Raw genomic sequence first — 72,089 nt, 5'->3', positions numbered from 1 at the left:
TCATGTTTTCTCCTAAGACAGAATCACTTTGGATTAAGTTCATTCTTAATGGTGGACTTAGAAAGGTGTCAAGGGCCAGTCCTGATGGCCTAGTGATTAAAGTTCAGCATGCTCCACTTCAAAGGCCAAAGTTCAGTTCCTGGGCTTGGAACCACACCACTCGTCCGTCAGTAGCCATGCCACGGCAGTGGCTCACTCACGTAGAAGAACCAGAAGGACTTACAGCTAGAATATACCACTAGTACTGGCACTTTGGGGAGGAAGAAACAAAAAGAGAGGAAGATTGGCAACAGGTGTTACCTCAGGGTAAATCTTTCCCAGAAAAAAAGAAAAATGTGTCTAGGGTTATAAGAATCATAAGAAATTAAATTATTTGTTAAAAAAGAAATAAGATGAAGTATCCCAGCAAGTGAAAAGTGAATACAATCTTTCTCACCATATTTTCAACCACTTTCTTTATGCTTGATGTCAAATATGCAGCAAATTTTACTCTAGATTACTTTAAAATGTCAATTTCGACATTAATCCCATGATGCACCACCTGCTGCACATTGAGTGAATAACATGATCAAAGTTATTAAAGAAAGTGGAAATAAAAATCAAGTCTATTTTAGATATTTATACTGTCAAATAATTAAAATGATTTGAAATAATTAGAATCTATATGTTATGTTCATTTTGTATCAAATATTAAACATAATTAACCTCTCCCTTTGCTAAGGTAAATAGGTAACAGGAATCATCTTGTTGTAATAAATACTTCTAAAAAGCATCTCCTAAAGAAAAATACTGGTAGTTTGTCATAACAATTATTACTTTTGTAGTCCACTATTTTATGGTTTTCTAACATGTTAAATAAACTTCTTATTGGGCAAAATGTTAGTGTAAAAGCTGACGATTGACTCAAATCCTGGTACCTCTAAGATGTTGTGCCATGAGGTAGACTTCAAGATTTTACAATCTTATTTTTGGTTCTTGCTAGATGTATATTTTGCAAGATGTTACTAAAATTGTACCTCATCATGTCCAAAGCACCCCGTAAAAGTTGCCTTCGAATAAGTGATGTGGGGGGTTATAAATGTGTGCAAGACGTTCTACAATATCAGGGAGCAGCTGAGGCTGCTCATGCTGATGCCCAGATGATCTGTGTTAGTGGCAGGTACCTGGAATGATGGGCTAGAGTAGAGTCACCTGTGGTTTTAATTTAAGGATACTGTGAGTACCTGCATCACAGCAAGACATCCACCCACCTCCATCCCAGGTACCATGTATGCTCAAAGATAGAGCTGTGAAAAATCTAGAATTGGTCTCTACATAGAAGCTAGAATGTCTTTCTAGAAAAGAGTGCCTGTAGAAAAATTAATATTTCCTAACTGATCTCCTATCTATCTAAAATAGATTCATAAACAATAAAACAAACTATACCAGCAAAACAAAGAAAAACAACAAGAATTAAACATAGTAGCTTAAAAAATCTGTATGTGTGTGTTGGCATTAAAACTGTGCGATTATGTAATGGTTTGGTTTTAAGGAAAGTAGCTGTAAAAACAATGAAGAGAAATCAACTACATACTTTTTTTAAAGTATTTTCTTTCTTATGTATAGGTAATATTGTAAATACACTATATCAAGATTGATATTACTATTTACTGAATTAATAAAAGATAAACCAATACAAGACAAACCAATAATAGGAATCTCTAAAACCACTGTTTTAAAAATCATCACTCTTGGATATATCTATTACTTAGTAAGCTTTAAATTGCTATATAAGATTAATTCTCAAAGCTTTCCTGAAGTCAATTACTTTTCTAATACTTGTTTTCACACTCAAATATTTAATATTGTAGCTCTACAAAAAATGTATATAAGAATGTTTGCCTTTTGATATAAATGGATTTTGAAAAAGTACATATATTCACTTATTGATCCAAACCACCGAAGGCTGTCGCATTTCTTGGCTATATTTGAAAATCCACCATGATTTCTAACTCCAAGGATCAATATTTATGGCAAAAATCATTCTAATCTTTACTTCCTAAGTAGTTCGTTGAATTTATTTTCAAATAATAACAGTTGTATCATTCCTTTTGGGAGAATAATTATCTGAGATAGGTTTCTTCCGTTTTCTAACTCTGCCAAACGACACCCTACAGTCTCTCTCTCTGAAGTGGAGTGACAGACTGACAGGTGTTGTCAGCAAGAAGTCTGAAGACTGAGATGTGTTTGCCTTCTAATGGATTCAATAAGGCATAAAGGAGAGGCAGAGCAGCAGTGTGTGCAGCTCGGGGAAGCCTGTGGCAAACCCGCTTTGAAAGACGTGAAATCTCTGAGTATTCTGATGGAGGCACAGATACTCACAGTCTGCACTGTTGTCTTCTTAAAATATTCAGCCAAGATGCCTGATGGCATATTATTATCTTGAAAACAGCGATACATATTATAATGAAGACCAAACGCATTGGATTTTTCATACTTCCAAAAGAAGCTGTGGTCGAGTGTTGTTAGAAAATGACGTAAAAATCTATCTGAAAGGTCTGTTATCTCTTATTTCCTCTGCAACTTTGAAACTGTGCTGTGAGCATCTTCGCAGCAGCACACATCTCAAGCCCTGCTGTGAGTCTTTACACCCTCAGCAAGAGTTCCTCTCTTCTTCCTCCCACCTTCCTCTAGTTCCCCTAAGAAAACGCTGTGTGCTGTGTATTCATTTTCTGTAGCCCTTGGATCCTGAGTGTAGCTGAATGGAAACTGACCAATTCCGTAATAAGCAACCTCTTCAATTAGTCACACTGTCACCTGTGATAATACAAATTCTTCTTTGTGATTCTAATCATGGGCTGTCATTCATGTAATGCCAGGTGCTTGGCAAAGCGCTCTGTGGAATTTTTCATCCATCTGTCCAGTCTTAGAAATGACCTTCCATTACTTCCCTTTGTACACATGTTATCTTTAAATGGGTCATTTGCATAACAAAAGAATGCCTCTGACTACACTAGGAAGTTGCATGGTGGGAGAGGTGGCTGCGCTACATTCTCTGTAATCCATAAGATATTGAAGGCGGTTGCCATTCAGCCTCAGGCCACCAAGACTTCAGTGTATTTATTTCAGGGCAGCGAATGCTAATTGTTAACAAAAATACAGCTCTCTCTTTTATCAACTACAAATTTATTAGCACCAGAAAAAATCTATTCTACAAATAGATATTTGTATTGCAAATGCTTAAAGGGGTAGCTAATGAGGCCATTTATTGTTCAAATGTGACTAATTACAACGCTGAGAAACTGCCTAGGAGCCAGTATGTGCTTAGAAATTAAGCATTTTTCAGTAAGTGCATCAAAGGAGTTGGAACCAAACTGACAGCAAGAACTTCAGAAATCCGTCTATTCATATTGATCCCAACTTGCACAGTTTCACATAGAAAACTAGCTACAGGCACTTTAAAATAAATGCTCCACAGGCAAATGTAAAGAAATAATGAACAACCTCTCAAAGGGAAGTATTCTAACTGAACTGACCATATAATTAGTCCTCCAAACTGGAATATTTTTGAGAACGAAAGAGGCCACTGTTAATAATTACATAAGGACCACAGGCACAAAGCTGGACTTTCCGAGGCAAACAGAGATGTATGCCTTCTGTGTCCCTCTTTCTATTGCTCCATAGGCCTTAAATAAACATCTAAGTGATTACCTATTGCATAGAGAACACATTTCTTCAAACACTCCCACAATATTGCCCCAACCCACCATTCCAACTTTTCATTACATCATTGTTCACGAAGCCATTGTCTAAGTATATTGACCTACATGTGTTGGCTGACTATGCTTTGATGAAGTAATAACTTTTACTGGAGCTATAGGCTTTGCTTGGAATGATGTCCTGCACTTAATCTGTTAAAGATAAATCACTTTTATAATTCACGGTTGAGTTAATTTATGTCTTTTGAGGGCAAACATCAGAGAGGCTATAGGCCCTTTCTGTTGTGGAATGCAGCAAAGCATCCGTTAGCAAGGTGGCTCTGAAGAGTAGGTCCTCTGTCCATCTCTCCTTGCATTTTTGTTTCTAAATAGATGTCTGTCTCAAACTCCTTTCATTATTAACAATTCAGCTACCTCAATATTTTCTCGACTAAGTCCTGGAGGGAGTACCTTTGATGGACTTAGCTAATAATCATCTTTCCTAAGAGTCCAAGCTTCCACATCACTCATGAGGAGAGTGGCCCTTGACTTTGGAAAACACCACAGCTCGGTGAAAGGAGAAGTAACCACAGCTACAAGTGGGCCCTCTTAATTGGAAAAAGGATATGACGTAGCAAGCGGGGAGAAGAATGTGGAGGGCTTCAAACCCCTCTCTCTTTATGAAGCCTTCTCAGAACATTTCCAGGTAAATTGAGTTCACCCTATTGAACACTCATAAAATTTTGTGTTTCTACTTATCACTGAGATGTATCTGTTGAATTAGAATATTTATGTTTGTGTTTGTCTCCCGCAGTGGATCATAAACCTTTTCCCCCCAGCTTTATTGAGATATAATTGATAGATATCATTGTGTAAGTTTAAGGTGCACCACATGTTGATTTGATACATTTATATATTGAAAATGATTACCACCATAGTGTTAGGTAACACCTCCATCACATCACATAATTTATGTTTCTTTTCTGTGGTGAGAACATTTAAGGTTTACCTTCTTAGCAACTTTCAAGTATATAATACAGTATTATTAACTATAATCGCCATACTCTACGTTAGCTCCCCAGAACTTACTCACCTTATAACTGAAAGTTTGTACCCTTTGACTAACATCTCCCTATTTCCTCCACCACTTACCCCCTGGTAATGAGTTTCTATGAGTTCAGCTTTTTTAGACTCCACATATAGATGATATCATGCAGTGTGTCTCTTTCTCTGTCTGACTTATTTCGCTTAGCATAACACCCTCAAGGTCCATCCATGTTGTGGATCATGATGCGACAAATGGCAGGATTTCTTTGTTTCTCATGGCTGCATAATATTCCATCATATAGATATACCACTTCTTCTCCATCCATTCATCTGTAGATGGACATTTAGATTGTTTCCATATTTTGACTATTGTGAATAATGCAGCAATGAACATGGGAGTGCAGATGTCACTTCGATATCCTGTTTTCATTTCCTTTCAATATATATCCAGAAGTGGGATTGCTGGATGGATCACGAACTTCTGAAGGACCGTGGTCATGTCTTTTTCATCTTGCTCTTCCTCATGGCACCATAACTTGGCACTTAGTAGGCATTCAATAAATGTTTCTTACAATGAACTAAGTTAGTAAGCTGCAATAATTAAATGCAATGTTGAAAATGGCAATTTAAACAAGAGAAGCCAAGAGTCCTTTCATTCTAACATGTTGAGAAATAAGCCATCATTCATCTCATCTCTCATTCCTTCCTCACCTCTGCCATTCTTATGCTAGATGGGAGAATAGAAAGAGTGGATGCGTATTAGATAAAACTGTTCACTGGATACTAACGAAGGCACCAGAAATTAAAATTACAGTAGCATAAATCATATATTCCTAAAGAAGTGTACATTAAATTAACATAAAGTTTTATCTTAGTTTTGGAGGAAACCATTTCAATTTCACAGAAGCTGCATAATAACAGGATTGAGAAACCCCACTATAAAGAGATTAACTTGAATAAAAGATCAGGAAAATACACGAAAGTAATGATCAGAAACAAACAAACGAAAATGCCCAGCCTTTTATCAACCTCTGTAGCATTTTGAATACCAGTTCATAAGGTATGGCTTATACAATGTTATGGTATATGTATACGGTATATATGTATATATATACCGTATACATATAATGTATTACATATAATGTATTATATTTAATATATTGCATTTATTATATACATACATTATTTTTCCACCATATAACTGAAAATACAAGAAATGCCAAGGACTGAAATGTCATTAGGAAAACGTACAAGGGAAATAAATTGAGGTCAGAGTTAATCTGGCTCTGAGAGTTATCATAAAGATTAACATAGAACTCAGTTGGCAGCATATCACAAGTCAAATTTTGTCTTTAGAATTATACAATTATTCTTGCAGCTTCCTGGCATTGTTAGTTTTTGTCTTTATAAACAAAAGGGAGCCAATTTTCTTCCCACTAAAGTTATAATAGAATCTAAAAAACTTAAGCTGCTTCCTTCCCTCATAAAGATTTGAAGATTTCAGACTCCTGTGCACACTTGAAAGTGAATGGATCCTTTTACTTTTATCTTCTGGTTCCTAACAACTACTTTCAGAAAGTTATTGAATTTATATCCAGTGGGAATTGTAAAGTCCCATTGGCTACTTGAGAACACCATTTGTTTGTGCATCTCCCTATTGGGAAACTAAATATTAGAATCAAAGCCACAAGGGAAAAATCACTATAAACAAGTGGTTCCAAAGGGGAAGGGGTACAGAGAAAAAGGTGACACACTGAACAAAAGAAACCCCATTGTGGAATGTTGTAGTATTAATAAATACAGCTGACTTAATATTCAGGATAATTTTTATTTTCATTACAAGCAGTTAAATTTAAAATGTATGAATGTTGTGTTAAAGTGTTGCAAAGAGTTTTTCTCTTAGGTTCACGAATGGGTGAAGATTTCCAGCCAGGGAAATTTTGTTGCATTAAATCTCCGACTCCTGGTAAGAAGTATGGGATGAATTTTCTCGTTGAACTTCTGTCCTGCTCTAAGCTGAAAGAAGAAATGAACACATCAGTGAACAGGGGTGGAAGGAGCGGTTATAGTAGCATGATAAATGCAGAAAAATGCTTTTTCTTCCAAGGCATTGCAGATATTGTCCAGCAGTTTATCTGCACAAAAACAAAACGTGACCCCCTGTAAAACGGCCAAGGTCAGTGAGCGTTAGTCATTCAAGTGAAAGTTCCCTCAGGCCTGGTCAATCTCCTACAAGATCCTTTCCCCAGTCTTCCTAAGAAGAAGAAGACCTTTACAGAGGGTTGTAGAGTCCACTTAAGTCTCTCACTCAACTTTCTAGCTTTTGTTACATGCATTTCTTTCAAAACTGTTATTAAAGGAAATTTTAAAATACTCTAGATTACTTGGAAAACTAAGGACACCTCATGGTAAACAACAAACATTTGTTATAAATTTTGTGTTCCAAGGACTCATGTTGAAAGGAAATAATTTTTTTGGAGCTACTTTTTCAGGGCTGTGTGGAAAGATCTCAGTCTCTCCATAATTTTTAAATCTCTTCTTGAAGCAAAGAAAGACGCCACAAATATAAGCAGCACTAGGTCAATTTATATTTTTCAAATTAGCAGTTGTGAAGCTTGGCAATTAATTATAACTTGAGATGTTAAGTGATTAGATCACTGTGCTTGACAAGATATTATAACCAAAAGTTTAACTCTTGTTGCTGTTTAAGGGCAGGCTTTTTTTCCCTCTCTCTCTTTTGGTCTCTGTTGCTTATTGAGTGTGTAGAATAGCCTGGTGCATAAAATGTCCCCAATAAAGATTTGACATTAGATGAAAAAATAAATGAATTAATTAATGATTAACTCAGACATTGAAACTATACTATGCATAGATTCAAATCTGACCCTATATTTTAGACAAAAGAGCAAAGGTTTATTTCTAGAACATAAGGAAAGCGGAACTCCAAATGGGCCTTCAACCTAAAATTTCACATTTGGTTTATAATATTCCTGAGGATATAAGCTTATTTATTTACTTTTAAATTTACTGACTGATAAAATATGAGAAGAGAATGAGAGACTCTAAGGACTGAGAAATGTCCACTGTGACCCTCACATGTCCTTGTTCCTTACCCCCGCCCAGCGCATGACCATACCCTCAAATTCTCCCTCTCTCTTGCTCTTGATAAAACCCAAATAGCACAAACAATGGCTGCTAATCTGCAAAAATAATGCCTTCTTCTTCCAAGTACCATCCCTGAGCAACTAGTCTCAAAACTAGCCCAACTTCCACTCGCTTCCTCCAGCTGAAGCCCTGTGGATGGTCAGCCCCCTTGCTTCCCCAAGAGATCTCTCATGCCTGGCATTTCCAAATTCAGATTTATGCTAATGGTGCTGTATTTGATTTTCTTCCACAAGAGAATCAATACATTTCAGAGCCAGAGTAAGCCTTAGACATATGTGAATATGTACACTCAGTTTGTAGATAAGTACACTGAGGTCTTAACGTCTGTGAGGAAGGCAACACAAGCAAATGCTTCCCTTTTATTTTCCCCATTCTACAGCCAGCAAGCTCCGAATTTTTAGTATAAAGTATATGTATAACAACAAAAATTATGGGGGGCTGGCCCTGTGGCCAAGTGGTTAACTTCATGTGCTCTGCTTCGGCGGCCCAGGGTTTTGCTGGTTTGGATCCTAGGCACGGACGTGGCACCGCTCATCAGGCCGCGCTGAGGTGGCGCCCCACATGCCACAACTAGAAGGACCCACAATGAAAATATACAACTATGTACTTGGGGGATTTGGGGAGAAAAAAAACAACAGAAAGAAAAAAAAAGGATTGGCAACAGTTGTTAGCTTGGCTGCCAATCTTTAAAACACAAAACAAAACAAAAATTATACACTTCCAGCTTTTTGCTTTTTATTATTCATAAAGAACACCTTCTTAGTTTATTTATAACGCCTTTTGATTATTTTTTATATAATTTCAATTGAGTACTAGTCCTGTTAGTTCTGGGTATAACCATCTGAGAATGAATTACTCTTTAACGGTATCTGTGGCTAGGCTTTTATAAGACATCCTCATGCAGAGGATGAGCACTTTAGGTGGAAGATAAGGAGGCTCTGGTGTTCATCTTCGTAGAAGTATCTCTGGCAGCCTTTAGAACTAATCAGGGGACCCATGACATTCACTAGAAAACAGTTTTTTACCGTCAAAGGAGGTGCCGTGCCCTCTGAACTCTGCTTGGTTCACCTCAGTGTCTACAGCAGGAAGCTGAGTTCCAGGGTTTCTGCTAATTCTCCCATTGGCACCAAGACCAGGAGGGCCCTAGGAGGCATCCCCAGACCACAGAGAACACCCAGCAACTTGAGTACCTCACCCTCTGTGCCCCAAGTACATAGAGATCAACCTAATGCCGTACTCTAACCCTCACGGGATTTCTGAGATGACTCCTTTATCTGTCATTTGCCCCGTTACTAAATCTATCAGATTTGGGTCATGGTCCAAAATATAAACTTCTCCAGTCAGTTGTCTTTGCTTAAATTTTATCCTCAAACTAATCTGAAGTCCCTTCTTACTAACCCAATCTCATTTCTTCTAAACCTAAAACATTCCTTTCATTGTAAGAGAAATATTTTTTAAAAATTAATTTTACAAAAACCTACCTTGACCACTTTACTGACAATTCCCCTCCCCTCTCTTTCCACAACTGGATCCTGGTCCCTTCCTGTGCCCGCTGGTTTTCCCAGAGCCTCTCAGAGTGGGGGTTTTCACACCTCATGACCCAGGTTTCAAAGGAAAGGCCAGCATCTTCCTTCTCCCTCATGCTTCTTCCAGACCCTTCCCGCACAATGCTCGTATTAAAAATCCTCCTTTGACACTGAGGACAGCCTGAACTCCGCCTTGTCACTGTCACTACTGACCTCCTTGTTTCTCCTTCTCTTTTGGAGAAGAAACTTTAGCCTTGGCTCATGGCATTCCTCTCTACCACCACTCTGTTACTGAGATGACTCAAACAATGGCCTACTTTCTTACCATGTTAAATTTCTCATTTTATGTTCCTTTCATTTCCTCTATTGCCTTTTAGTCACTCAATCTCATGGCCACACCAAAGAATTTTTGCTAATTCTAGGTTGCTCTAGTTCTGAAAAGATAAATAAAAACTACCACTTTCCAAAAACTATGTATCTCCCTTCAAGCTGCTCTTACAGTCATTCCAAAAGACCTGTTCTTCAACCTTATAGGGACTCCAGGTTTTTATACCCTCCGTGTTCTCTGAATCTCTCAGAACCTTCCTGCCTCCACCTTAACCTCATTGATATCATGGTGTGTTTTTTCAATCCATTTCTTTTCAATGTCAACAATTGTTCCCCTGTATCTCTCCGACACAACCGCTCGGTAAAATCCAGTTTTGAATCCTTCCTTCAGTATCTTTGTACCTATGCTTGGGATGTTCAGCAATTCCTATATGAAAAAATCCACAGTGCTACAAATTAAGGTCCTATAAAGTCACAGATAAGTTTACTCAAATTCTCTAAACCAGGATATAGAAACAGAGAACACTGATGTACGAAACAAGACTTTCCAAGGAAGAATAACAAAACAATTTAAACAAACAAAACTTGTTTTAAGGGAACCATTTTCCATGTCTTCAACTTTCATATGGATTCTTTTCTAATTTGATCTGTTTGAGAACTCTCTTGTTTTCTTAATAGGCTTTATCACTTACAAAAGACAGACACATCACTCACCGAACCTGGATCAGACCATGCTATATTTCCATGAGGGTATTTTCCAGGCTCTAAACAAGGGGAAGCCTCTCTAATTATTGACCATGATGCTATAAACATCGTCTTCCTTTTCTTCCTTGAACAATTTTTCTTATGGTTTAACATAGCAAAAGGGACATTTTGACCTCACTTGGTGTGTTTGGAATGCATATATGTGGTAATTAGTGGGTGGAGTAGTACAATTTTCATTTTAAGACATTTCCTCTTACTTCCTCAGACCGTTTTTAATAAACGCTTTCAGGAAATATTCCAAGGCAGTAATTATTTGCCCTCTCTTCTCCAGATAATTTTCAATAAATATTCTTGAGGGAGAATTTCCATGAATTTAATGAGAAACACTGAATGTTAAAAATATTTCTGCCCACTCCCCACATATATTAATACAATAAATTAATAATAATTAATTAATAGTAATTAATTAATTCTCATCTCTAAACTATGTCACTATCTGGAAGAAAACTGCATTTGAATAGCTGAAGTATGGATTGGTGATGCAGATTGTTTTACACGTAACTGCATTATTTTCCAAAACTATCAAATTTTTCAAAGTACATTAGATAAGCATTAAGGATAAAATTACTATATATATATATATACATTTTTCAGAGTCAACGTAGTTGAAACCTACTTTACCAAATCATATCATTTGGAATATATATTCCAATTACAGCTAGTCTTCATCTTCAACTTCTAAAATGATTTCTATTTCTTACTCTCTATAAAATAAAAAATTAGGTTATACACCAAATGCTGAACCAATTTGCTTTTTGAATTATATACATGTTGCTTTTATTTAAAAACATAGGAAAAGCTTGAAAATTAAGTCTTATGAAATTAATTGAGTTATGTCTGATTTTTATACTTAATCTTGCTTAATTATTCTCCAAAACTAAAAACTAAATTTTAGTAGGCACACACTCACACACACACCACTTTACCAATGGAAATTTATGACTTTTTTAAATCATATTCTTTGATTCATTTGTAACTTTATAATTTTCACTACATATTATATTATTCAAATGAAAGAATGAGAGAGAGTCATTGTTAACTTGTTATAATATATGTTAATTATACTAATTCTAATTTATTTAAATATTTGACTGGATTGTTTTCAGTTACATATTTTGCGAGATAGTCTATAGTGTATTTCTTATTGATTTTTTTATACTACTCCTGAAAAAAGGTTATTAATTGGGGCTGGCCCTGTGGTGCAGTGGTTCAGTTTGCACGTTCTGCTTGGGCAGCTCGGGATTCGCCGGTTCAGATCTTGAGTGTAGATCTACACACAACTTAGCAAGTGGTGCTGTGGCAGGCGTCCCACATATAAAGTGGAGGAAGATGGGCATGGATGTTAGCTCAGGGCCAGTCTTCCTCAGCAAAAAGAGGAAGATTGGCTGCAGATGTTAGCTCAGGGCTAATCTTCCTCAAAAACAAAAAAAAAAATTGGTTATTAATATATTTACTTTAAATGTCAAACTTAGGCTTCTTTCTGACAGAAAGCATTCTGATCCAATTAATTGTTTTGTCAAAGAGGACTTGCTTTGTTAATTAGTGTTTATGGCAGATAATCTTCATTAAAATGAATAATTAAATCTGCAGACAAAAGGAGTTTATGAAAATGGTTAAAACCCATGGAATGGTTACAAAAATTACTGTAGTCACAGAGGTAGCAATGAAATAAACATTACTTTTATCTTCCCAAACTTTCTGGATGTATCATGTTGGATGAATTCCTCTAAGCGAAAGAGTAACATGTAGTTGATTCTCATAATTCATGGTAGATATGTTCTATAAAGTCACTGAACACTGAATTAGTAATTGCTGAGCCACTGCTCCTGGAGGAAATGCAGAGTTAGGTGCCTGTGAGCTTGTGGTTACAGCATTTTCATAAACTGATCAACACATAGTATTGAACTCATGGCTAACAGCAACGTAACTCATGCCTGAATGAAGCTTATCAACACAAGTATTTTCCTGCTAAGACCCATCACAGCATCTTTGTACTTAGGAACACCAGACAGGACTTTAGTACCATGCTTGAGGGCCATGTTAAACAGCAAAACACCAACAAAAAGTACAAAAATGCAAAAATATGACACTAAGACCACAACAGGACACTTAACAGTATAAGAGCTGAAATAAGATGGCAAATCATCACCTTGTGTGACCACAGCTGGGAACATGCCTGTTATGTGACTGAAATTTTTTTGCCAATCTAGCATGTCTAAGAACGACTGTGAAACCACCATGACTATTGATTTTGGGGTTACAAACAAATTTCAGTCAGTAGGCATGTGACATGTGGTTCCAGGGACCCTTATGTTCGAATTGCTTTTTCAAATAATCAATGGAATTCATAAATTTAGCTAAATGTAACTAGCTTATCTATTTGTAAAGTAAAAAAATGTTTACTATTGGAAATTCTGAAACACAGGAAATGTGTTTTTTTTGTGTATGATTTTTAAACATGGCTTGAGAATAGACACATACCATATGTGTGGATCTTTGTTATAAAATACATCCTTCATTTGCTGTGAAGTGAAATGTATTCATTTATACACTGAATATGAAACTAAAAAATTCCATTCACTTGGCATCTATGTGTTTGATCAATTTTTTCAATTCAAAAGTGATAATATTTTTATATTTTCATTTTTTTAGATGTAACTAATATTATAGATTATATTTGAAGAGTAGGAAATATTATGAATGGCTTTAAGGAAGGCGTACTGTACTAGCGACATTTCACTTCTCTATCACCTTGTGTCAATCTTACAGCCTAGACTTGTGGACCTAAAGTGTTTGCTGTGTAAGTGTTTAAATTTTCTCATATACCTGACTCTTCTTCACTGAAGGAAACACTCTATGACAGAATTTGTTCCTTTACTTATGCAGAAGCCACACGAATGAGATGGAATATTGAACAAACAGATCCCGTTTCATCGCTGCTGTCATTGGGTTTGCTCTCTGGTTGGACATAGAACATGAAGCGTAGTCTCGATGTTGTCATCCTTGAAGACACCATTGAATTGAATGATCTACACAGAAAATATTCAAAAAGCTTATCAGTAGCATTATAAAACTCCAGGCAGTCAACCCCTAGCCCACATTCCCACTTCTTTAGTGCTTACTTCTGATGCTTTAGTTGTAACTAATACCTCTTTGTCAGTCATTTCTATATAAAAACTTGTCCCCCACTTAGCTTTCTTGTATTCAAACAGGTCACATAGCCCAAGGGAGGATTTTCCTGAACAAAAATACTGGGTAGAAATGATATGACTTCTTTGATGCTTTGAGTTATTTTTCCTCATCTTGTGATGGAAAGTGCTATTTGAATATTAGCATTATACTCCCCTTTACTCCTTTGGAAAAGGTTTTTCCCCACTTTAACTTGGCCACAAATAATTTAGCCAGTGGTTGTGTCTAGATGAGGTAAGAATTCCCCCGAAATGCTATTCTACTTAGCTAAAAATCTTTCCTCTTCAGTTACCATGTGGATATTGATAGCAGACATGTAAAACTCTACAAACAGATAAGCAACTGAAGGACTATGTTATACACAGTAGTTTTCAAATATTTTATAAAAACAACAAAAAAATGAATTCCGGTCGTTTCCTTTTTCTTTCTTTCTTTTTTTCCCCCAGTAGAGACACATAGGTGGTGAAAACAGTACTGAACTAAGGGCCTGAAGGGGATGATTCAAGTTCAGGGAGCATCACTAAATCCTGTTCTGATCTTGGGCTTAACCACTCGGAGCCTTCCTTGCCCTGTTCTCTAGATTAAGCATTTACTGCTCAGACCACAAAATTTCGGAAAATATAAGTGCAAGTGAGACAAAAATATGTGAAGGAATTTTGTAATAAATGCTATCCAAACACAACACGTGGCTACTGTTGAACACTAATCTTTGCTCTCCCAATCCATGCTCTCTCACCACACCTCTCCTGGATGAAATTATGCTTCCAGAAGTCCTACTGCATAGGATGAATTCTCAAGAACTAAGCTGGACTTAGTTCAGATAACTGCAGCGGGGATATTAAGAAGCTGAGAACAATTTGACATGTTCTAACATAAGGCAAGAACAAGACTCTAGACAGAACTTGGCATTCATGTCCTAACTCAGTGTCTCCAACAGCTCAACACAGTGAATTCAGATCTACCATTGATTTGTCCATTTAGAAAGAAATATAACCTTTCTTTGCCAATATCTGTCATATGAATTAATGCCTCTGTCAATTCAAACCAAAGATAGATGAGAAGAAAGCATCAGAAGCAAGGTTAAAGGGAATAGATGAAAAATCTTGAAATTAATTGTCTTATATTGGTGTTGAAATACAACATATATATTCAAGCATTTGTTTATTTTTTTCGATTTTACCTCCCCCATAACTGCACCCCAAATGGGCTCTATGCACAGATAGAAAATAGAATCCTAAGCCTTAAAATGTTATTCAAAGTTATTTTTTTTAAATGAACATTTTATTGAATGAAACGGAGAGAAAGTAAATAGAACATTTTGACCCATTTAGGCCATAATTTTTAATTTGTTTAAAAGTATAGTTTTAAATAGAGTAGTTTCTTTTTGAAATAATCAATATAACTTCTACAAATTATGAAGCATTAAAAATGAAAACAGAGGATTATGACAAAGAAATCACACACAAAAAAATTGAAACAATTTGTTGTGGCCATAGGTTATAATGAGATTTTTCTTGGTCCAAAGTCTCCAGGCTATCAAGTTCCTTTCTTTGGGACATTTCATTTTTAATTTTTTTTCATAAATGTTGATATACCATGGACAATTTAGATTCCCATAGATGGAGATCCAGATTTTTTACACATAGCTATCCATTTGTCACCGTATACCTAACCGAGCTATTTATATTTTCCCAATTATTTATTCTGCTATCGTTACCATAAACATAATCCCCAAATATGCCTACTTTTTACTCCATCTTTTTCCACTTATTATTCTTACGTTAGTATTAAACTTTTAAAAATTACCTTAGAGTTTATCTAGCGTCTAGATCAGTCCTATCCAGCTGAAATATAATTTCAGCCACATATATAACTTCAAATTTTCTAATTGCCTCATTAAAAAAAGATAAAAAGAAGCTAGTGACATTAATGTTAATTTTACACTTTATTTAACTCAATATATCCAAATATTTCACATCCAATCAATTACATTTCAATATGTAATCAAATATAAAAACAAATGTTGAGATATTTTACATTATTTTTTCGTACTAAATATTTGAGATCTAGCATATATTTTACACATAAAGTAGATCTCAATTCACACTAGCCACAGTTCAAGTATTCAATAGCCATATGTGGTTAGTGGCTTGTGGCGACTTTATTGGACAATGCAGATATGGACAAGTAAATACAAAATAAAAACCTGTATGTCTTGAAATAAGATCCTCTTTCCAACAGATATTATAAGGAAATATACAACAGTAGTCTTTAAGAGCTTTTCGGAATCAGAGTGGCATCCAAAACCTACTGAGGAAATGACTTTGGATGGAGTAAAATATACAGCCATGCTAGGTAACAACTCAAGCGTCACCTCGTTTAGCTACATCTAATTATTGTGCTTTTAAACTTAAGTTAATTCCTCTAGAATCAGGCCCAAAAGCATATAACAAATTTCACAGTTATCTCATTTAGTAATGATGTAGAAAGTTTTGTCACTATTGTTTAATAAAAATATAAATTGTAATTTTATATTCACTCGAGTATCCGTTTTGAAATAAGTTTTTTTCATCATAGATTTTACTCATCATCATAGGCATCTTCAGCGGATTGATTTGATTAATTTTTTTCCTAAATAACTTCTTCCTTGTCTACCATGTCAGTCCTTATCTCTTCCCCCAACTACCGCAATACCCATGGGGAGTAATCCTTTTAAAATGCAGTCAGATCAAGTTACTCTTCTGCTTAAAACTCCCCAAAGAAATCTTGCTCATTCATGGTCAAATCCAAAATCCTTACAATGACCTATATAACCCAATAGAGTTGACTCCATTCTTTAACCTTTCTTCTAGCACTCCCTTGATGTTTTTGCACTCTATTGAGACACGCTGGCATTATCCCTGTTTCTCAAACATAGCACTTAGTGTTTCCTCTGGTTAAATGTTTCCCCACAGGTATGCACGTAGCTCCATCTTTCACCTCCTTCAGGTCTTTTCTTGAATGTCCACTTGTCAATGGAGTCCAATCTGACCACATTATGGAAAACTGCAATGTCGTCTCCTATCACCACTCATGCCTGTTCTCTACTTTATTTTTCTTCGTACACTTATCACTATCTAAAAATAGTCTATTTTTTATATTATTTACTTTGTCTGTTGATGCTTCTTCTCTTCTAGAATGTAAGCTCCATGAAGGCAGGTGCTGTATATGTGTGTGTGTATATATATATATACTCTGTTTGATTTATTACTGCATCCCAGTACCTAGAACAGTTCTTACAAGAGTGCATAAAATAAATTGATAAATTTAAATTTTTTACATACATATATATTTAAAATAATAGGATAGAAAATGCACACCATAAATATTATATATTTTTAATTTATCTGAATACACTCTATTTATTTTGATGGTCTAAAAATAAGAATAAATTTTATATAATATTTATAGTGACTAGTGCCAGAAGCAAAAGCTTAATTAATTAATTAAATATGAGTGTGCTTGAGACATGCAGCTTCTTAATCCTTTTAGCACTTCATTGGTGGGTGACAGTGTCAGGATTTGAAAAAATGAAATGAGCATATTGTGCCTGTTCACACTTATAATGGAGGAGTTTTTAAAAAAATCAAAAACATTAAAAATAAATTCCATCTGATTTTAGAGATTTCTGGACCTACATTTTATGTTTTCTTCCACATTACTATAAAAAATGTTAAGTTAAAAAATCCCAACCTTATTTTAGACTGCTGGAAATTTTCAAGAGGTTTTCTTTCTCTTATGAAATTGTTCATATTTTGACAACTAAACATAACCATAATTATCACACTGTCTTTCAAAGAACCTTTGAAGTTTTAGAGAAATCTGAATTTCTACCTCCTAAAGTTTTAAGGATCATTACTCTAGAGATGTCTAAATAGATGATATAATAGATCATAAACTTTCAAGGATTAAAAAGGAAAAAATTTTATAAAGCAATACTGTATAAAAATTAAAAGCGGTATTCACGAAAGGATCGAATTAAATGTATCTTTAATAATTTGAGGAGTTATGTGTATTTTAGATAAAATTTATAGTATATTTTATTCAGAGATGCCCAATGAGATATATAATACCAATTAAAAATGAAGTATAACTTTTGAGAACTTACTATATGCTAATCACCACACTAAGGATGCACATTCTAGAAACTCTGAGAACAAACTTATTCATTCTGTGACAATCTGCATTTAATTAAATGAGAACCCATATGTCTAGTTACTTTACCCCAACCAAATTAACCATTTCTAGTAGGAGGAAACACGGCCACCAAAAGATATAGAGCTCTAATTAGCACTGTTACCATATAAGGAAAAAGAATCTCTACAGTTTTATTTAAGAATCTTGATATGCAGAGACTATACTGGATTATCCAGGTGGGTCTTAAATTCAATCATGAGTGTCTTCATAAGAAAGAGCCAGAGGGGTGTTATACATACATAAAGAAAGTGGTAATATGCAGATGGAGTCAAAGATTGGTGTGATTTAGCCATAAGCAAAGGGACATCACCAGGAGCTAGAAGAGGGAAGACAGAGTCTGTCCTAGAGTCTCTGAGAAAATGTGGTCCTGTCAACATCTTGATTCCAGCTCAATAAAACCAATGTTGGACTTCTGGCCTTGAGAGTTGTAAGGAAATAAATTTCTGCCTGTTTGAGTCAACCAATTTGTGAAAGTTTGTGATGGTAGCCATAGGGAACTAATATAGATTTTGGTAATGGGAAGTGGTGTGCTGCTGTAACAAACACCTAAACATGTGGAGTAATGTTGTAATTGGATAGCAGACAGAGACTTGGAAGAATTTTGAGGTACAGAATATAAAAGCCTAAATTGCCTTGAACAGAATGTTGGTAGAAACATGAGTGTTAAAGATGACTCTGGTGAAGGATCAGAAGGAAATGAGGAACATGGTTTTGGAAATTGGGGGAAAGTAATTCTTGCTATTTAGTGGCAAAAAAATTAATGAATGGTGCCCTACAGCTGTGTGGAAAGCAGGACTCATAAGCAGTGAATCTGGATATGTAGCTGAGGAGATTTCTAAGCAAAGTGTTAAAGGTGCAGCCTTGTTTCTTCTTGCTGCTGATAGAAAAATGTATGGGAAAAGAGATAAATTGAGGAAAGAATTGTTAAGTAAAAGGGAACTAGCACTTGATGATTTGGGAAATTCAAAGCCTATCAAGATTGCAAAACATGCTAAAATTAGGAAATTGATTGTTAGAAAATTGTGTTCTGGAGAGAAGACCAAGAGTATGGCTAGAAAAAATTTACTGAAGAGATTAAGTGTGTGACTCATGGATTCACTCAACCATCTAAGCAAAGCCAGGAAGAATTATCTAGTAAAGATCTGTGGAGGACTCTCTTGCTAAAGATCTGAATTCCCATGACATACACAGGAGACCCAACAGGTTTATGAGAATGTTATACCTGTAGAAACACTGCTATCTTGGACTGAAAAAAGGAGCAGAGACTGGACAAAACAAAGGCTTCCAAACATCCACAGACAGGAAATAGACTGATAAAATTGCTCATCTGGAAATATATACTACCCTTAAATAAAAAGGAAGGATACACTAAAGGCAGAGCCATGGTTCCAAAGTGTGGAGCTGTGGGCTCAGAGGCACATATCCAGGTCACTGGCACAGAGAGTAGAACTGTGGTCCCAGAGGGTAGAACCTAAAGCCACAGATGATTATTTTTGAGCCTTAAAATATAATGAGATTTTCCCTTTAGAATTTCAAGATTGCTTAGGAACATTGTTCTCTTTCTCCCTATATTTTACCCTTTTTGAAAAGGAAATATTCATAACTGTTATCCTACACCTGTCCCACCATTAGATTTGAGGACCAGATAACTCATTTTCTAGTTTCACAGGCCCAAAGATGATAAAATTTTCCCCAGGATGGATCATAACAGATTTAGATTATTTAAATAATGAAATTTGAAGATTTTGAGCTGATGACAGATACATTTTAAACTTGAATTGATGTTGTAATAGGTTGATATTTTGGAGGATATTGGCATGGAATGATGTATTTTACATGTGAGATGGATGTGAATCTTCGGGGACCAGAGAAAAGATTGCGGTATGCTGAAAATGCCCCCCACCCCCAAATATCCACATCTGAATCTCTAATTCCACATTCCTATGCCTGGAAATGTTACCTTATATGGACAGAAAAAGGAATTTGAAGATGTGATTCAGTTGAGGATCTTGACATTGTTATGAATTATTTAGCTAGGCCTTCATAGCTGTAAAAGGAGGCTGAGGGAGATTTGAAACATAGACAGAAGAGGAAAAGATAAAGGGACTGTGAGGGGCAGAGATGAATGATAAGGCCACAAGCCAAGGAATGCCAGTAGCCACCAGAAACTGGGGGAGATACGGAGCAGATTCTCTGCTAGAGCACTTAGACAGGGAATATATTAAGACACACTCAAAAAAAAAAAAAACACCTAACTGTCAAAATTTGCAGGACAAAACTAAAACTCTACTTACAGGATACTTTATAGCTTTTAATACATTTATCAAAATCAAGCAAGATTGGAAATTAATAGTCTGGCTTTAAACAAAAATGTGGGTGACAATGTGACAGAGAAAACCCTAAGAAAGAAGTCAAGAAATTATAAATGTAAGCAGAAGTCTTAGGAAAATAAAGAACAAGAGCAATACATACACACAATTATGAAGATTAACAAAATCAAAAGCTAGTTACTTGAAATGATTAAGTAGATAAACAAACATCTAGAACATTGATTAAAGTTGATTAAAAACATGTAAATAAGTTTACTCTGAAATAAAAATGGAAAATATTTACAGATAAAAATAAGATTTAAAACTGCTAAAAATATAAGTATGAACTTATGCTTCCAGCCATGTTGGAGTCAAAAGTAGCAGACTCAACTGTCCCACGATGATCAAAGAAAATTCTAGATAAAATAAATGAAATATTGTTTTCAGGCATTGGAAACGGGCATGCAACACTATGAAAATGGAAAGGTGGAAAACAAAGGAGGTGAACCACACCATCCCCCTGGCTTTCAGCAATTTCTGGACTGCTGGAGCAGATTGGCTAAAAATAAAAGAGAGAGAGAGAGAGAGAGAGCTCAGTGATCTAAATGAATTGAAGAGCTGGAGATTGGATTTCAGAGAGGTTAAAGAAGATGGAAGTTGCAGAGTTCCAGAGAGGTTGGGAGCTATGAAGCAAAAGAGCCTCAGCTATCTGCACAGGAGCCTCCTTGAAACTTTGCTGAGTCCTTAGCTTTAGAGTAAAACTTGGTGAAACCAGGCAAAGAACAACAAGCGTGCTCTCAGTTGAACAATCCCCAGAGCTCAAACAAGTTGGTAGACCTTTGAGTTCTCACCAGCCAGAGTAAAAAATCGTTAGTGATCACTTGAGACATTCAGTAGAGAGCCATGAGGAGTGACACCTTGGTAACAAGACTGTATTTGAATTACCCTTGTGTTATGTATTGACTGTATTGATGTACCCTTGAGTAAAGGCTACTCAAGCCGACCATAATAAATGTTTAAAACAATCCTTAAAGTTATCAAACTGATTTCATAATTTGACCATTTGACAAAACAAAACCAACAATCTATAAAGAAGGACAAGAAAATCCAGATATGCAACAATGTACTGTTCACTACAATTGTTGTTGAAGATCTTAACATTCCTCCATCAGTAATTGATGAAAAAATTAAGCATTAAATTTGCAAGCATATAGAGGACTTGAATGATGCTATGAACCCACTTGTCCTAATTGATATTTGTAGAACACTCTACCTAATAATGGCAAGATACACGTGAAATATTCAACAAGATAGACTATATCCTAGGACATAATACAAGCCTAAGAAAATTTTAAAAGTTCACACCACACAGAATGTGATTTCTGAACATACTGGAGTTAAATTATGAATCAACATGCAAAGTAAAAGATATCTGAAAAATCCCCCAGTTTGAAATTCCACAATTATTTTTAAATTATCAAGAGGTCAAAAAAAGAAGTCAAAAACAGAAATTAGACAGTATATTGTAATAAATGAAAATAAAAATACAACATATCAAAATTTGTGGACTGCAGCTAAAACAGTGTTTAGAAAGAAGTTTGAACATTTTAGTGCTTAAATTAGAAAAATAAAAAATTTTGAAATAAATAATCTCATTTTTTACCTTAAAGTTGGAAAGAGAAAATCAATTAAAGCTGAGTAAGCAAAATGAGGGAAATAATGAGGAGCAGAAATCAATGAAATAGAAAATGAACTAACAAAAGTTTAAATCAATGAAATCAAAAGATTGTTGAAAAGATCAATAACATTGATAAACTTCTAGTCGGTGTGATCAAGAAAACAAAGAGTACACAAATTACCAACATCATGGAGAAAAGAAGAGGCATCACTATATATGTTTGAGACACGATAAGGATAGTAAGGAATATTATGAATCAGTTTATGGCAATAATTTGACAACTTAGATGAAATGGACAAATTATTTAAAAGAAAAGAATACCTAGCTTTCTTAAAAAGAAATCGATATCCTGAAAAGCCATGTAACTATTTTATTTAATAATATATATTAATAACTAATAATATAATATAATAGTTATTCAGTTTATTTACTGAATCTGTAGTTAAAAGTCTTCCTAGAAAGACAAGTCCAGGTCCAGGTGGTTTCACTGTTGAATTCTACCAATCATTTAAGAATGAAAAAATACCAATTCTACGCAAACTCTTTTAGGTAAAAGGAGGGCATACTTGCCAATTGATTTTATGAGGCTACTATTTCCCTATACCAAAACCAGTCAAAATCTATATAAGCAAAGAAAACTAAAAACCAACATATCTCATGAACAAGATACAAAATTTTTCAAAAAATATTGATGCATCAAATACAGCAATATATAAAAGAACAATATTATGACAAGGAGGAATTTATTTCAGGAATGCAAGGTTAGTTTAAAATTTCAAAAAATAAATCAATGTATTTCTGTATATTAGGAAAATAAAGGAGAAAAAAAAACATACAATCATCCCCATTGATTACGAGAAAACATTTGACAAAATTCAACATCCATTCCTGATTAAAACTTTCAGCACACTAGAAGTAGGACATTTTCCCAATCTAATAAAGAACATCTGCAAAAAAACTACCGTTCACTTCATACTTAATGCGAAACAGGCAAGGATTTCTCACCACTTCTTTTCAAACTTTTACTAGATTCCTTAGCCAATGTAATAAAAGTATATAAAACACATATATGTAAAGGAAGAAGTAAAACTATCTGTGTTCCTTGATGACACAATCATGTACATAGAAAATCCTAAGGATCAAAGATCTCTTAGAATGAATATGCGAGTTTAGCAAAATCAGTGAAAAAAGTCAATATATAAAAATTGGCTATGATCTTATACACCAGCAATAAATTATTGGATGTGTAAAAATACTATTTAAAAGAGCATCAAAAATATGAAATACTTAGGGATGTTTAACAGAATAAATGTGACACCTGTATACAGAAAACCACAAAATATTTTTGAGAGAAATTAAAGGGTTAATAAAAGAAGAGATAGGTCATATTCATAGATTGAAATACTGAATATTACTATTGAAACATTGAATGCTAAAGTACTGAATGTTGTTTTGACACTTGTCTCTAGAGTAAGCTGTATGTTCAATGCAAACCCAGGCAAAATTTGTGAAGACTTTTTTCAGTAGAAATTGATAAGAAATTGAAACATATAATATTGCAAATGACCAAAAATAGCCAAATAATTTTGAAAAAGTATCAAATTTGAAGGACTTAGTACATATAAAACTACAGTAATAAGGGTGTGGTTTTAGCATATCTATAGACTGACGATCAATGGGACAGAAAAACAAAGTCTCCAAACAGTCTAACATAATAGAGTCGATCACTTTTTTCAGTAAATGCCAATGTAATTCAATGGAGGAAAAATGTTCTTTTTCACAAACGGTGCTGAACAATTGGATATCAATGTGTAAAGGAAAATGAAGCTCAAATTTCCTATAATATCATGCATAAATATTGTCTAAATATGGATATAGACTTTAACATATCAGCCAAAACTATAAGACTTCTAGATGAAGATGTTCTAGGGTAAATCTTCAAAACCTTAGGATAAGCAAGAATGTTTTATGTAGTATACAAAATGTATGAATTATTTAAAAATTTGATAAATTGGAATTAATAAAAATTAAAATCGTCTCTTCAAATAATACACTTGGTTTTGTATACTGATGAAGAAAATAAAAAGGCAACCAAACACTTGAAGAAAATACTTGCAATACATCTTTCTGACAAAGGACCTGTATCCAAAACACATAAAGAGCTTTTACAATGCAGTAGTAAGAGGACCAGCAACCCAACAAAAAATGGGCAAAATATTTGCATATACACTACAGAAAAGAAGATGTGCAGTTGGCCAATAAACACAGAAAAAGTTGTTCAACATCTTTAGCCATAGGCAAATGCAAGTTCAAATAATGATGAAGTATCAGTACATGCCATTAGAATTGCTAAAATTTTAAGAACTGGCTGCTATTGTTTTTGATGCAAAGAAACTAGAATTTTCATGCATTGCTGAGAGTGGGGGATACAAAATGGTACACGAACTTTGAAAATAATTTGGCAGTTTCTTAAAGTGTTAAACATATGCTTAGAACACACAACATGCATAAATATCTATATACATAGAGTCTAGCAATTCCACTCTGAGATATTTACCCAAAAAGAAATGAAAATGTATACCCAGACTATTATGAACTAATTATGTCCCCTGAAAATTCATGTGTTGAAGACCTAAGCCCCCAGTGTGATGGAATTAGGAGGTAGGATCATCTTGGGCAGTAATTAAGTTTAGTTTAAGTTTAGATGAGGTGATGACAGTGGAGCCCCTGTGATGAGATTAGTGCTCTTATAAGAAGTGGAAGGGTCACCACAGCTTCCTTTCTCTTCATAAGTTTGTGCCAAGCAAAAGACATGTGAGCACACAGTGAAAGGGTGACTGTCTACAAGCCAGGAAGGGCGCCCTCAGCAAGAACCGAATCTGCTGGTGCCTTGATCTTGGACTACCAGCCTCCAGAACTGTAAGAAATGAATGTCTGTGGTTTAATCCACCCAGTCTATGGTATTTTATTTTGGCAGCCTGAGCTAACTAACACACACACAAATCCTTGTGTAGTACTGCTCATAGAAGCTTTATTCCTAATTGCCCAAAACTGACAAGACCCTAAATGTCCATCATCAAGTAAAAGGATAGTGTATATCCATTCAAAGGAATACTTAGCAATACAATGAAAGACACTATTGATACATACGACAACGTGGATAAATCTCAAAATCATTATGCTGAGAGAAAGAAGCCAAACACAAAAGAATACATACCATATGATACTATTATATGAAACTCTAGAAAAGTTGAATGAATTTGGTAGTGACAGGAAACAGTTCAGTGGCTGCCCGGCGCCTAGGTTGGGGAGAGAGTTTTTTGACTAGAGCTAGGCACAGGAGAAGTTTTTGGGTTTGAAAGAATCTTGATTGTGGAAGTGGTTATCTGTGTGTGTGTATGTGTATGCACACATTTATTATAACTCCACAAATTATACACTTGAAATGAATGCCTCTATTTCATATAAATTATGTCTCAACACTGATTTAAAAAATCAACACTAAAATGTTAGAAAATCAACATTAAAAGGAAAAATATAAAATGTAAAATTTCAAAATATAAAAGAATAAGAACAGTTGAATAGATTAATAAATAATAAATTGAAATAGTAACCAAAGACCACCTCACACACCACAAAGATGCCCAGACTTCGATAGTCTCATAGGTAACTTTTCCTAAAAGTATAAGGCAAACATAATTTCTATTTCATACACATTGTTATAGCAAATAGTAAAAGAGAAAAACTTACACACTTTTTTAATAAAACGATTGATACCTTGATTAACACGTGGATATGGATTGGGAACGTACGAAGAAAGAAAGCCACAGCCTACTTCACTTGGAATCTCAGAGGTAAAAATCCTAAAGAAAATATCAGCTAAATGATTTCCATGATATATGACAATAATAATAGTAATAAAAATCAAGATAGAATGGGGTTTATTATTTACTCATATTTATAAATAAAGGTGTGGAATAATTAAATTTGGTCACTAGTATGGGGCTTATCAGCAATTGTATTGATTTTGGCCTAATTTCTCCAGGACAAAACTCATCTTTGATCCTCAGGACAATAAGGAAGGGCCAGTGTTCCTACAAGGCTGTCTGCCTTTATACAGCAAGCTAGCCACATCAAGGGAAGCCAGACTGGATGTGATGTGGCTACTTACTATATGGTCAGGGCTGTCATGTTCTTGTAGAAGTTTTTCTGGCTGGTACTGTCCAACTGTCTGTAAGTCTGTTTTATGAGAAAAGGCAACACAAAAGTTCAGCATGCCCAATCAGCTGTGCTCCAGCTCCTGCTTGACACACGAGCTTTTTCCAGCTCATTATGTTGTCAGTCATCAGTGTGAGATTGAAATGGAGTATTTGTTGTCCTCCCTGAAGCATGACCAACTCTCACCACTCTATGCTGGCAAAAATTAGTGGGACCGGCTGAGTTGCCTCATTTCCTGCTTTGCTGCAATGTGCTCATATCTTCCTCGTATGCTCCCACAGTTCCGTTTCAATTTGATATAAACCATGTGTTTCTGTGAGCATTTGCTATTTGCAATGCAAATTCTTAAGCCCTTTCTTAGTTTCAAAATCTATGATGTTATCTCTACTATTTTCACATCTTTTTGTTTATTTCTGTGTGTGTTGGGGTGGGCTATGGTGTTAATCTCTATGTATGACACTTTCTCTGCAGTCACTCTATCGACCTGTTGTTATTCACTTGTATTTGTAACTTTATACTTGGGCTATGGAGAGTGTTTATTCCTCTTATTTAGACTAACTGCTGTTTTTCATAAGTAGAAATAAAAATATTAACTACCGTCAATAGGTCTTTCAATTTAGAATTTTTCCCAAATCATAAAGATGAGTGGAATTGAATTATTTACATTCTTAATCAAGTGCATGCATTTATTAAATAGCTGAATTGAATTTAGATGTAAATCCATTTCCATGAAACAAATTAGGGTTATGACCAACGACCTGGCCCTCATTATCATAGAACTCTGAGAGCTGAGCAAATCAGATATACACAGAGATTTTAAAAAATACATTTTCTACTACTCTACTATAAATTGTTTATTAAATCGGACTGGGTTTGTTCAATTTTAGTAATAGTAAGATCTGTAGTAAGATCCCAGGTCCCAGAACAATAGTAAAAAAAAAGAGAGAGAGAGAAATTAATTTGGGGGCTGGCAGTATTTGTCTTTTAGCAAATATGCAAAATGGATAGGGGACCACAGGCTTAAAAGCTTGTTTAGAGACAGATCTCAGGGAAATCCTTTGTCTCTGGTCAGATGGACCTAGTTTGGGAGATCTCTACCTCTTACAAGATGTGGGACTTCGCCTAATCTCTCTCAACTCCAGTTTCTTCATCTGTAAAATGCTGACTTAAAAATCTAACTCATCCTGTTGGGAGGATTCAACATTATATAAAGGGATTAGCACAGTGTGTGGTTTACAAAAAGTCCTGATAACCTGTATTAAAACATTTACTAAAGTTTGTTACTTAAGAAATAAAGACTAAGTTTAAGAGCTTCAGTTTTCGCACCTGTAAAATGGTAATAATACCTACATTAAGGGTTTCTTGCAAGGATCATAAGAATTTGCAAATGAGAGGAGAAAACCCCCATCTATTAGAAAACTAGCAGTAAATATGAAGAAAAACAACAGCGAGTGAGTCAGAATGCCTTGTTTGCGTCTTCTCTCAGTAAGTAGCTGTCTTACTTTGAGAGAAAATCGCTTTAGAAATCAGTTATCCACTTTTACCCTGAGAAGCCTGGAGTGAATTCTTTTCGGTTTCTAGCTTTAAACTTGTGTAGACTAGATACATATAGAAGATATTCTGGAAATCTTTTCTTTGATTTTCCCCTCTTGCTATTTTACAGGTTAATCCACCCATACAAATCTCAATCATAGAGAATATGTTGCATAGCAGGCAATGTACCCACTTATCTGTATAAAATATTTATATAATCTGTAATATTCCCAGATATTTATGTAAAACAAAACAGAACTATCATTATAAGATACTTGGTAAAGTCAACCAAAGTTTTTAAAAGTGGTAAATCAATGTCCAATTGTATTCCTTGTTAAGAAAAGAATACAATTTATATACTATATTATTAATACTAAAATATCTAAAGAAAATCATTCTTTCACTTCTTGAAATTCTTCAAATCAAAGGTATTTTAAAGGATATTTTAAAAATTAAATGTAATATGTATGAGCATTTTAAAAGTATTTAAAAATCTTCTATACCTGAATAAAGCTTTATTTTCTGGAAACAATGTTGAATTTCTAATGCCTGTTATAAAATTATGAAGTCATTGAAAGTTAGTATTTTTCTTTTTCATATTTTTAAATTCTTGTTCTATTTTAATTGTCTAAAAATTCATTGTTTTAAGATTTCAAATATATTCCTGTTAATTTTATAGCTATTATTTCTTAGTTTCATTTTTATATATCATATTTGGAATAATATTATTTTACTTGAATACAGCAATTAATAAATCAAGTTTTTAATCATATTTCATAGTAGTCCATTAGATGCACATTTACTACTTGAGGATAAATAGAAAATATAATGTAAATATCTCAGTGATTAACATTGATCCAGAAAACTCTAAACAAATTAAACAAAATATAGGTTGTGTTGAGCAATGAAATATTTGTGTAAGAATATAGCAAAATATAATTTTTTACATGAAATATTAACCACCTGAGGGAATGATATAAGCCTCATTGAAAACATTTATGCAAATAGCAATAATGAATGTACATTCACAATTTAATATTAATTTGAAAGTGTACAATATTTTTGTATCCTCTCTACACCCTAGTGCTATTATTTCTCTGTCGCTATACTAAAATCTAAAAATTTCTTTGTTTTGAATCACTTCCTTACAATAGGCCAAGAATTTTCAGTTCATATAAGAATATAGAGTTTATGTTTATCTTAATAATTAATAATTCAATGCTTCCTTTTTAAACACATATTATTAGAGAATAAGAATTCCTCCTGCATCAAAAATAAGAAATTTGGTGTGAAGCTCACCTGTATTCAAACTATCAGAATACCATCATCTTGCTGTGACTTCCAGACAAGAGGGAGGATGGCATGTCTTCCTGATGGATTAAGGGAAAGAACATAGGGTTGGGGAACAGAAGTCTTAGATTTGAGCCTGGATATGCCCTTGATTGACTGGCCATGTGATCAAATATCTCTGAGTCTTACCTCTCTCTTCTTGGAGACTGAATGAACAAATGAAGTTTATTTGGAAAATGTCAATCATTATCCATGTATTGATTGTTATCCAAACCAGGAACACCTAAATGACCAGTCAGGGCTGATTAATTTGTCTTTAAGTTCAAACTGATCGTGAGCCAATCTGACCTCTTCTCTTTGATTTCCTATCAGTCAAGATCTAGTCAGTTAATAGAGGCATTTAATATAAACATCTAGTCACAAAGAGGTGGAAGAAAAGGAAGTTGAATACCATCCCTGGCGGGGTCTGTGACATTATGGAGCAGAAATGTTTGACAGGAGGTGGAACCAAGGAGCAAATGTAGATACTGTGAGAAATTTCATCCAAGTCAAGAGAGGGAAAGAATGTTCTGGCTTTTCCCTTGCTCCCACCCTCCAATGTCTCACCACTGATTTCATTGGCAGCAGTCAGAAACCAGCCTGGGAAACATAATGGGCAGTGCTCAGTTTTTTTGTGATAAAGAAGATCAGGGTGGAGATAGAAATGGATTTGAGAGCAAATAGACAAATGATCAGCACAAGTCCTAACTATTTATATCTCTAGGCTGGTCTTTCCTCTGATGATAATAAGCATTTCCAGAAGGAAAGGGTATATGTCTATCAAAATAACATTGATAAAATATCTCCCCTCAGTCACAAATTTATGTAGTTCCTGATTTTTATCCTATGACCACTACTCTTCCTAACCCAAATTTTTGCTTTAATAGAATGAATATAACATTTTCAGAAGTAAGAGCAAAATTAGGAGAGCTGGTTAAAGCAGTAGTGATCCTCTCCTTCTGTCTTGATATCTCTTTAGCTTTCCCTTGAAGGAGGAGAGGCTGGATCCCAGCTCAGCTTCCTGTCAGGGAAGAATCAATGCCATGACCTCTAGGTGTGGGCATCGGACATTCCCAGACAATGGCTATACACATCTGGCATACTAATAGGTACCAGTTGGCTACTCGGTACCCATCAGCTTGGCATCTTATCCCCACATGCAAAGTTTGCTTTCACGTTTGCCCTGTCAGAATGGAAAGGGATGGGAGTGTATTAGATTCCTGTGGCTGTGGTATAAAGTACCAGAAACTGCAGCTTAAAACAAAACAAAACAGAAATTTATCCTCTTACAGTTTATGGAGGCCAGAAGTCTGAAATCAAGGTGTCAGCAGACCCACTGTGCAGGATCTTGGGGAGATGTTTCCTTGCCTCTTCTAGCTTCTGGGGGCTGTTGCCATCCCTTGGCCTGTTTGGCTTATGGCCACATCACTCTAATTTCTGCCTCTGTCTTCACATTGCCTCCTCTTCTGTCTGTACATTTTCCTCTTCAGTCTCAAACTTCCCTCTTCCTTTCTCTTATGAGGACACTTGCCACTGAATTTAAGGTCCTCCCCTATAAGCCAGGATTATCTCACCTCAAGACCCTGAAATTAATCACATCACCAAAGATCCTTTTTTTCAAATAAGGTAACATTCATGGGCTCCAAGGATTTAATTTGGAGATTTTTTGAGGGGCCATTTTTTTCATCTACTATAGTGAGGGAGAGGTCCTTGCGCTGGAATATAGCTTCACACTGCAGGCCCAGCAAGGCCCAGCTCCAACATATTTCTCTATAGGAAAATGGGAGAACCTAAAAGAATCATATGGGAGCCAGCCTGGTGGCACAGTGGTTAAGTTCACACATTCCGCTTCGGTGGCCCAGGGTTCCCAGGTTTGGATCCCGGGTGCGGACATGGCACTGTTTGTCAAGCCATGCTGTGGCAGGCATCCCACATATAAAATAGAAGAAGACAGGCACGCATGTTAGCTCAAGGCCAATCTTCCTCAGCAAAAAGGGGAGGATTGACAGCAGATGTTAGCTCAGGGATAATCTTCCTCAAAATAAAAAGAAAGGAACTTTCCCTTCTCTTGTTGACCTTTGGCCTATGTGAATTTCCAAGTCCTCACAGTTAAGCTAATTTCTTTAATCAAGATCAGGCGTTATTTGGAATTAATGGTGGAGATCCAGAAGGGATGCCTATTGCACTACAACATTGCACTGCAACAAATTAGCCCCGGAGACATGTTTTAAACGCTTAACACACACATACAATGCAGTACACACTTATACGTCTAGAATAACATGACTGTGCAGCCCACAGACTTAGGAAAACGACAGTGTGAAAGGAGACACGCAGCATCCTTACATAACCTGAATCTTCAGCAGCCTTAAATCCTTTCCTCTTTCCCAGCCCACTCATGAGGAAGCCATTGTTGCAGGTGGGTTACAACCACCAATTCTAGAGTTTTCCTGCTGTGTAAAACCCAGCCAAAAGCTGACTTCACTATCTCACTTACCTGGAAGTAAAGGATCACAATTAAATCCCACATTCAATCTAACCTGTAAAAAAGTAATTAAGGGTCATTTTGAGTGATAGTTTTATCACTTTGCACAAACTATAAATTAACCCCAGAAAGTAGCTGGAGTCAGAGTAGATGGGAACCAGCACAACGTCTCATCGTCTGAGCACGTGCTCTATAAGCCATTTCTTGGCCACATTTTCACGTACTCTCTGCAAGGAAGGGGCGCTGAGAGATTGTTGGGGTCTTCCCAGTTTGGAGAACATCTCTGAGATTACATATGCACGTGTGTGTGTGTACACATGACCTTGTGTGCATACACACATGCAGATATACACATACATACTTCTGTAACAGTTTAATAGTCAAAGTAAGAAGTATTTGATACAGTTACCTTTTGTTTTTTTAATCAAACCCATCAGGAGAAAAGTAAACTCACATGATCTGGAAAGGAAGGAGCCAGTCCAATGAAAAGAGGTTTAAAACTCCTTTTACCTGCCAAGCAGTGAACTGACATGAAACTCTAACAAATTTCCACTAATGGGAGAAATGCCTATGACATGGGAATAATTATCAACATGACCATTTAAAAAATAAGAAAACTGACAGAGTAATTCTCACTTAGTAAGTGGCTGAGCCATGACTTAAGCCCAGGGTCTGTACACACGGATCCCTCACTCATTGTGTCCCTGGCTTTCTTGACCGCATGATTCTCATTTAAATTGTTACATGTTGTAAGAGCATGAGCATAGAATGACTACACTTTTACGGTCACTTAATAAAAATAGAGTTTTTCCAAAGCATTTGAGCTTCTAAGATTCATTTCTAGATGCAAGCAAAAGCAGGAGCACTTGGAGTGTTTGACTCGGGCACAAAAGAAGGATCAGTGGGGACTGTGTGGCCACAACGAATACACATGACTATAGAAGACAGTTATTATATGGTTACCATGTAACAGACACCATGCCTAGTACATTGCATATATCATCTCATTTAATTCTTAAAATGACAATTTAGTGGTCATCAATATCACCTCCATTTTACGTATGAAGAAAAAGATGCTTTATTTTAGGCAAACCATCTAGCTTCAGACAGCTAGCAAATGGAAGAGCCACAGTGGAAGTAGTTTGGTTAAGATGCTATCAACAACCCAGATGACGTCAGAGAGCCAAAGGAAGTGACTCTGGAAAAGAAGAGCTTTCAAGACATGGGCAGCATTGTCTTATGAGATTAGCAGAAGTTGAGCCTTTTGCATTAGTGGCTGGTCAGTTGGTTCATGGGCCGTTTGCTCTTTTCACTGACTCATTTAATATTTTCTGTATTGAACCCTGTGAGGAAACAAAAAGTGACATTCTAACTACATTGTAAATATTAGTGGCACAAAGATGAGTCTTTTTCTTTTATTATACGTTGTTTTAGAGCATTATGATCTATTCTATTGCGATTAATTATGCCAGTACTGATACAAACCAATACTATGTTCTAGGAAGGAGTTAAATGAGATTTGCCCATACCATACCTGCTCATTCCGGATGATTTTTTCCTTAGTGAAGTATATATCCCTTGCAAGTATGTTTTATAGAGGCTACATGCAGCATAGAAAACAGAAGTTTAATAAAATAAATTAATAATTAATTATACCAAAATTATTCAAAAATTACTTAAAGGAAATCAAAGACTAAAAAGAAATTAATTTTTTCAGAAGTTTGCTTAATGTCTATTACAAAACGTGTTTATTACAAATAACGGTGTCCTACAAAATAAGAAAGCCTACATTTTCTTAAGAAGATTAGGTATCATGGGAGCTATAATGGAAGAGAAGCATTTCATTTTTTAGATTGAGATCAGTAATCAATGGCTTATTTCCTGTTTTTACAGGTAAATAAAATAATTCCTGTAGTCCAAGAGTTAGGAATGGTTTCAAATTTTAAAATGGTTGAGATACTTAACAGTAGAAAATAATTCATGACACATGAACATTTTATGAAATTCAAATTTTAGTGTCCATAAGTAAGAGTGTTATGAATACAGCCATGCCCGTTCATTTTATGTTGCCTACGACCACTCTCCTGCTGCAATAGCAGAGTTGAGTAGTTGTGACGGAGACAATATGGCCTACAGAGCCTAAAATATTTATTTCCTGACCCTTTACAGAAAAAATTTTCCAACCTCTGGTATAGATGATTGAACCAATTTCCCCAAACAAAAGAAATACAACTACATATCATAATTTTTACAGTGTCTTTAGAGCCCCATACATTCTGTCTCTCTCTGATTCAGTTTTTCCAATAACCTTCAATGAATCACTGATGACTTTAGGGAAAAATTTGAATTCCCAAGCTAGAACTTCAAAACTCCTAAATCTAGCACTAATCAAACCTTCCAGCTGTAGATCCTAAAACTACAAGCTCCTGACAAGTTGTCCTGCTGCTCGTCATCCTCACAAGTCTAGGGGGTTTACCATCCTATCTGTGCTCCTGCAAAGCCCACCCTGTGTCCTCCATCCATGATTCAAAATCTTTCCTGTCCATCGAATCATTGTATTTCACTCTGGTCCAGAATTATGTCTCCTCGTCTTCTATTTCTTAGCACTCATCACAGGTGACATTCTGCCATGTAGCTTTCTTGTCTCATCTTTTTTTTTGCATTAAGGGCTCCAAATGTTAAGCACTATTTTGGAATATTTCACTACTTTTAAAATATGTCCCTCATCTCCAAATTGTTGCATCTTTCTCCCATAATTAGGGGCCACTTCTTTTATAACTTGAGTTCTTTAATTACTGCTCACAGTACTCCTCACAGTGTTTTTCAGGCTGTGGGTGCTTACTTTCTTTTTATTGTATGTAGAATACTCTAAAATAAAAACATGATGTAGAAAACTATGCATTTAAAACCTTTGTTTTAAATTCATGAAAGATCCATGAGAAACAGGAACAGAGAGAAAGAGAGAGAGAGAGCGGTATTTGAAAGCAACACCAGCAAATACCAATGCAACCCCTGGTCTGACATCTTCGTTCCAGCCCCAGTCTCTGGATCTCTGCTGAATGAAATGGTAGCATCAGTGCTGTGGCCATCTGTCCCAATTAACTGAACACTAATGTTCTTGCTGCAGCTGATGGTTGAGACCTCTGTAGCACGATAAAGTGCCTGGAAATTCTATTTGCCATTTTGTGGAAAGGGGTAGGAAATATTGATCAAGGCTATAACATAAGAGCTCATTCACTTCAAAGCAATAGAGGGACATGAAGATAACAAATATTTTCAACTAAAGAATAAAGGGGTTGGTGGTGCATCAGATATGCATAATTATGAACAGTTGCTACTTTCCTAATTGGATGACTGGGAAAAGCTCTTTAGCTGTAGGCATCCAACTGGCAGGGTCAATAATGCTCATTGTGTACACTGAAGTCTGGTGAACAGTCTTTATACTCATAGCTCTTGCTATGTCTCAAAGTACTCACCTTTAGTCTTTCAATAATAAAAGCAAAGCAGCCTTAAATTATATTATGATGAGAAGTGGTAAAGGAACATGTCGGTAGTAGAAGATAGCTTTTTCCTTAAAACTATGACAAATTCAAATCAGCTAATTAAGGCCCAAAAAAGATATCTTGTGTTAGTTCCTGAAGCCACAAGTTTCTGAATTTATATCTACTAACTATAGTTCATAAAAAATGCTTACTGTAATTTTGGTTCCAATGGATTGAGAGTTATGTATATTTGTACAAAAATATTTTATTTAACTCAATATGCAGGGCTGTCAGAATATTATGTAAGCTGATAAAAATGTACTTTGGGTTCATTGAAGCAACAATGGCCAATGAAGCAACTGCCTTTGAAAATTGGACCGAGGCTAGTGATCCGGGGAGAGCTCTGGTATTTTCATGGTCCTGTAGAACTGGTCTTCATTTTCTGTGAAATTATCTGGATACTCCTAGTCAATTTCACACAGTCCACTGTGCAGCCTGTAGTTGCCTGTGTCAGCCATCCCACGTTGTTTTTCTATAGCAACTTTCTGGAATGAACTAAGCAGATTTTATCCATCAAAACTCTACCATATAGTAGGGAAAAATGCAACCTTCAGAGTAGGATGAAGACAGCACTTCTTCCAAAACAGTGCTACACTGGAAAAAAAAAAAGAAGACTAGGTTAAGATTTCACTTACTTCTCAGATAACATGCTGCAGCAAAATCAGCAGGGAATTGATGTCTGCCAGGATGTAGTTATGGTGACAGATATAGATGCTGTAATCTTGTTTCTTTCTAATTGTTCTGTCATTCAAAACATTTGTGTGAAGATTAAGAAAGAAAAAAAAAAGATGATATGTAAGTTTGGGAAAGGCTGAGATACAAGGGGAAAAGCAATCCTATCCCCTAGTTGACTGTTTCCTACACTCTTGCCTCTGTGTCTCTGAATTCCAATTTTGTGTTAAGTACAGCTACGTTGTGCTATAATAACGGAGTCTTTCAAAATACCACAGATGAGGACATGAATGGAGCCTCCATGTTTTATGATGCTATTTCCCCAGGCAGCCCAGCTTACTGCACCTCATCTCGCCCCAGCTTTAGCAAAGGAAGGAAATATGAAGAGTTCCATCATCGCCTGAGAGGTGAAATACATCTTTGAAGGCTCCATAAAAACAGGAAGAGAAATATCATAAAAACTTCACCAGGGAATTAAAAACATATTGTATATTTGTTTTTCAGGTTTAAGAGTAAATGCCTGAGAGTCTGTCCAGTTAGTAAGTTTCAACAAAACGCTGTCATGCAATGGCTTCAGATATAATTCAGAAAGTCATGTTCTTTTTCCTAATGACAATTTGTAAAGTAAAAAACACGTGACAAACACCTATAAAAGCAAAAGAAGAATCTAAAACTAAACCAAATCTAAAACTAAACTATTAAATTCTTCATTATTTGATACCCTACTAAATAAAATTCTCTCTAACAGCATGTGTATTAAAGCCCTACCTGATAGTTGTAAAACAGTGCGGGTAATTGATCTCCTCCATCAATCTTTTTATTATTTATTTATTTATTTTGAGGAAGATTAGCCCTGAGCTAACATCTGCCACCAATCCTCCTCTTTTGGCTGAGGAAGACTGGCCCTGAGCTAACATCCATGCCCATCTTCCTCTGCTTTATTTGTTGGACACCTACCACAGCGTGGCTTGCCAAGTGGTGCCATGTCTGCACCCAGGATCTGAACAAGTGAACCCCAGGCCGCCGAATTGGAACGTGCGCAGTTAACTGCTGTGCCACCGGGCAGGACTCCATCAATACCTTAAAATTGTTAAATTAGTAGATATTTTTCAATTTCATGCAAAACTTGAAAGTTTCAAAATTAGGACAGCAAACTTTTCCTGCCATAGTGTAAGGTCCATGAGAGTAAAAATATTTTCGTATTTTCTACTGATAAAAATGAGTACCCAAAAGAATACATGATACAAAGCAAATACTCAAAAAATACTTTTTAAATGAATAAAATGGTAATTATTTTCAGAAGCAAACATGACAAAAAGATACCCATTTTAGAATTTCTGTGCTTGCCAACCTGTTATTTTTTTGCACTTTATAAAATAAATTGTGGCAATTTCTTTTAAATAATGTTATTGTTGGTTATCTATCATAATACCATTATGCTCCTTAAACTGGCAATCTGCCATCACATGATGAGCGTGTCCCCTCAAATTCCTATGTTGAAGTCTCAACCCCTAGCATCTCAAAATGTGACTTCATTTGGAGACAGGGTCTTCACAGCAATAATCAAGTTAAAAAGTCATTAGGGTGACTTTTAACCTAATATTAAGATTATTTTGTTCTTATAAAAAGGACAGACACACACAGAGGGAGAATGCCATGTGAGAATGAAGTCAGCGGTGCTTCTACAGGCCAGAGAATGGCAAGGATTGCCAGTAAACTGCCAGAAGCTGGGGATGGGCATGAAGCAAATCCTCCCTGGGAGGCATCAGCAGGAACCACGCCTGCTGACTCCTTGATCTTGGACTTCCAGACTCGGGAACTGAGTGAATCTCTGTCGTTTAAGCCCCCTTGCTTGTGGTACTTTGTTACAGTAGGCCCAGCAAACTAACACATCAGAGTAGGTTTGTTTGGTGGTTGTTTCTTAGGAAATACAATAATTATACACAGCATGCCATGAATATTACACTATTTTATTTAATGAGAGTACATATTGTATTTAAAAACACTGTTACCCTTATCAAAATAAAGCTTATAAATTGGATTTTCTCCCATATTTAATAGAGATTTTTTTCTACCCTAGAAAATTTTCCAGTTAATCTTTTGAGACGTTAATGAATAATAATAGCATTTTGTAGTTTTCAATGAATATAAGCTTATGGATCAAGTTTACGTGTGTAAGAAAACATGTTTCAAGGACACTTAAAAATTCTCTGGTTAGTTTTGGAAGCCTAGCTTGCTCATGAGTTTAATTTTTTCAATCACCATGGCTCATTTAGCCAAATATGCAATAAGAATCTTTAGTAAACTGGCAAAAAATAATAAAACATAAAATAAACGTAAAATAAAATAAATATAAAAATAACTATCTCTTACAATTATATAGAATTTTGTGATTTAAAAAAATGTTTTATGTCTTTTAATCTTCAACAACTCTATGGGACAGTTATTTTTGCAAATTTGACTACATGTCAAATCAACAAAGAACTGGAGGAACGAGATATTTGACTGTGTATGGCACAGAGTCTTGAAGAAGTAAGGTAAAATATAATACAATGTCCTGTTTTTGTGGTTATTATTATTATATGCTGCTATCCTGTGTATGTGTTCTATGAAAATAATCACCCTTGTACTTTAAATCAACTCCCCCCAGCCCTGAAAGTCTTTTAATTGGACTTGGCAGAGATATGTGTCTTCAATTCTAGCTTTGTTTAAATTTTAAACTCTTCAAATTAACTACAATTAGGAAACGTTTGCTTACTTTGCTCAAGGTCTCGCAAGCTCAGCACAATCTTTTTAGAACACAAACTCTTAACTTTCTGCCTTCCTTTCTGTCTCTGCTATACAATGCTTCAATAACGTTACTTAACCTTTTAAAGCATTTCTTTTTTAACAACTCATCTGTGTGTGTGTGCTCTAGACATCTCACCCATGCTCAATAAAACTTGCCTACAAATCGGTCACTATGATTACTCATAACTTAAATGTCAAATCCAAGCCGTGAAATTTAACCTTGAGTTAGCATATGTTTAAAATAAACGATTGCCCACTCATACAGTTGAAGTAAAGAATTAAATTGCATGTTTTCAGAAATTTTGTTTGAAAATAGTTTATTATTTTTGTAATTATTCTTCCTTTTGTCATCAATAACTTTGCGAAATATTTGGGAATCCAACTCAGACGACCTATCATAGTTAACAGTAAGTATGCATTCCTTAAAAGAAGTCCCTAAATATTTATTTCCAGTTGTTATTCAAAGATTTGAAGCTATTGCTCTAACCTGCCTTTTTGTTGTTGGTGTCGCAGATTCTGACCCCTAGTATACAGCAGAGCAGAAACCCGCCCGGTCTTTCAGCTCTGTCCTCTCTTTTTTCTGCACTCTATCAGACAATGCTCCACTGCTAATCGTAGGGTTTTCATGGCAACTTTTTTGAAGGTGGGTGGCCAGAGCGTTCTTCCTAGTCTGTTTAGCCTGGAAGCTCCGCTGAAACCTGTCCACAATGGGTGACCCTGCTGGTATGTGAAATACCTGTGGCAGAGCTTTACGCATCACAGCAACATGGTGCCACCACAGTATGACAACCAACAGATAGGTGATGTGATTCCCTGACCAAGAAAGAAACCTGGGCCGCAGTGGTGACAGCGCCGAATTCTAACCACTAGACCTCCAGGGCTGGTCACTTGTCTTTTAAGTGATATCAGTGAATATATAAGTACAAAACCGCATGTCAACGATGAGAATATTAGTTTTGGCAGTATTTTATATAACATAAGCTATCTCTAGTAATGAAAATTTGTATTTTCTTTCAGTTCAATTGAAATGAAAAGCTAATTCCCCAAGGTAAATCTGAGTCGGAGAATTTTTTTGACGACCTCCTGCAATAAGTAATGTACTGATGTAAATGGGAAATTCTAGAATGCCCAGATATAGTCCTGTACACTAGTGAAAAGTAGTTTTTCTTCTCAACCAAAAATGTGTAAATAATCTATCATACAGAAGGTCATGCTTAGTCACTGATGCCAATGAAACTGTGACTGGGTATACAAATGGCTATTTCATTGAGAGAGCAGCTTCCGTGGGCAATCATGTAGCATTATTACTATTAGAATGGCTACTAAATACCCAAACTCGCTTTAGGGTGAACACTGATAAGAAACAGTTCTCAGCAGCTCGGGGGCTTTCTCCACTCTGTGCTGTCAGCGTTAGTGATTCTGGCCACGGTGGACTGGCAAGCTCATCCCCTCCCTGCAGAACCTTTAGATTAGTGTGGGGTTACCGTGCCTTCCTGGTTATTTTCCTGAGGCTGCATCACAGAAAAACGAAAAGCCTTTTTAGGACTCCCTTCTTTCTCTTTTCTTTTTTCTTCCTGTATTCTTTCCTTCCTTACATTGTTAATGCCTTCTCTGTACAAGGAACTCATTTTATGTTTAACATTAGTGAGCATATGAATAAACGTATCAGAGGTCAGCATATAACAGAATCACAAGTGGAAAACAGAATAACAGAAATATAAGTGAAAAAAAATCTTATTTTATGTACTATAAGATATAATTGTCGTTTTTTTCAGTATTTGAATATGTGTTCACATTTCTAAAGTTTCCAACTGCAAACTCCTAGCACTGTCCTGAATAGATAATTTATTGCAGTTTTAGTAATTATCACAAATTTATCAAAGTAAATAAAGACATTCTCTACTAAAGAATAATGTTTTCTTGGGAGTCCTTTGCTCTGAGAATATTGCCAATTCACTGTAAAGGGAATTTCCTGCCTTCAAAAGGTAATACTGTTTTGATTTTCAGCAAGATAGTTTCTCTCATACTAATTTTAATGAATTTGAGATCAGTTTTGCATGTGGAAAATCAGTAAAAAGCATAAATGCATTTCAATAAGAAGCCTACAAGAACTATCTGTATCTAAAGATACTCTAAAGATCAAAATGAGTCACCCGTTAGTTTGTTGTACTGTATCAATTAGGCATTCACAGTCTTTTGTTGTTCTTGCTAACAATGTTGCTAATTATAATATCATTTTCCTTTGAACACTGTAGTACCTGTATGCAAAATATACTTTACAAATCATAAGAGGCCTTTCAAAGACCAGATGAACACCAACCAACTCAGTAGACAAACAAGGATCATTACTTTAGGCTAAAACTTAGAGCTCAAAGTTGCCACTTCTGTATTGTTTTCTTATATCTGCTTAGCACCAAGAGCATAGTGGCCATACCTGTTTGCTAACCCCTGCACCAGTGCTTAATAAAGAGTCTAACTTAGCATCCGTGTTCAATAAATTTATTCTTTCAATTAAATTGCATGTAATTGGATAGTACATAATAACAAATGTTTGAATGAATAAATAAATTTTAAATCAGCTAGAATCACACATTGATTAATCTTAGCTTTATTTAGTGCCTTTAATGTCACTTCAGTTAACTTAACAAAATAAAGATTATAATTGAATTAAGTTACAAGATATCAATATGAATAAGGAATTTTTATTTCAAAATAAGTTGAATTATATTTAAGAGGCACTAAAATGTTGCAGTAAAAATGCCAAGTGCCTCCAGCTGATAGAAAATCATTTTTAATTTGAATAATAAACTATTACTTCATTAGTCTTGTCAGTTCACATTTTCTATGATAAATTTTTTACAGTGTACCAGTAATAAATAAAATGAGATATAGACAACATGAAAATTAAAATTTCTTACAAATATAGATATTAATAGCATTCAAAACATAGAAGTCGATTAATTTTTTTTAATTATTGACTTTCAGAAATATGCAATTTTTTAATTGAATGAAGAAACAAAGTGAGAAGGGCTGGTTGATAAGGAAGTACCTGGAGAACACACAGATGGTATGAGTTCATTTCAGGTTTAGTGAGCTGCTTGGAACAGCATTAGAATCAGATGTGCGTACACCTACCAAGAAGAAGGCAGGGAGAGGCACAGACATAAGCAGCTCTTGCAATTATTAAAAGATGATCACTAGAAATTTTAAAAAGTTCAAAACTAGGTTTTGAAATACCATATCCTCATTAGCATTTTAAACAGAAATTTCATATTCCACCACAGCCATCCCCATTAGGGAGGACTACTTCTCAGAAAGAAAGCAGGCAGTGGGCTGCACAGCTGGGCTTCAGTGTAGATTGGGGAGGCTGGAAGGACAAAGTGACCTCTTGAAGTTGCTTGCTAAACTAAAATTCAGCTCAACCCTGAGGAAAAAATTTTTTACAGCTTGCATCTTTTTAGCTTAATTGAGTTCCTTCTTTATTCCAGATAAGCAATAGAGCTCCTCTCTCTCTTTTTTCCATCAGCGAGTTTCAGAACTTCCAAGCTCCTATTTTATTGCTTATTAAATGTTTGTCAAATGAGGAGCTTGCTCAGGCCTGTTAATTGGTATGGCTTCCCATATCCTGTCACGTTGACTTGGCCAGAAACGTAGCAAAAATAAAGATCTGCTAATTAGTTGTGTGGGTTTGTTACAAGTGATTTCACGGTGCAAATGTGCACAGAAAACATTGAAAATGCTTTTCATTTTCTTTTTCCTTTTTTCTTAAAATCTTGATTTTAAAACTTATGTTTAATAGACACCAGTGGCAAAAGTATAGTACAGCAATTCTAAGAAGTTTTGCCAAAATTGGCAAGTGAGATTAAATACATATAGGATAATATTGAAGAGAATTTATATGATCTAGAAAAGATAGTAATTTAAGCAGAATTATGCAGAGACATAGCCGTTTAGAAACATAGCCTCTATGTAAGGTGAATTCAAAAGCAATTCATTATGTGAAAAGTAAGAAAGAAAATAAAAAGCACTCCCAAGGCCTCTGCAAACAATAATAATGATAATTGGAATAACAAAATTTTAATAATGCATCTCTAATCCCCAACATTTTTCTGCAAAGATGTCGTGACATTGATGCTAACGCAGCAGAATGCAGTGGGGTCCAAAGATCCCTCGGTCCCATTCTCTCTGGCCAGTGTTTACAGCTTTTCTGAGACAGGGGTGCCCAAAATTCTAGCCTCTGGCAGCTGGTGAGACAATCACGTGGGCATCAATGTACTCGAGAATCTAACATTTTTTCGTAAATAATTTCTCTTTATTTGAAGCAGAAGCATCTGTTGCATTTTCCTCCCAGATTAAAAAATCCATGTAATCTGCCCGGCCTTTCTTTCTTTCTGTAAAAAGAAAAATGAACAAGAACAACCATTGGGTACTTACTGTATGTGAGACACACCCCCTGAATGTTATTATTTAGTATTTTATTCATCACATTGTACTGATATGGAAACTGAAACTCAGAGAGGATACGTAATTTGTCCAAAGTTACACAGTGTTGAAGTGATATTAGAATCTCCATCTGCCTAACTCCAATAATGAAAGCTCATCTTACTGAGAATTTACTATGTGCCAGGTGGTGTTCTGAGAACTTTACACACATAAATACAGTACATCTATCCAATAATCCAGTGAGGTAGGATATAGCATTGCTGTCATTTCACAGATAAGGAAACTGAAGCACATAAAGGCAATGACTTGGCCACCATTACACGAGTAGGGGACAGAGCGAAGATACACACATGGACAGTCTGGCTGAAGACTCAGCTCTGAGCCACCTTGCTCTTCAGCCACTCATTTGTTTACTACCTTAGCATTGTGAAATAGTCGAAAATTTAAAGTTTTTTGAGATTCAAAACACTTATTTTCAGGAACACTTGGTAATACTGTAGGTAGAGTTACTTATGTGATCTAATTTAAGAGGCTCTTGAAAGACCCACTCAAAATATATAAATCAGGCTTTTAGTCTTACCTCCTTCTAAGAAGGCTTCAGAGTATAGTAAAAAAATATAGGTTTTTGTACTTATGTACAAAAAGCTTAGGGACTGGCCGAGTGGCCTAGTGGTTAAGTTCATGCACTCCACTTCAGCAGCCTGGGGTTCATGGGTTCATATCCTGGGCACAGACCTACACACCACTCATCAAGCCATGCTGTGGTGGCACCCCACATACAAAATAGAGGAAGACTGGCATGCATGTTAGCACAGGGTCAATCTTCCTCACCAACAAAAAAAATTAAAAGTTTAACTCATTTGTCTCCTTCTGGCATTGTTCTACTATAGATTTATTTTATCCCTTTTTAATATATAGATCATCCAAATCTAAGGAGCTCAAAGACAAGGGAAAAGGAACATGGATTCCAAGAATTATATAGTATATTATTTCATTTACTTATCAACTTACTTCTTCCCCCACTCCTCAAATTCCACAAGTAGATATTATTATCTTTTGCATTTTACAAATAGCAAAATTAAACCTGGAAGAGTTAGGTAACTCACTAATGTTATTGACTAGAATAAAAAAGATTATGAACCAAAACCTATGGTTTTCTACTATACCAAGAAGCCTTCTGAAAAGGGGCTTAGACTGCTCTTGCTTCATGTAGTGAGTACAAACAGATGTCTTTCGTTTTATATATATATTCGTTTTATATATATATAAGGTGGAATCCTTAAAATAATAGGAGCTCTGATGATTATGGAGTAAGTTAAAAAACAGGCATTTACAGGTTATGAAACACGTATTTTCCCATTTTTTAATTTGAGTTTAATTAAACTATTTTGTTCAACGATAGTGTTGCTTAATTATATTACTGTCTTTATATTTTGCATCATCTCTCATTTAAATTTCACAAAAGCTTTATGGAAAGTGAAGCATAATATCAACCATTCTTACAAATGCCCTACCTGAGGATCATGCAGGAACTCTCTGAGACGATGATAATGTGATACAGTAAGTGTGTTGATATAGACTTGCGTTACATATGAGCATGCATTAATCCAAAATTTTGTACATTTGCAATTGATTTATGCATTTCATTGTCTGTAAAATTTAACTTCAAACGAGTGAAACTACCTATAAACGAGTATTGAACTCTAAATAATAACGTACATTTGAAAGTTTTTTTAAGGGGAAATGTACTTAAGTCTGCAACTTACTTTGCGCTGTATAAAATATCATGAATTGATGGATGGATAGAGGAATGGATAGATTTGTGACAAAGCAAGTAGAGCAAAATGTTAATGGTAGACTCTAGGTGACAGATATGTGGATGATCCTTATAAAATGCTTTAAATTTTTCTGAATGTTTGAAACTTTTTACAGACAAATGTTCAGGGATGCCATTCCTTAATATGAGAAAATTTAGCATGAGATTTCTCCACCTAACAATCTTGCCCTCAAATACTTCTTGAGACTTGTGATTTCTCAAGAAAACTCTCATGCAGTGCCTAGGTTCTCTTCTCATTTTATTCATACAAGAAATATCTTTGGCTCCTAATGTTTGAGGTGTTCCAGGTGCTATAGATACAAGGGAAAATAGACCAGACTCGCCCATCCAGAGCTTACAATCTAGAGCAAGGCATAGATGCTCATACAGATGGTGTGACAGGGCAACGAAGATGGCAGCCTAGTCCACAAGACCTGTCCTGTCCTCAGGAAAACATGCCTGGAAGGAGTCTCCTGGTCTGAAATGTACAGTATGAGATAGGAATTAACGTGTGTGAGGAACCTCGGGACTTGAGGAAGCAAGAACACTTGAGACGCTAAAGAAGATCAAAGTTGTTGGACTGGCAGAAAGCACGTGGAAGAAAGGTGCCAGATGGAGCTAGAGAGGTGAGTGAGTGACAGGCACTTAAGCAATGCTTGTTATTTAGTTTATACTCTGCCATATCTGTTACTTAAACATATAGCCTTTGGAAATTTAAAATCCACGAGGTTCTGGGAGAACGGCGCCCCACTGCGTCCATGTTGCCCATATCCATCCAACTCCAGTTTACCGATTACTGAGTAGTTTAACTTCTACTGAGCTAAGCTGCCTGTGAGGTCTAAGAGAGGTGGTGGGGAGGGCTCAAGTGAGACTTGTTGCCCTTCCAGAACCCAAGATGGTGAGAGATAGTAAAGGATTTTCACACCTCCTATTCCCAGACTCTGAAATGAGCCAGGAGATGTGCAGTTGAGAATTTTCAGTAAGGATTAGTGTGAGCTTGAGAGAGAGAGAGAGAATTGTATATGGGAATTTGTGGACCCCAGAGGGAGAGCCTCCACTCACCTATACTTCGTCTTTTGGAAATTAGGAAAAGGTGCTGACTTGGGATGGATGATTAGAAATAAAGCATCTCTTCTGGGCAGACAGCTTGGTAAGCAGATGGTGCCTTTGTGTGGAAAACAAGATACTGCTTCTTCCAGGAGAACATAGCCCAGTACTGGTGTTCCGGCTGGGGGGAGAAGAAGAGCCAGTTTGGGCCTGGAATTTTTTTCCTTTGCAAAACTGATTGTAAGTTGCAATCTTGTCCTAAGCAGAAAAGAAACCAAATACTCATGAGCATCTTTGGGGTGATCTGGCTGCAGGACAGCTGCAGAGAGCTGAAAAGGGCTACCTGAATCTTCCGGGCTAGAGGGTGGCAGCTCATGCGGCTGATGCCCTGAGAGGGCAATGACATCTTCAGGCCTGTAGGCAGCTGGCCCCCAGGAGAGATGCTGGTCCTGCCTTTACTGAAAAGACCCCTCCTGCATAAAGTACCTCAGCAGCCAAGAATGAGACTCAGTGAGGAAGCCCACATTAGCGAAGCAGGCAGACAAACCCAAAAGGCTGCTGCAAATGGAATAATGTAACCATACGAAGAAACAGTTGGTAGCTTGAACAAAAAGGAATAGCAAGGGCATTTGCTCAATTACAGAATAAAATGATACTTCCTGAAAATTGAAAACGTTGTTTTAGAATTGAAATATTCTAGAGATGAATCGAAGGAGAGGATGGTCATGCTTGAGGCCTGATTTACAGGCTTGAGAATCTGAGCAGAACTCATTAAGGAAAAGATTCGCAGGCAGAAGCAAGAAATAAATTCATAAAACTAAAAAGTAAGTAATGGAGGGCTAGCCCTGGCTGCCTAGTGGTTAAGTTCAGCATGCTCTGCGTCGGTGGTCCAGGTTTGGGTCCCAGGCACAGATCTACAACACTCTGTCAACAGTTATGCTGTGCTGGCAGCCCACGCACTAAAAAATAGAGGAAGACTGGCCCAGATGTTAGCTCAGGGCAAATCTCCCCCAGCAAAAAAAAAAAAAAAAAGTAAGAGATAGAGGAGGGATAATACTTAAATAAATAAACCAAGAGATATAAAAACACTAAACATGGTAAAGAGGGAAATTCTGTAATGGTAAAATGCTCAATTTATGAAGAATATAAACATTGTTACAAAGAAGCAACAGCATTGAAATATTTGCCCAACGTATTAATCCAAAAACTATTATAAATGCAATTAGAACATGATAAATATAAAATAGTGGGAATATTTTAATAACAATTCCAAAATCTGACAGAACTAGGAGCTAAAAGTAAGTGAGGATATAGAGGAATTGAATAAATAAAATCAAATTCTATTCAATAAATCTATTAAATAAAGAATACACATCTTTAGTTTGCCATGAAAATATATCAAATTAAAAAGATTATGCACTTAGCACAAATAACCAGTAAAAATTCAAAAAGTAAAGCTACAATTCACAAGCATACTCTAGAAGGTTAAAAATGAAAAATAAACGTCAGCCTCACTCTGACTCTTTGAAAATTAGGAAACATAATCTTAAATATGCCTTCTGTCAAAGAATAAACAAAAATTTGAAATTACACATTACCCAGAAAACAATGAAAAAGAGAAAATATTTTATCAAAACTTATAGACTAAAGCAACAACGTACCTGCAAAAATCTTTACATTAGGACGTATTAAAGAGAAAGAAAAAAACATTCAAACTTCAGAAAGTTTTTTAAAGTATAAACACAAAGAAATCAAGAATAACAGGAAAAAAGAAATGATAAAAAGAGGAACTAAAATGAATGAAATATAAAAATAAAAGGAAGGATAAAATTAACAAGCTGCTTCTTTGTTTCTGTTTTATTACCTATTTATTTTATTTTATTTTTATATATTTATTGTTCTTATTTGATTTGATTTATTTTATACATTTGATTATTATCTCAATAAAATAGGTAACTAGAAAGATAAATAGTAAATCAAGAGAGCAAAGCATTCAAAATTAGAAATGGCAAACGAGAGCTGCCAACAACATGTACCACATTAAAAGAGATGGACATTATACCACCATGTAAGAAGAACTTGCCCAGGGCTGGACCGTGAGCTTCATAGTCACGCCAACCTTTCTCCATTGACTTCACCCCAGGAGACTGATCTGGGCACAGAAAATCAGCACCATTGAGGAGACCTGGGGTCAAGGCATAGCCCTACATTTTAGCGTTTTAGAGATTTTCACCAAGTTCTTCCAAGCTCAGAAAGCATTTTAACAAGCTAAAAACTGGGCAACTGTACTAGGTCTTAAATTTAATTTTGAGAATAAGTACCTTATCTTTCTAATACCTTGTGATATAGCAAGTGCCCTGCCTTTTAAAAAGTTGCTACTAACACCTTAATCTGTAGAAAATGTATGAGTTTTTCAAAATGCTTTCACAACTATTATCTCCTTTCATCTTGACAACAGCCTCGTGAGCCAGGTGACAGCCTTGGAACCCTAGATCCTATTTTACACAGGCAGAAAACAGAGAGCCGGTAGAAACTTAAATCTGCAGGTTTTTTCCACATACCACACTTTGCCTCACTTCCTTTTTTCCCCTTATTTCAATCATCATTTTAAATCACCATGTGCCATCCCTATTGTTGTAACCACTCAGGCCTTTATAGTTTAGTCCTGCCTCTTAAGGTATGAGAGATAATTAACCCATATACATTTGACCATATGTGCATTATATGGGTTATTTTGTCCTGTAAATGATTTGCAAGGTGTTTTTGAATTCCATTTTCACAACAATGATAAATTTAATTCTCATTCCATGCCTTCTAATGGAATCACAACCCTCATTCTAACTTCATCTCTCTTCATTTCACATTCTGCCATCTACACATAAGCCTAGTATTTCTTGCTATTGATTTACCACTTGAATTATTTCTTGCAAGCTGATTTATCGTTTTTTAAGGCCGTGCTTTCTGCTTATCCACCCTGCTCCCAGTTTTTCATTAAGATACACACATGAAAAAATGGAGGACGAAGAGATGAGAGAGAGAGAGAAAGAAAAAAGAACAAAAGAAAGAAGAAAGTAAAACCCTTGACCCTTTTCTCAATCTTTCAGGTGGAGTCAATTACTCCATCCTGTGGGCTAAACACATTTTGAAAATATCTTTGGAATAGGAACTTTATTCTATAATTTTCTCTTTATCATTTGGGCTCCCCAATAAGTTTGTGAAAGGCATACTTAAAATCTCCAGCCCCAAGTCAGGGAAGTTGCAAAGTCTACAAAACTTTTTAACCATTTATCTATGTGTAATAACAGTGGGATTTTCTAGGATCCTGGCTGGGAGGAAATCTTGAGCTGGCTCAGATTAGCACCGAATAACTACTAATAGCAAACATTGGTGAAGCGGAAGATGCCCCCAGGGAATGGGACATCCCAACCCCTCATTCCCCTATCTCTCATGGAATAAGGATGGAGGGGCCTAAAAAGGCCTTGAAGTCTGAAGATGGAAGACAATCCACAGTGGATAGCATGAGTGGGAACGAACATATTTTTGAGATCACTCCTGCTAGACAATTTATGGGTAACATGAAGGCAGCTGTAGAAAGGGTACTTCCACCAAATGACATCAACACAGATTCCAATTATGTATACACATTTCTGATTAAGTTTGGGATTGAAAACTGAGGAATATGGAAAGAGCATTGCACAAAAGCTTGGGAGCTGGAAAGTATCAGGTAGATTTAAGGAGCAAAAAGATTCTAATCGCATAGAAAAAAATATATTTAATGGGGAATAATTTCTACTAGGTAAAGCAAAAATGACAGATCATGAAGGGCCCTGAAGGCTATGAAATAACCCAACAAAAGGGAGCTGACAAAATTCAAGCCAGCCTTTATGAAGATTACTCAAAAAGCAATGTGTATGACAGACTGGGGGGATAAGACAGATAGAAAGGCCAGTTATGAAGTTACTGTAACATAGCAGCTAAGAGCAGCTATGAGAAACTAGGGCAATTCCTGGAAGGCTGGAAAGACAAAGATAAGTATGAGAAATATTCCAGAGATGGACCCCAGTGGTTTTGCAACAACTCCGTACAATTACAATCACATCCCCTTGTATTGCAGTGGAAGTTCCAGAAGAGGCGGGACTCTACTTTCTTATCCAAAGACCTTTGTTGAATATTCTTGATTAGAAATCCATTACTATTGAAAAGCTGTCAGAATGTTGTGTTGGGTTCTCCGATTTCCAAGTTTAGCAAACACTATGCCTTTATACCTATGAGCACCTATTAAACAATATACTTATTAACTCAATAAATATTTATCAAGTATTTGTTAAGCGCTATGCAATTTTCTAGGCTCTGGGATGTAGCAACAGTGAACAATACACAATTTGTGCTTTCGTGTATCTTACCATTTACGAGAGGGAAGCAGATAATACATTAATATATAAATAAAATAGATTTTATATCGGATGATAAGAACTATAGAAAAATAAAACAGAGAAAGGAGATAGTAAGGGTTGGGGGCATAAAACCTTGCCATTTTAAAGAGAGTGGTCAGAGAAGCCTCACTGAAACTGACCTTTGAGTAAGGACTTGAAGGGGAGGAGGAAACAAACCTTGCGGGTGCAGGGGACAGGAGGGTTACAACAGAGGGAATAGCCAGTACAAAGACCCCGAGACAGAATGAGCCTGGCATGTTTAAACAAGCGCAGAGAGGACAATATGGCTGAAGGAAGGAGGGTAGGAAAAATATTAGTAGGAGATATGGTTAGAGACATCTTGGGTCCTATCTATGTGAGGCTTTGTAGGTCATTGTAAAGACCTAGGGTTCAGCTTTTTCTCTGGCAAAGAAGGGATCCCACCGGAGGGTTTTGAGCAGAGGACTGACAGGATCTGACTCAAGTTCTAAAAGGATGACTCCACCTGCTGCAGAGGTTGGTATGCAGGGAGTGGGCCCAGCAGGGAGCTCAGCCGGGAGACTGTTGCAAAGGCAAGATGATAAATAGATGGCATTGGCCTGGACTGGGGAGGTAGTGGCGGAGGTGGTCAGAAGCGGTCAAGTTCCGGATCTGTGCTAAACAAGAGACAAAAGACAAAATCTCCTTAGAATGGCCATTCACGAACAAAGTTCTTTCAGTTTTGCACATATAAAGATGAATATTTGGGTGTTAAAGTGAATTTAAATTTAAAAAAATGATTTTAAGCCAGACTGGTCAGATACCCCATCTCCCCTGGGCCACAGTCTCTAAACTTGTTGAGCTTGCCCCCAAAGCGTAGACTAACACTGGCTAAAGTGTACGGATTGTTATGTGCATGTCAATCAGTAAAACATTCCCTTACGAAGGATACTCCAGCGTTCATGCGCATATTCAAAGATTTCCAGCTGGTTCAGCCTGTACCCTAGAACTCTCTTTTGCCCATTTTTCACATTTAGTACAGATGCATTTAATTGAATCATGCAAAGAAGATGACAAAGTATCTGACATCTAGAGAAATAGTGTCTGTTCTAAAGCTTTTTAAAATGCAAAACCAATTTTTAAATTTAAAAAAAACCTTGCCAATGTCATTGATATGAACTGCACGTTGTGATTAATGAACTGCAAGCAAACATACTTAAAGAGACAGCCAGTTCTGGACCACTTCTGAGCGTGACCAAGGAAAAGCTTGAGAAAAATTGATATTCATATTAAAAATTGATATTCATTTTAAAGTGGAATGTTAATATGTACATATTCTCACATAAAGTAAAAATTTAACAATATGTAAATGTTTATTGACTTTAGTTGTATACTTAAAGGCAGACCTAAGGAACATACTTGTACTGGTGTCAACAGCAAGCATTCCTAGTAAATCTGTTCACTGAAAAGCATTTGTTTGGGTTCCAGTTCCAGGCATTGGAGTAGGCAAACTCCATCATCTTTCCCTCTGCAACGTAAATCCTGGGCGGATCCAAAGAATTGCCATTTGATGACTCTGAAAATTAAATAGTAGCAGGTAGATTGAGGAAGAAGATGGGAATTTGAAATATCAAGAAACCAGCAGTGAGTTTACCACTCTTCTTTTTCCCCAGAGTCCCAGCCTAAAGTCATGGGGCCCTAAACCTGGAAGTGGGCCCTGGGGTGCAGACAGAGAACTCTAGCAGAGGTTCTCTAATCATAGTTCCAAGCAATCCCGGAGCTTTGGCAGTAGCACTCCCAGTGGAACTTCACAGGAACCAAATTTAGTAGAAACTAGAATCTTCCTGTCCAATTGGTGCAGCTGTGGCCCCAACAGCATAAGCTGAATTACATTTGCAATTTTGCCTTGCATTTTTGCCTTGGCCCCAGAAGTTGTCAGAGCCACGGGAGTATGCACCAGAGGAGGGTAACTGAAGCCCCAGCTTTCTGGCAAAAAGACCAAAAAGGAAAGCCCTAGGGAATGGGAAAGTACTGGGGAAATTGCAGAGGGCTCAGGAAAGCAAATCCATAAAGCTACATATGAAAATCCTGGGCTCCTCTCCGGAGCTGTGCCTGCAGGGATCTGATCCTAGTCAGCAAAATAAGACTGAGAACTCAACCAACAGAAAACCTCCCCGGCCTACAGAGGCCAGAGTGAACAGCTCCACCCTGAGTGGGAACAGTGCTGAATTGGTTTTTACCGAACTGACACTGAAACAGCCATACCAAGCTATCCGTGTTTTCCCTGCAAACATGGAATGAACACTTTCCTGCATACTTTGCTAAAATGAAAATGCTTTCTAATTAGTGAATAGCATAGTTGAACAGTGTAGTTATGTTACTCTATAACAACAAAGCTGGTATCATTTGATATGATTTACTCTGAATACAGAAGTTCATAGTGTTCATCTTTTACTTGTTGAGTTTTGAAATTAAAATGCACACTTATTGAAGCAATATTAGAAAACGTATATATTTTGAACAAAGGAAAAATTTTCCAAAGATTTCTCACGTATTTGTTTCCAGTCTTTTTTTCTGTACAAAAGTTTTGCTTATTTTATTATTTATTAATGACTTTTACAACAAAGGTCATCTATGGGTATTTTCTGGTTCCAGTCATTTTTATTTCAGAAAAAAATGCATGAAAAGATTGCTTACAGGTTGTTGTCCCTTCAAATGGCGATGCAACAAAATTTTTTTGGCAAATATTTTTTCACAGTTGTGCATATCTCTTTCTCTTTATTAACAGATTTATTGTGGCATAATTGACATGCAAAGAATTGCACTAAAGTGTACAATTTGCTAAGTTCTGATGTATGTATACACTCTACCAACCATCACCACAGCAAGATGGCGAGCGCAGACACCAACCCCAGAAGTTGTCCCTTTGTAATGCTGCCCTCTGACCCTCGGCCCCTTCCCTAGGCAACCAGGGATCTGCTTTCGGCACTGGAGATTAGCTTGCGTTTTCTGGAGTGCAGGTATATTTAAAGGATAAATTATAAACTGCAATTTACCATGACATATATTACCAAATTGCCAATTAAGTGACAGATAGTATCAAGTTGCTTTCAAAGAGCCTATCAGTTTATTTCCTCAGCAACGCGTACAGCAAAGTTTGTTTTTGTACAGCCTTGCCAAAAGTGAGTTTTATTAAGGTTGTTGATCTTTTCTGTTCTAAGAGGAAGGGAAAAACCCAATTGCCTTGCTGTTGTTTTCACTTACTTTCATTGAGTTAGAGATTTTGCTTCATGTTTATTGGTAATGGATGCTCATAGCTCTTGTAAAAATTTCTTGTTCATGTCATTTGCCTGGTTTTGTACTAGGTTGCACATTTTTTGATTAACGAGAGCACTTTTCATTTTATAAAATTAAGCGCTTTTCTGTTGTGGATACTTTAACTGCTTTTTTAAAACCATTTTGGTATTTTTCTTCTGACAGAATAAGAACATCTTAAATTTAGTATACAGTCCCCAATTTACAATGGTTTGACTTACAATTTTTTGACTTCACAATGGTGTGAAAGCACTGCACATTCAGTAGAAACCGAACTTCTAATTTTGGTATTTTCCCAAGCCAGCGACATGCAGTAGGGTACTCTCTCTTGACTCTGGGCAATGGCAGCGAGCCAGCCGCAGCTTCCAGGCAGCCATGAAATCAGTCATAAGTAAATTCAAAAACTACCAATACACTTCCAATTGTTCTGTACCCAGACAACCATTCTGTTTTTCACTTTCAGTACAGTATTCAATAAATTACATGAGACAGTCAACACTTTATCATAAAATAGGCTTTGTCTTAGATGAATTTATCCAAATGTAGGCTAACGCAAGTGTTCTGAGCACATTTAGGAGGGCTAAGCTATGCTATTTGGTAGGTTGAGTGTAATAAATGCATTTTCAACTTACAATGGGTTTATTGGGACATAACCCATTGTAAGTTGAGGAAGATCTGTATAATAAAGGTATCATATCAATTCAGATGAAACAAAAATGAATTTTTTTCCATAAATAGTTTGAGGGTAACTGACATGCATCTTTTTCTTTCTTTCTTTCTTTCTTTTTTGCTGATGAAGATTCGCCCTGAGCTAACATCTGTGCCTATCTTCCTCCATTTTGCATTTGGATCACTGCCTCAACATGGCTGCCAACAAGTGGTGTAGGTCGGTGCCTGGGAACCACACCTAGGCTGCTGAAGCCGAACTTAACCATTAGGCCGCAGGGCCAGACCCTTGGCATGCATTTTATAAACAAACAGACAAACAAATAAATAGGAAAAGCTCATTCCATAACTTCATTTGTCCCCCAAAATAAAATCCAGACACATAAGAAAAAAATTTCAAGTGTACCAGAACAACACTGGTAAACATGCTTATAATCATAGAGTAGAAGGTTTATCTAAGAAAAACTCAAAACACAGAAGTCAATGATAAAACATATGCTTATATAAATATTGAACATTTCTGTTTCTGAAAACACATTATTTTAAGTGGTTAAAAACTGCATTGTTTACAAATTTTACTAGATGTGGTTATACAAAAATTTACATACACACATAGAGTTATTTTTCCACAATTTTTATATCTATTTATTCTGCTTGTATATTTAAAAGGGGTTTTTTTTAGCAATAAGTTGCAGTAATATATTTTGTGGTTAAATCAATATTTGCAAAATAAATGATTTCACTCTTAGTAAGGACAAATTATGTACTCTGAAAAGAAATCATAAGTTTAACCAGAGCAAAGCTAATCATTCATATATCTTGAAGAATTCTTACAAAGCTCTTCTCACTGCTCTTTTAGGACGATCTTCTAAGGAAAATATTATTTGACAAATTAACAAGAGAGAGGGGTCAAGTAATAATCAAAGCAGAGGTGATAGACGAGCAAATTTATGCAATGCATTTTAAATTTCCCAATAGAAAATTTAAGATGTGAAATTCATTAAAATTTTATCTTAAATATGTTTTCATAAGTAAAAATGTATTGTTTTAAATTAGAATGTTACATTAAAATTTCATTTATCATTTTCAAAATACCTAACAGTTCTAAATTAATTTCGCTAAAAAATTGTCAATGTCTGAAACACCTGGCTGAAAATAACTTATGAATATTTCAGAATATTCTTTTAACCACATATCTATTTACATTATGTATCTCCTAGAAAAAGTATTCAAAGTGAGCACGACTTGCTACATTTGGCATGGAAAGTCTAGCTAATCCAACTATTTAAAGTCACTTTTATTAGTTCTTTTAAAAGGCCAATATTTTATTTTGATGTGTAGAGTTAAGGGGTGTTAAAAAGTTTAAAAATACCGCAACTAACACTATGATCTTTGTTCCTAATTTAATTAATACTGAACCCAACATGCTCTGGAAATAGCTCCATTGATTGTTTTTGGCCATGCTGAGTGGAGAGACTGGGTGATGGTGCTCTTAAAGTTGCTGGAGAGAGTTAGGAGAGGCTTCAGGATGGAATTGTTAGAGACATCGGGTGTTCCAGGAAGTCTGGCTCTTTCCACGGTGCTTCAGGCTATGGGAGGAAGAAGGGAGCAGCGTATGTAGTGGAGTGGCCAGGGGTCGGTGAGACTGTATGGTTCACAGGGGCCTCATTGAAGGCTCTGAATGCAAAGTAAAAACAGTTTTGTTTTTTTAACTGTAAGGCCAATATCTCTTAAACTTTTAAAACCATGTTCCCTGTTTTATAAGGTTGAATAATATTACATCATATGTATATATGCATTTTCTTTATCCATTCATCTGTCCATGGACATTTAGATTATTTCCACATCTTGACTATTGTGGACAGTGCTGCAATGAACATGGGAGTGCTAATATCTGTTCAAGATTCTGATTTCAACTCCTTTGGATAAATATCCAGAAGTGGAATTGCTGGATCATATGGTAATCCTATTTTTTATTTTTTGATAATAAAATAATCCATAGTGGCAGTAACCAGTTTGCCTTTCTGCCAACAGTGTACAGGATTCCAATTTCTCCACATCCTCACCAATACTTGCTGTATTTTGGTTTTTTGAACATAGACATCCTGAGGAAATGCTTCAATATGTAACGACATGAGTGAATCTTGAGGACATTATGCTAAGTGAAGTAAGCCAGTCACATAAAGACAAATAGTACATGATTCCACTTATAGGGGTATCTAAAGTAGTCACATTCGTAGAATTAACTAGTGGAATGGTGGCTGCCGAGGGTTGGGGGGAGAGAGAAAAGGAAAGCTATGAATCAATGGGCGTAAAGTTTCAGTTAAGTGAGATGATTAAATTCTAAAGATCTGATGTACAATATTGTACAAGAGTTAACAATACTGTATTGTACCCTTAAAAATTTGTTAAGAGGGAAAATCTCATGATAAGTGTTTTTGCCACAATAAAATAAAAAGAAAAGGAAAAAACAAACTCCCTCTAATTTTTTAATCCATCTTCTACACACCCCCACCAGGAAAAACGATTGTTTTTCAGTAGTTTATATGAAGAAAATAACAGATATACTGAACATGCTTTTTTATATACTGTCAACTCCTCTCTCTGATTTCTTCCCTTGGGGATGAGACATTTCTCTCCATCTCTCAAAGTTGGGTCTTTGCTACAAGACTTGGCGAGATCATCATTTGTTGAACAAACATTTATTAGGTATTGGTAGGTACCACTCAACCAAGGATGGTGAATAAGGCAGAGATTTGAGCAGATATGTGATGGGCACATTTCTCTGGAAGCACTTGATGGAAGGACTACAGGGAAGGAGACCATTAACTGTCTCAAAGTTTCAGAGGAGAAACATGGAACAGTATGGAAAATGCCAGTAATATAAGTATGTGAGATATACTAGGTAGCTGTGATTGAGGATGCTAAAATTGAAAGTCTTGGTCTAGGTATTCAAAACAAAGCTTTGCTAGCACATGTTTGGGTGCTAAAACCTTCTGGGGCCTCCAAGAGAAGATGAGTTTCTGAGTCCCAACAAATTGTCCTTCCTGTGCCACCAGACTGTGCACAAGTTGGCAACACTGGGTACAAGGAGAAGGAATATCGGGTCTTGACTACACTTTCCAACCGGTTCTCATGGCTTCTAGACAGCTGTGTTAAATCAGGTGCTCACAACCCGCTACATCACAGATTAATGTTTTCAACTTAGTTTGGTTTAACAGGAAATGTATCATCTTACATGAACGAAAGCTCTCCTCTGTGTTCACTGTCCTCCTTAACCGACTGCCTCAGTTCCTACTTTACAGTATAGAAACTCGGCAGCAACTCAAAAAGGGAATGTAAAGGGAAGGATGGAGAGGGCTTCACCAGCTGTTGTAGAAGAGGCCTTTGGTTCATTTGCAAGTAATCCTCCTGGAATCTCCCACTTACCTACAGAGTAGCCTAACTATCTCCACAGTTATTCCTTGAGGTGCATGATTTCCTTTACTGTCTTTTTATCTTTAAGGATGACCTTGCCATTCATTTTGAAACTATTTGACCTCCATGCTACATACAGAGGTGATGAGAAGCATTGAAGATTGCCTGTCCCATACCTGAACATGCTATTTTTTTAACAGGCTAGGAAGTTAAATAGGAAAAGATATTTACCTGGAGGAAAGTTTGGTTTATGTTAGCATTTCTATTATGAATCCTTTGGGAGGCCGTTAAATACTCTCATTAAATTTATTAAAATGTGAAGCAAACAAAAGTTTTATGTAGTTTTATTTTAAAAAGAGTTTTTTCCATTCCACATTATTTTGAATTATTTGACCAATATTTCTTTTGGATTGTTTCATTCATAAAAGAAAAATGGTACTATGTTTTAAAGTATACGTGGAAATAAAATGCATTAGGAAAGTATCTCAAGGTGTATGATAGCTTTGAGTGATATACTATTTTTAACTCCCCTTAAAATCATATTGAGCGACTTTAAAATATATCCCACTGATATGTTTGCTTGAAGTAAAGGAAGGGAAGAAGGTACATAGGGCAAAGTACCTTGCCACCTGAAGTCTTTACCTTAATTTCAATGATTCTGAAAATAGATATATTCATATATAGAAATATGAACTTAAAAAGAAACATAGAGATCCATCTTAACCTATCTTAGCCTTGGTTCCTTCATGCATAAAATGAGAGTGATAACAATACTTCAAAGAATAACAGTTATGTCTTTTAACACAGTTTTTTTGGTAGGAGGAAATGCATAAAAGTGAGAGCTGAAAGTTGGTGAACTGCCTCTAGGTGTTGTGTTCTGACTTTGAAAGTCTGGAAATTATAAGAATATACTCAACTTGGTTTATGTACATAAATGACATAAATATCCTTCCCTTCCCCAATCACTAAAAGAATTACTAATACTAATGGATAGAATATAGAAGCTTAATATATAGGAAATAAATCTATTCTTTTTAGTAACACATTTCTATTATTTTACTTCTGTAATTTTTTTAGGTAGATATTTCTACTAATAGGGACTTTTAAATGACCTGGGATAAAAAAGTCATGGAATTTTGAAAACAGTTTGTATTTGTCTTTTTGATCAATACTCACCATGAAACACCAAAGGATTTCATGGCTGCCATGACAACAACGGGTTTTCTGAATTCAGCTGCTGGTTCTAATCACTTTAAAGCTTTCAATTAGGTGTAGAAATAACCACATTATTACGGCCCAGTCAGATATATTAGCATGGTCACAGAGATCTAAAAGGAATTAAGACACAAGCTAGCACTTTATGAAATGTGAAATAGAGTTCCACACAATGATCTTATATTTTAAAATAAGGTAAAACCTTATAGAATACAAAGTACATTTACAGAGAAAATAGTAGTTTTTAATCTATAATCTCAGATGTCTTATTCTAATTTCTTTACAAAAACTAGTAAGTATGAAAATATATAATCATTTCTTTTAACAGATTTAAGCAATTACTAATAAGGCTTAAAGCACACAAAAAAGGCATGCACTGTAAACCATATCTACGTGAGATAAATATTTTAGAAACTTAACTGCAAGCCTTTTCAAATTGCATTGCAGAGATGAGTAACCTGTGGCATCTGAAGCTATTTTGGGTGGCTTTATAGTGAGTGTTCAAGTTATAGCACATAAAGATGTTGGGGCAGGCATTCAAGGGCAGCTTGATTCTCTTGTCATCCTCATAAAGAGAAAGGAACAACAGTCTCTTTGTTGGGTACTTCAGCTGGGAGAAGTGCGGTGAGACGGCAGAGAGAAAAAACAATATTAAGAACAATAACAAAGCTGTGCAGGGCTTTTGAGGCCAAAGTCACTGCCCCTAAGACTTCTCTTCCAGATACTGCTCTGATTTGCAAGCTGCTGGGTTCTCAGATACCTCCAAACATCTCCCAGCTCTGCCTGTTGGAGCATTTCCATGGAGGTAAGATGAAAACGGTGGGGAAGGCTCGTCTGCATTTCCAGTTCCCCCACTCCACTGGTGGCAAGCATAGCTACATCTAAAAGGAAATCAGGCGAGATGTCTGGCGATCTGCATGGATTCCACCCAGTGGTGAGGACGAAGGAGGGGGCACAGCATCGTGATATACGTTCTTCTCCAAGGGGGTATCAGTTCTGTCTCCCAAATGCTCAGTTTAAAGAAGTTTCACAATATTATATGTAATTAGTACACAGAAAGCTAGTTGTTAGAAATGAAATAAAAAACTGGCTGTCTGAGGCCACTTGGAGATGGTAAGTGATTCCACTGCATTTCAAATGCCACTTTTCCACAGGTCTTAAAGTTAATGGGGAAAAAGTCAGAGAATTTGAGATAAAGTAATCACAGGTACAGGTGAGTCCTGAGAGAATGAGCATGTGCTTATTGTAGTAATTGATGACATGTGCAAGGGGCTTAGGTACTGACTCATTGATACAGGACGTTTGCACCAGATTGGGCCTTATCCCCAGGGTCCCTCACCCTTTGCCTAAGCTTCAGTCCAGCTCTCTGCACAAAGCCCACCTCATCTCTCATCTTCATTGTAGGGTGAGGTCAGTTCTGTGATAGGGTGAGGCTAATAGTAATAAAAGCTGAAAGCCTAATAGCTGCTTTTTTAAGCCTTGCATCAAAATTGCATATCAAAATGGCATGTCAAAAAGCTCCTAGCCTCAAAATGTTTTTGTCAAAAAAGTTGCATAGGTCAAAAGCACCCTATCAAAATGTCCTGTACACAGCTAACTCTGCATAGCCTAGTCACAAAAGAGGACCAAGACTTTCTGAGATGACGCAGAATGCAAGACGTCACTGAATGGCACCAGAAAAGAATCGAGAGTGGGTGGATATTATAGGGGTGGAGGGGGGGATGGAAGAATAAAAAACAGACCAGTAAGCTAACTAAGCTAAACAATCCTTCCATCTCTTTCCTTTTACCCTTAAATTGATAAAGGACTTACCTCAAACGTTTAAATACTCCTTTTATCAAAACTTCTGTTTAAGCTTTCACGAAGATTTGCATTAGCCACTTGACAGAATGGTAAGGTTTTTTCCAACCATCTTAAAATATGGCTTCCCCCCAAAGTGGCAATTCAAATACATATCCAGCATAGAAATAAAGTGCTTAGTAAGGATAAAAGGTAATACAATTTTCTGTTAAAGACCAAATCCCATTTTAAGAAAATCTTAATGGTCACAGGGATAATTTATTTCTTTCAATAACAATATATTTTGTAAGTGGTTCAATTTGAAGTAAGGATAACCAAGGGCATCATTTTCCCGTCAGAAACAAGATATATTAGAACAGCTAATAGACCTTTTTCATTTATAATTTCTATATCTCATAAATGAAGAAAATTCTGACTTTTCATTTAGAGTTTAATTTTATTTTTTATTTTCACTGTCTCCAGCGTGCCTTATCACACGTATTATGTGAAGACTGAACTATTGGTCTGAGAAGTAAGATATTTTATGTGGCTTTGGGGGGGACCCTGACCTTTTGGTATAGTCACTACTCCAGAGACAAGGAGCAGTTGAGTTCTTTGCATGAGGAATGTTTTAAAAAGACTTTACTAATATATTTAACATCAACTGGGGCCTCTGTCAATATGTGCATATGGACCTATATGTGCACAAGGTGCTTTCTCTGACCTTTTTTCACAATGCTACAGTTTTCTGTCTGTCCCTGAGAATTCCGTGCCAGATTCCAGCATGATCAGGCTCTGTTGTCTCCTTCTTTCAAGGGCATCTGAGCTTCCTCTTTATTCTCATCACTGATAGCGAAGGATGTAGTCCCCAAAATAGGACAGTTATTACTGTCACTGGTATATTTTTGCACTTTATATGTCTTATTTTTTCTCAAATTCCAAAACCTTCTTTTTTAGTAGTTATACATATTTAGTGTTGATCTAAGTTGATCCTGCACTGACAGCTTATATTTAAGGTGCAGATAAAGAAACGGTGCACTCATATTCAGTAATGAAGTGGTTGGATATATTTGGGCCTGCTCCCTAATCTCACCATCCCTTTGGTTCTGACACATCATGACTCATCCTCAGCTGTATCAGTCATGGCGTGTAGTAGATCTCTAATACAACTTCCAAACTTTAATAATCTTCACTGATTGAGCAGGTTGATAGTAAAGCTGTGAAAATCTACACACTGACCGTTTAGGTTTAAGGAAATCCTGCTGACTCAAGATCAGGTGGCTTAGCTGGGCATCCATAATTGTGGGAGAAAAAAACAAAGAGATAAATATTTGTATTCGTTTTTCAAATCCCTGAGATAAACACTTCTGAAAGGAAATTAAACTGCTACTTCATTCATGCCTGGATTATAAAAAGCAAAAGAAATAAAGAATAATAATGTCACTATTTGTCATCTGTTTCCTAAAGCTAGTTACAGAATCCATACCATTTTAAGAGTCTTTTGCTTTTCATTTGTTTTTATTTTTGTTTTTGTTTCCTATTGTGAGAATTTTCATTCAAACAACAAAAGCAGTGGAAGAAGGATAAAGTGTATTCTTGATAAAAATAAGTGCTAAAACTCTAAATAAAGAGTATGTGGCTGCTCTGTAGTCATGGGGGGAAGTGAGAGATCAGATGACCATCCCCTTTCCTTTGTTTCCTGGGAATATACAAAAATGAAGAGGAGATGCTCCTTATACATAGGTCTCAAATGAGATATTCACAACTTAATAAAATAATGGTATGACAAATGATATGACATACATTTTTATGAAAAAAAGAATCATATCTTTTTTTTGAAATATTTGATTGAGTAAAAACAGCCACTGAAAAATTTAAAGGAGTTTATGATTCTGAATTAAATGTGCCTTGTACTGAAGAGATTGAGAAAACAGTGACAAAACCTGAAGGAAAATTAAGCACAGTTAAATGCAGCTCAATATCCCCCCCAAAGTGCGCGCGCGCACACACGCACACACACAAACACACAACCCCACATATATTCAAATGCCCACATGCTTACGTGTACATGCACAAACACAGGCATGCATTCAAACTCACACATGTCTCTCCAAAAAGCTTCACAAACTTGTGTCAGAAAACATTTCAGCAAAATAAAGACGGCTAACATAGGGTTCTAATTACATAATGGTGAGTTAATTACTTTGCGGGAACATTTTTTCCTATTTCTTGTAAAAATGAGTTTATAAAGACAAGTTTATATCTGTTATCTCAGGAATATTTAAATTATTTTCCTAATCAAGTTAGAATTGTTTAATATTAAAGTTATATTTAGCCCTTTTCTCATCACTTAGTTCAATTTTCTCCTCATGTTATTAATGCGGAAAGTAGAGTCCAGAGAAGGTAACAGATTGTGCACAGTCGCGGAAATGGTCGCTGGTGGAAGGAGGTCAGGTCCTGGACTGTTCCTCTTTAGTCCCATGCTTCTTCCTCTCCTGAACATTGCCACCTCAGTCCTTTCCCCCATCTGCCAATTTTGGTGACATATTTTAGTAAAAATATAATCTTTCATTTTTTAGAAATTTAGATCTAAATTAATTAAGATCGAAATTATATGTAACAAATAGTTAATTAGCGAGTGCAGTTTATTCAGAGAACGGCAGGTCTATTAGGTCCCTCCTCCAGCTCTATTTTATCAATCATTTTCTTTAATATGTGTGTTTCATTCTCACTTGGGACACAAGATATAGTGAAGGATCTTTTGTGCCTTCCTCCTATTCGGTTCCTAATTGTGCTCCTGAAGTTAGTTTTTCAAAGATCACACAGACACTTGATTGATCTTATCATCTGGTAATAAAACTTTTAGAAGATCATCATTGGCTACGGCATAAAGTCTGAATTTCCACCATTCAAAGCTTAGCACAATATGATCCCAAACTAATCTACTGCTTACTTTTTATAACACTCAACTTGAGCCAAAACTATCCATTTTTTGCTTTCTTGTTTGTACATGTTGTATACTTTCTTACCCATGACTTTGTCTGAGCTGAACTGCTTCTGCTCACTGGTGTCAGAATCACAATTTTTTGAATGCTTACTGTGTGCGACACACAGTGTTAAGAAATTTACATGCATTAACTCATTTAATTTTTACAACAGCTTCAATAGATAGTATTGAACTATTATTGTATTATTGTACACACTGTTTTAATGATAAGACTGAGGCTCATAAAGGTTTAGTAATCTGCTAACGATTATAAAGTTAATATTTGGTTAAACCAGGTTTCAGCACAGGACTGTCTGCCGCGTAAGCGCATATGCTCTTCTGCAGGTCTGCCTCAGGGTCCCTGCTCATTGGAGCCCTACACAAACGTGAAAGGCTCATGTTAAACTCTAGATGGAGACCTGGTCTCCATTTCACTCTTTAACTTCTGACTTCATCGAGCTCTTACTAACGATCCCGCTATCTTTGTGCTTATCAACCATTTCACTTCATCATACGACAGCATCATTTCACATCCTCATCAACATTTTTTATACATACAACTTATTCTCCTGCCTAGACTGTCATCTTGCTGAATGATTTCTACTTCCTTTTTTTAATAATATCTAGCACTTTGTTTTTCTTCCCAATATAATAACTCTACAGGTAACACAAGGTCTCATCGAATACAGCCTGAGGATAAATGATTTAAAAGGCATAAATTAGTGTGATTTTAAAACACATAATTAAAAGTCATAACCACTTCAGAATTCCATTTATTTTCTATATTTCTAAATAATATATATTTTTTCTAACGAAATAGTAATTATGAGGTTGGCTACTATTGATTAAGTAAACACTATGTGACAAACTCTCATGAGATTCATTTCTTATAACCACCTAGAAGCAATTAGGCTCATTTTTAAAACAAGGGGAAATCAGGGACCAGAAAGTGTAGGTGAGATACTTCAGACCGGAAGTGAGTGAGAGAGCTGAGATTCCAACTCGTAGCCACTGGCTGCAAAGCCTGCACTCTTTTCACCATAACATCCAAAGAGATGTCACGTGTCAAAGTGCTTTGTGTACAGCAAATAGTAATAAAATATTTCCTCGATTCTGAAACATAATCAATTAGGAGACATATGATTGAGTTAATAGGTTGCTTTTTAAGGAGGAAAAAAACTATAACAATAAGTGTATATCTAATTTTTTAAGATAAATATTGATTTTTAAATTATCAGAATGGAAAGAAAATTTACTTTAATAATCAAGGAAATAAGTAGATATAGTTTCCAATTAAACCTATCTTCTTGAGAAACAGGACTTTGTCATATTTACTTTTGAATTTTCATCATTTTTCAGAGACTTAAGAAATGATACAGCAGAGACTTAAGAAATGAAAAAATAAGCAAATGGAAATAGTTCTGCACTTTCCAGCACTGACGTTAAAACAGTACAATACTTATGGTTCTCATATACACAGAATCTGCTCTATATCCTAATGTTTCTGCAGTCGTTGAAACCATGGTGAAGTGTACGGGATCACTCTGGTCCCCCAGTGTATCTGCATGTGTTCTTTACCTAACACACACTGTAAGGCAGATCTGTCAGCCTGAACTCTAATGTGTTGTCCAAACAACTTTACTTCTCATTCCTGAATGACATCAGCTATTTCTGTAGAAATGCATATAACAAGATTTGTCGTTTTGAATTTTTCACTATAACTTGACTCAAAACTAATATAGTTGGCACTGTTAAAGATGGAATGTATGTACAATATTGATCAGAAAATGAATTTATATTATTAGAGTGGGAAAAAAGAAATCAATATTAATTAGCAGAAAAATCATATATGGAATAATATATGTAATCAGGGGAATGTATAGAGGCTACTAAGACCTTGTAAAGAAACAAAGCAACAACGCACGACCTGCAGAGATTGTACATTATTGTAAGAAGGTGGGATCAGAACGCAGTGGGGTTTTGGTAAGCATTATTTAGATTTCAGTTAATGTGATGCTGCCACTCTTGGTTGCCATGGCAATAGGATCCCCATCATATGATAATATTATTATAAGAAAAACCACATGTAAATGAAATAAATAGTACTTAGAGATGGAACCAGATGCTGTCTAGCCCGACCCTGGGGAAGATCTGGAGAGAAGTCTGTGATGGGTACTGCCACAGGAAGAGTGAGGATATGAGGGTATTAATTGATCTATTTATAAAAGATTAGGGCTTCAGGTTTAGTTCATATGCTAGAATCTCTTGGTTTGTTGTTTCCAATTTGTTTGTTGAAACAATTTGTTGTTTCCCCTACTTGCAGTGGTCATGGTCATGTAGATAATTAATTATGCAACTGCATGTCCATCGTGTGGCCAATTCACCGACGCCAGTGCTTAGAAGGAAACACAGACTGGTCACAGAAATGAAATGTCCCTAAGATCTGTGTCAATCGCTATGTAATCAGAGCAACAGTATCTGACACTTCCTAAAATTGCTCTCCTGTTCCTTATTATCACCCAGGAGAGTTGTGTGCACAAGAGGGAGTGGGTGAGGGGAGGAGGAAGTAGGAAGCAATCAGTTTCAAGGATTTGCACAAAATTAGGATATTTTGAGTAAAATTAACATATATATGCTATCTTCATTTAATGCTTAGATTCATCATGGAACCAGATACGTTTGGAGACACTCTGAAATCATGGTATTTTTTCTACTTTAGGTATTCAGATGGCACATCTTAGGGTATAATACACTCTTCTGAATTAAGATGTCTAAGTTATATTCATGAAGTGTCATACAATAAGCAAAAAGGCACTGGAGTCAGACATTCAAGATACAAACACCTGCAGTGGAGAAGAGCTACATTTCTTTCACACCCCAATGAGCCCGGGCTTGGAACTCAGACCTTGCTGGAGTCATAGCTCTATCTTTTATTTAGTGGAATGACTTTTACTTTTTTATCCATGCAAAATGTCATTGTTGTCTTATTTATCTGACTGCCTATTTTAATTTAAAAAATACAGACATTATGATGCTTTACATTTTGAAAACTTTTTTGTGTATTATTCTTGCCAGCATCCCTAGCCGTCATGTGGTACATTTTGCTTTTCTCCCCTGAGTGGATGTGCAGAAGTGAGGAGAGGGAGAATGTGAGAATGGGAGGTGTGTTTAACTGGGTGCCAGAGTCAATAGAACTTTGACATCTACTTTCATAAAGTAGCTAAACAAAGCTCCTGACCAAGAATGTGTGTGTATGTGTGTGTGTGTATGCGCACACACAGTAAAGTAACTAAGAACTCATTGATTAGCAAAACATCTTAATAGATCCTCAGGTATGTGAAGATTCCAATTCGAGAAGCAACACGTTAAATCTTAGATCCTGTCACTTTAGTAGCACCTTATTCCTAATACGCAAGAAGAAAGACCAGCACAAGTACCTCCCAAAACTCACACGGCGGTACTCAGTTGCAAAGTGATGGGGATTCAGAATGCTTATAATATTCTTTTCTATTACTGTAAAAGTCAAAAAATAGATAAATAAGTAAATCCTTATAGAAAATTCTGAGGCACCTCAGAACAGATCCATAGATGAAGAGAGAACACAAGATTTAGCTAAGCTTTCTTTTTTTGGCTTCATATCAAACTACACTTTTACTTAAATTTAGTAAGTCAACATCAGCTTGAAAAGTCAAGCTATAGGACCCAGACGCCCTTCCCCAGTAATCATATCAATAATAACAAGATCCAAAATACAGCAGAGACATTTGCAATCAGTCTCAGCTTTCTGGTTGAAACTCATTTACACATGAAGAAAGAGAGAGAGAGAGATACTTGTATCAATAAAAAAAGTATGTTCTTAAAAGTAGCCAGCACTCTATCAGTGTAGTGGCATGTATAATTATTTATTTTTGTGATTATAAGACACTTGGCTTACTTTTGAATTTCATATTTAATCACATCTGTACACAGGTTAAAAATCCAAATTCATTGGGAAATTTTTTTTGAGATGCTTACAATATTTATTATGCCACTTAGCAAATATTTTTTTCAAGGATCTCATTAAAATTATGTTTATATTATGGAGAAAACAAAATCACTGGTCAGAAGAAAATATTGATTTATCCTAGTCATGTATTTAAATACCCAACCTTTCCTAGCAAAAGCGCTCATCAGTTTTTACAAATCCCCTAGAGAGTGGACAACTATAAAGTCACTCTGTAAAATGTCTCTTTTTATACAGAATTCTAAATGCAGCAATGAGAGTACTCAATAAGGTCTGTCCTACCCACCCTCCTCCAAGAGCTCAGCTCTTTTCTAGGTTGCTTTAGAACTCAAAAACGGAAAGGATAGCAGAAATTTACAACCCTAGCTTCCATAAATTGCTTTTTTGTTCTTTTTAATCATATTTCTTCAGAGTCTGATTGACCCACTGTGACCTTACCACTAAAATGAGCAAGTCTTATTCCTTCCTTTCCCCATTAACACTTTTCTAAAGTTTTCCATTGTCATCACCTGACAGCCTGCAGGGGTTCACAATGCTAGTTCTTTTTCTGACTTGGATAATCACGTTGGCTTCCCTGAACCCATCTGTATTTGTAAGCTATAGGTTAAACATTCTCTCTACTCTCCTTTGATTTTTAAAGCCCTTGTGTTCATCATATGTTCTGAACAAAAATCTAAAAGAGTTTTGTTGCTTAATAACACAAACTATATTAAACATATCTAAATAACAGTCCTTCCAATGCTGATGAAAAGAGTTACGCTCAATTCTTTGACTTTTATCCATGTAAATTCACTTACTATGTTTATTGGTGCATCACATGTCAAATTGTCATGGGTCATATATATGTGTGTGTACACGTGTGTAGTATGTGGGAAGTACAAAAGTATATGTGTATATACACATATAGGTAACTTATATGTAGTGTGTCACTGATTTTAAAATACTTTAATACCAATGTGACATCAATATTATTATCCCTATGTTACGGATAAGGACATTGAGATTCATAGTGATTAATACTTTGTACAAAATCACAAAAGTGGTAAATGACAGAGTAGTGACTGAAATTTTTTTGGATGACTCCAAATCTGATACTTTTTCTACAGTAATGTTTTCATCTTTCCTACACAATCCCGTAAGAATTTTTTGGATTTTACCATCTCAATTGTTGACTTCCTAATCTACCTGATCATATTGTTTTCTAATTTGGGGGGTCTAGTATGAGAACTAATTCCCTCATTTCTTCAAGAATCACCTTTCAAGGTCAACTGACTCCACTTCCCTTCTGTGTTTTATTTAGCTGCAAGTTAAAATTGCTTTCATGTCCTGTGTGCCGACTTGAGCAGTTGTAACAGTTTCTTTCACTTTGGGTCGTGCTTTCCTGCTGCTTTGTGTGCCTTGTAATCTTTGATTGGATAGCATGGATTGTGAATCTTACATTTTTAGGGGCTGGACATCTCTGTATTCTTATAAATACCATTCAGCTTTGTTCTAGGATGCAGCTAAGTTGCTTAGAGATGGCTAGACTCTCTCAGGTCTTGCTTTCCAGATATGTCAGGTGGGTTCCATGGAGCCCCTAGGCTGCAGCTAACTATTCGCAGCCCTTCAAGTATTGTTCTGTTCAGTTTCCACTTCTTCCTCTGCCCTCGGGCATTAGCCAAGCTGGCAAATTTTTTAATTCCTGGGGCATTGGGTAGAGTTCTCAAAGGGCAGTTTCCAATATTGGCAAATAATTAGCTATAGACTAAGTATTGCTCTGGTAAAACCATTCTCCCATTAGCCAGATTAAAAATGGTTCAATTTTATTTATATTGATTCAGTGATTAAACCTAAGTTTTATATCAGTCTCATTTTCTTCTAGGCACATTTCTTTCTTATGCCTCACCAAACTTTAGCTTCCTCATCTGTAAAACAAGGAAAACAACAATACTCATTCACACATGGTTGTTGTGAAGAAAAAGATGAGTCAATGCATGTGAAGTTTTTAGCTTTTTCCTGGCATAGAGTACTCAGTAGATTTTAGCTATTGTTATTATTATCGGGTGCAGTTGAAATCCTTCTGCCTTTCCTAAAGGATCGCTAGAATCTGATTTTGCACCCTCCTCCCCATCTAATCTCTTAGTTTTGGTGTCACAAAACAAATTCTCTAGTTTTATTCTATTCACTATCCATAAACCCTCTGTGACTTCCAAGCCTCTGCCTGGTTTCCCCCATTATTCCTGGACCTTGAAAGCCCTTTCTTTCCACGATTTCCATCTATTCAAATCCTAATATTCCTAATTATCCAGCTCAAATTGTTATCTCCAAACCTTCTCTGATTTCACTAGCTTCATTGAGCCCACCTCTTCTGAATTCTTATGACGCATAGAGTCCATGCGACATGATTTACCAATTAATTTGGAAGAGTTTTTCACTGGATTTTTCACCATGAGATGTTTGTCCCCAGATAGATATCTTCCTTGAGTGGTGTTTTTTTTCCCCTTTTTTTCTCATAATTGTCACTCTGCTTCTCACAATTCATTGATTAACAATACTTAGTAATTTATTCGCTGACATTCCTCTTCTTTTTAGATATTATTATTACTTCATTCAGTCAACTACTTTTTTTTTTTCAAGATTAGCACCTGAGCTAACAACTGTTGGCAATCTTCTTCTTCTTTTTTTTTCTTCCCAAAGCCCCCTAGTACATAGTTGTGTATTTTCAGTTGTGGGTCCTTCTAGTTGTGGCATGTGGGATGCCGTCTCAGCATGGCCTGATGAGCAGTGCCATGTCCACACCCAGGATCCGAACCGGCGAAACCCTGGGCCACCAAAGTGGAGCACGCGAACTTAACCTCTTGGCCATGGGGCCGGCCCCTCACTGACACTCTTAGTAGAGAATATTTTAATTATTACTTTGAGCTTCCTCCACTTCTCTAAACAAACATAGAAAATATTACATTTAAGAAACAGCTCTTCAAATTTGTAAACCGTACATTTTGAAACCGGTGGCCAGAGAGCCGTTAGTTATTATTCTTAAAAGTTATGTAGATAAGCAATGTATCATCAGACTCCCACTGGGTTCCTTATAGATAACATCTCTGACACTTGGGTCACCATGGTAACAGGTGATTAAGTTGCTTTTCAGTAACTGAGAGTTGACCCCTTGTCCAGCTCACGCCAGTTGATGCCACTGACCCATCAACTAGGCCTGTGCAAATGTCCAATAGGTGACCCCTTGATGTCGGGGGGTCCAAAAACTCCATCCTCAAATCATGCTAACATCATCATTTTGTGAACATATGTCCTACAAAGGCCTGTGAAGCTTGGCTATGCTTCTACAGATCCTCAATTACCTCACTTCTCCTGACCTCCAATCATGTGTTCCCACACTTCGGGCCATCCTGCCCATCTATCCCATAAATATTCCCTAATCCTCATTTTCAGGGAGGCAGATTTGAGACCTGTTCTCCTGTCTCCTTGCTCAGCTGCCATGTGAATAAACCCTTTGTCTGCTGCAAAACTCACCCTCTCAGTGATTGGCATATTGTGTAGTGGGCAAAATGAGCCTGGATTTGTAGCAATTTTATATTGGCTATTTTATTGCCAATATGCATAAAGTAATTTTCATCAGGTTTAATAACATATATGCAAATTATATGGGCCTCTTACCCTTAATATAGCTGTTTCTCATTATTTACAGATTTTGTATTTGTGAATTAGCCTACTCAGTAAAATTGACTTGTAACCCCCAAAGCAATACTCATGACACTTTTGCAGCCTTTCATGGACATACGCAGAACTGGATATAATTTGAGTTACTCAACACACACAATCCCAACTGAGGTCAAACAAGGAGACATTTGTGACGACGTGGATGGACCTTGAGGGCCTTATGCTCAGTGAAATAGGTCAGACAGAAAAAGATAAATCCACATGATCTCATTTATATGTGGAATCTAAAAACAAAAACAAACAAAAAGCCAAGCTCATGGACATAGAGAGGTCAGGTCGTTCCCTGAGGAGGGGTCAGGGATAGGCAAAGTAGGCAAAGGGGTCAAATAAAAAACAAAAACAAGGAGATACTCTGCCTTCTTGGTCCAGCTTTCAGGCTGAAAACAAGTGTCCTTTTCGTAGCCTATTTAGTGCAATGTTTTTTGCATTATTGTGCCTTCTATTCATGATTTCTCTGTTTAAGCTGGTTCCCAAGCAAAATGCTAACGTGTTGTTTAGTGTTTCTAAGCATAAGAAAGCTGTAGTGCAAAGTTCTAACCCTATGAAGAAAACATGTGTTAGATAAGCTTCCTTCAGACAGGAATTCGGTGTTGTATGCTCTGAGTTCAATGTTCAAGAATTAATAATATATATTAAATAAGGTATCTTTAAACAGAAACATACACCAAATAAGGCAATGTATTGATTGGTGGATGAAAACATGGGCAGAGGCTCTCAGGAACCTAACCGTGTATTTCTCCCAAGAGCAATGGTTCAGAATTACTGAGTCAGTGTTCACAGTGACTGCATAGAACATAACTACAGTGAAA

Source organism: Equus caballus, chromosome 19, assembly GCF_041296265.1.
Source record: "Equus caballus isolate H_3958 breed thoroughbred chromosome 19, TB-T2T, whole genome shotgun sequence".
In the NCBI taxonomy this organism is placed as follows: Eukaryota; Metazoa; Chordata; class Mammalia; order Perissodactyla; family Equidae; genus Equus; species Equus caballus.
This window is presented reverse-complemented; position numbering follows the sequence as displayed.